At 43.9% G+C, this 60,948-nt stretch overlaps 1 protein-coding gene across 1 annotated transcript; it reads left to right on the top strand.

The window, feature by feature from the left end:
* Positions 1–31,323: 31,323 nt before the first annotated feature.
* LOC146036948 (olfactory receptor 8D1-like) lies at positions 31,324–56,234 on the top strand. The gene is made up of 4 exons (XM_083160781.1): positions 31,324–31,490; positions 46,664–46,718; positions 51,968–52,067; positions 55,222–56,234. Exons 1-4 carry the CDS (start codon positions 31,324–31,326, stop codon positions 56,232–56,234), a joined length of 1,335 nt encoding a protein of 444 aa, XP_083016907.1.
* Positions 56,235–60,948: the final 4,714 nt, after the last annotated feature.

Consider the following 60,948-nt stretch of genomic DNA (forward strand, 5'->3'; position numbering starts at 1 on the left):
GTCGGTCGTGTCGCACCCGATTTTTAGTGCATTCAATGGCCGCGATGCCCGCGATTTTTTTACCTGCGATGCCCATGATCAAAATCGTGGGCGCCGTGCTAGGTAAAGAGTACCAAGTTTTTATATTGTGGAGATTACAAAAATTGTGCATTTTTAATGTGCTTGTGTCACCTACAGCCCCCCCAAAAACTGAAGTTTAACACAAGGTCCTACAAAGACATATCCTCCAACATATCCATAAAAACCAGTACAGAGGCCGTGGCCATGGATAGAGGGGTGTGGCCAATGTTGCCCAGACCGAACAGCAGCTCCTACACTGAATGAAGGCAGCACCCAGGCCAATCATGAAGAACCCGGGTGTGGGGAGTGTGATCGAACACACGACCCCCAGTCCAGGTAGCAGATTATGGGAAGGCACATATGTCACTCTCTACCTTACCTCCTCACAGCTCCAGTCCCATGCACTGGCCAGCATCCAGAAATAGCAACCGTGCATGTGCTGTCAGGGCACTGTATTAAACAGACAACCCCTGAGTGTGTGGGCGGGTCCACAATGAGACTGCATGATATCATGGCGCAACACTTTAGCCTGGACCCACAATGCCTCTTTGAGAATGGGTGCAGGACATGCCAGGGCAGTATTTTCTTAGTGGGTGAAGGGGGACTAAGGACTCGAGTCGCCACCTGTCACAGCGGCTATGGAACATCCTGATGCATCAAAAATCGGTACAATCGGTACAGTGGATTTTAGCTGGCTAAATCTGCACAGTTGGAGGGTATGCAATCGTCATTCGAAAGACACAAAAATTGGGCATGGCTTTGTGCCAGCTAGGCCACAGCCCATTTAAAAATGAGGCATGGCATTGCGGGAGCTAGTCCACGCCCATTTTCTGCATAGTATCGGCTCTTTGTCTTTTCATAACATATGTTTTGGCTCATTGCCTCTGATTAGTTAGCCACCCCTGCTTTAAAATATTCACTACTGTATATTCGCTATTTCAAAAGTGATAAAATGGAGAGTGATAAACAACCAACCAATCAGCTCCTAACTTCCATGTTAGAGGCTGTGTTTGAAAAATGTCAGGTAGGAATTGATTGATTGGCTGTTTATCACTCTGCATTGTATCACTTTTCAAACTTATTGCATCTGGCTCTATGTGTGAATTGAAAAAAAAAGCTCCTTCCTTCAATGGGACCCACAAAAACGCGACGTACTATAAGCCTTAATTGCACTAATTGTGTTTTTTTTATTGTTTGTTGTTATTTTTTTCGGGTGGGGGGTTGCAAAAATCTTATTTGTACAAAGCCTGTATTTTTAAAGCAGCAATCAGATGTTTTAATCAGGTTGGTTTTATGTGTGATTTAAAAAATGTATATACTGTAGTGACACGTCTGCAGGGGCAGGCTGGCAACTTTGAGGCTGGAGGGCAAACACAAGCAAGTGGCCCAACACATTGCATTGACAGGCAGTGGGTGATGGCAGCATGAGGGTGATGGCAGTGTGTGGGTGACAGCAGTGGGAAGGTGACAGCAGCAGGAGGGTGAAGGCTGTGAGTTGGTATTGGCAGCATGAAGGTGAAGGCATTGTGTGGGGGCAAGAACAGTGAGAGGGTTACTGCAGTGTGTGGGTGATGGCGGCATTAGGGTGATGGCAGTGAGTGTGTGAAGGTGGCATGAGGGTTAAAGCAGTGTGTGGGTGACAGTGGCGTTAAAGTGATGGCAGTGATTTGGTGATTGCCGCATGAGGGTGATGCAGTGTGTAGGTGACGGGAGTATGAGGGTGATGGCAGCATGAGAGTGACAGCAGTGTGTGGGTAACAGAAAAGCGAGGGTGGCAGTAGCGTGTGGGTGATTACAGTGTTTGGGTCATGGCAGCAAGAGGGTGATGGTGGGATGAGGATTACAGTAGTGTGTTTACAGCAGCTTGTGGGTGATCATTCTTCCCCCCACACACACACACCTTAGTCTTCTAGGATCTCCTGCAGCAGCTGCAATCTCATGGTAGAAGCTAAATTTTAGTGGGCTTAAGGACCTTCCATGCCCAGGGGGAGGAGCAAGGTCACGGGGCTTACTCCTTCACTATCCACGCCACCACTGGTTGCCTTTAGTAACCAGAAGCATGGCGAGCAAAGCGAGCCCGCGAGGGTCCGTTTGGGACCCTTCTTCTGACCTTACTCCTCCTCTCTCCACCCCCTCTCCTCCCTGTGACATCGGGATGTCCTTTAGCCCTCTACAATTTAGACCTAACCGCAATCTCATGGCCCCTTTCTAGACACTCACCATCAAGGTCAGCGTCACATAGGCAACCCCTGGGGAGCCGGGTGGGAAGCACATTCAAACTGTCATGGTGGGGAGCTGGCGCTGTCATAGCTGCAGAGTACAGGCATATGAAGCTCCTGGGAGCAAGTGCTGTGCGCTACTGTGGCCCCAGAATGATGGCAGGCACAGGCGGAACTTCACCTGCCTCCTCATACAGCCAGGGGTAGTCTAGATGCTGCAGCTGGGAGGGAAGAATGAGCTGCCGTAGAGAGAAAGCTGCTACAGCCAGGCAGCAGGGAAGATGGAGGTCCCGCTGTCAGGTGCTCAAGCTGCTGGGAGCCAGAAAGTGGCAGAGTTAGAGCTGCCAATGGAGCGGGGGTAAGAGCAAGCATGACTGATAGTGGGAGGAGTCCGTGTAGCCAGCGGGCAGCAGATCTGATAGTAATTTTGCAGACTCTGTAGGTGTAATCCTGGAGGCAGCCCGGCCTGGATATAGAATAGCGCACCCCGGCCCTGAAGTAGTACAATTGTGCCGGCCCGGGGGGCATGTGGCACCCTGCCTCTCGGCCCAGCCCACCACTGCATGTCTAGCATTTTTCTCTTAATTATTTGAAGGGGAACATGGCACCAATGGATCAAACATAAACTTTTTCACCAGGGTCATTACGCATTATTCCAACCCCATACGCTTGATTATCAATAAACAAACGGAGATCAGAGCAGTACAGCCCACCTATAAGAGACACACAGGTACCAATTTGTTTCCATGTGTAAAATACATATGTGTGTCCCATACATGGTCTTGTCCTATACATTCGGTGCTATTCAATGTGGGGGGCGAGTGGCAACGAGGGGGGTTTGTACAGTGAGGATGGCTTTTTAGCCAGGAAAAGCCATCCTTGCCATCCAGCACCCTCGCTGGCCGCTCGCCCTATTCTACGTTCTGGGGAAATCCTCACCATGAAAGGGCACCATGGATTCCCCAGACCAGCGAGGCTTGCCGCTAATGCAGCAAGCTCACAGCATATAGCAGTAAGCCTCACCATTTTGATGCCCGCACTTGCAGTTTCCACCTCGCCTCAGGAAGCAGGCGCGGTGGAAATGGCGAGTTACTGGGGGCCATTGAATACTCTGACAGCAAGTTATCGGCACTGTTCACCATATAGCTCACCATCAGAGACTCGCCCCCTGCATTAAATACCCCCATTTTTCTTGTCCCATACATTGTTGCTGCATGCAAGTCTCCTGAAGACCACTAATATATACCCTTTATTGCTCTACCACACCCAATAAGTCTATCCGCTAGCCTCCAAACCTTTAAGTGTTCCCTGAAAACTCACCTCTTCAGGCAGCTTATAAGATTTCCAGAACCACTCACTGAACCATCATAACCTTTCAACACATCTTCTCTTTCTTCACTTTTTCTTCACTTCTGACCCTGGTTCATCATTGCTGTGATGCGTTATCAAGCAGTCCACCTAGAACGCTTGCAATCCGGTGGACAACAATGCAATAGATAGCACCTATCCTATTGCGAGCAGTAACTTCTTACCTCTATTACTGTTTCTTATTACCTGGTTTTGTTTTGAAAGGGAGATGAGCACATCAAAACAAACTTTGATTACCTTGCCCGAGGATGTTGGAGGCTTAGGAGGAAGAAGAAGACTCCCAAAGGTCCATTGGTTCACCTCTACATAAGGCTGTGTTAATTCATTTCAGTACCATAGGTGGGGACCCAGAAACAGCTTGCTGGAGAGTTAAAATGTATGAAGAATCTATTCAATGTGTATACTTCATAGGAGAAGCAGAGATGATGATGTATTCCATAAATTTCTAAGTGTTCGCCTTCGTGACGGTTAATAATCAACTGTAAACTTTGAAAATATTTTTCAAATGAAACAGCTGATTTAGCATATTTTTCTTTGTATTCTTGAAGAATTCATTGGCATATTAGTGCCAATATCCATGTTACATGAATGTGATATTAACATTTGAGTATTAATAATTTTGAAAGATCAACAAAATATGGATTTTTTTAGCTTATGAAGACATCAACACAGTTTTTAAATACAGATTTGCTTAAATATTTCAACCAATATTTTTAAAGACATTTCTAAACACTGATGCAAGGGACGAAGAAGGTAATTCAGACCGGATCACACGGTTGTGAATTTGCAGCAGCCAGTGATCAGTTAAGCCGCCTCCCTGCTCCAGTAAAATCCCACCTTGCGAAATTCTGTTCTCGCTGTGTGAATGAATGTACCCGGGTGCACATTCTACCACACCCATGCAAATATATCAGAAATCCTTCATAACAGACTCGTCATCAAATGAGTTTTACATAGGGCACAAGTCATCACAGGTGCCGTGTAACCTGAGACTTACTTGGCGCTGCAATGAAAAACAGGCAAATCCGGACTGAGCTGATGTCACAATCCCTCCCCAGTGTTTTTCTTGCCACTCCAAAAAACAGTCTGTACACCCTCACATGCCCTGTCAATCACCTTGCGAAGGGCCACTGCATAGAACTAGCTGCAGGAGTTCATCACAGGATGGTCTCACGCATGTGTACTGTGAACTGTACCCATGTGCAGTGTATCAATAATTGCCCACTTTGCGACATCGCCACCATGCAATCAGGTCTGTATCGGACTGAAAGGTTGCCCACAGTGCCATACCTAGGGGTTTGAGCTTCCATGGCAAAGTGAGACATTTGACCTTACCCCATAATCCATATCATAATTTAGATCTTAGAATGTAAACTGAGGGGTAAGGACAATGGATTTAGTGGTCCGTAGCAGAAACTGAGAAAAGTGAGATTGTGCCGCACCACTGCAGGAGGATATGGTTATTGGCAAGGAATCGAAAGGAAAAAGATTGGAAAGGAATTTTGGGGTTAAAAGGAGAAGAGAAGGAGAAGACTGAGTGCAAGATTTGAGGCCTTTTGTATATAAACAAACATGAAGTAAATAATATTGCAATACAAAGAGGGGTCATTAGCTTGTGGAGTCTGTCAACTCCAAGCTTTTGAATCAATAGTCACTTCATGGCCCATGGATTTGGAAAACAGATATATTATCACCTAATTAATTTTTCAACCCTTCTGCCGCGGCACACAAGCCTTGAACTATTGTCAAGTGTGCCACCAAAACTAGAGATTTCAACACTTTTACAGCGAGCTCCACCAGTTCAACTGTTATTCACAGGTCTCTTGTTTTCAATGTATATTTATTTTTGTTACTTGTGGGGACCTGTGTGATTTTTTTTTTTCATATGGGCCAATTGATTTTTTTTTATTTTACCTGTGACTACTAATGTATTTATTTTCAGTAGGGTCTGATGGTGTGCCTTGGCAATTTTAAAATCTTTTTTATTGTGCTACGGGTTGAAAAACCTTTGAACTACAGGGTACAGTAAGAATAATATGAGCTTTCTCTTTTCTAACAAATCCATTGAAAGTAGGTTAATAAGGAAGCTCACACCCCACTTCAGGGCCCACTTGAGTGTGCGTCTGTAGTTACAGCCCTGATTGCCCATATTAAACAATCTGATACTGTTTTCTAAACTTCATTAGACTCTGCTACCTTTTCTTTTACACTCATTTTCATGAGTGTCATCTTTAACTCTTCAGGTCCAACGTCTAGTCAGGCTCAACAGCGTTAGTAGCAGATCCAACGGTGAACCACTTTAAAATAAGAACATTAACATCGTTCAACATTCAATGTAGACCATTTTTTTATATTTTAAAAAATAACAATTAATTTATACATTTAAACCAGACTGAATTGCAAAAAAAAAAAAAAATTGAACTGCAAAGGGTTCAATAATTCATATTTACATTATCTAGCTGAAATCATTACATGATGATTGCAGTTTAAAATGTTTAATTCCTTTGGGTAATCACATTAATTAAAGATCCGCAGTGAGTTTGGCCCCTTGCTTTATTTTTCCTTAGAGGACTTTTTATTATAAATGTCTGTAACATATTAAATAGGTAAGACAAGGACTGCAATGCTGTTCCTGTAACCAACTAAACAGGTATACGCTTTTTTATTCTGCCTTATGTTGTAGGGGGAAACCTTGCATTGTATTTTGTTTGGTCTGCTTCAGTTATTTAACTATTAACCTGTATCCAGGGTTGTGGCGTTACCATTTTCAGTAAGTTGGGATGTACTACAGTATGTACCGATATTTTCATGCAATGGAGCATTTCATATATATATGTCACATATTGCTTTAGATTATATCATTCTCTTCTTTGCTTTGTTTAAAATAAAAGGTCTAAACTTAGTACACATTTTTTTGTAAATCAAAATACTTTTCCGATAGAATTCTGACTGTAATTGATGTTTTATTGTGTCTATTCTCCATGATTTCTCAATACAAAAATTATAATTTTTTTTTATTCTGTGCAAAATGAATATTGCGAAACATATTTTGTCTTGAAATAGTTTAAAATATACAAATAGAAATTCCACCATATGAAGTAGAGGGAATTGTAAAAAAAAAAAGGCTAAAAAAACTAAACAAAGAAAATATAACTTGGGAAAAAGAAGCCTAGACCACTAAAAAGGTGTAGAGAATGTATTGTTAACTGTTTCTACCCCAGGTAAATAAATCCGTTCAAAACTTTTTTCTAGCTTTTTCTTTTAGGGGGATAATTCATTCCATCCATCCATCCATCCATCTTCTTTTTAATGTTTGCACACTATGTTATTATTATTATTATTATTATTAATATTATTGCTATGCAATAACCATATGGTACGGCAATTTCAGTTTACAATGATATATACAATTGAAGGGCTCAGTGAAAAAGAAGCACATGCTACAACTACGTGCAATATTGGTGGACGTGGGAACAAATTATCGCAAGGGGTGGGGGCGGGGACCCAGCTGCATTGCTCAGTACTAGCCTTGGTAGGTACAGGGCATGAAGCTTCCCTGGAGTAGCAGCATCATGGAGTCTGTACATAAGAGAAATCCACTTTCAACAATTTTGGGGTCTTTGTTATTATGCCATGTTACAGGGCAAGGGGCCAGACTCAATGAGGATCTTTAATTTGAAGATTTATTTCCAAAGTGACCCTTTGATTGCCCAAAGCAATTTCATTTTTGTTTTAAAGATGACATTTATGAAAAACTTGTACAATTATGCCCTGAGTACAGGCTGTGTTTGAAAAATGGCACTTAGGAGCTTGTTGGTTGGTACCGTCCACTGTATCGCTCTCCTAGGCTCATGGCCTACACACATAGCAACAATGCTGGCTAGATCTCTTAGAATGCTCAGCACATAGCACTGCACAGCAATGTACCAGCGCTGTGTGCTGAGCGATCTGCCAGGGCCAGTGTTCGCCGCTGGGAACACTGGCCCTGACCCCAGGGATTAACTCCATTTATCCAGCATGCTGGATATTAATCGCTGGGTGGTTGTTAGCGATGCATGGGGCCACGCATCGCTATGCCCATACACACGTAGCAATGTGGATGTAGAGATCTAGTGAGATCGCTTAGAAAATGTCCCTACATCGCTACTTGTATATGCCCCACTTGTACATAGGCCCTAGGTAATAAACAAACTGATGCAAACATATAGAGAAAGGGGAAAAGTGAGATCAAAGGTTTGCATAAGCATGTCAAAAGTACCGTAAAATCAAAGGACTGTGGAGGACTGTGGACTAAAAGGACTCTGGATAAGATAGATGAGTTGGATAAGCAATAAAGTGCATACCAAATAAGAGAAGCCACCTTGGAAATTTCCTTGGGTGAGCAATAGGTTTTGGGACAAATACATTAAGCAACAAAATTAAATATGTAAAAATTAAGTTGCATTTGCAGACCGTTAAAAATTCAGATTTTTTTTTTTATTAAAGCTATTACTTTGGTGTTGATTTACTAAGATGGGAGGTCTATTGAAGATGGGATGTAGCCCATAGTAACCAATCGGAATCTAATTATTTATTTAGCACCTTCTAGAAGATAATAGAGTCTGATTGGTTGCCCATAGCAACGCCCCATACACAATGCAACTCCAATCTTAGTAAATTTCCCCTATGAGAGAATTGTTCTTTTAGTACTCAATATAATACTCATGTCTTAGCAATGAGAAAAATAATTCTGAAAAATACTCAGATTTCACAAGTGGATCCAGTATTAAGTCCATTATTAGGAGAGAGTGTTAAGCCGCTATAATCTTTTTATTTAAAGTTTGGCCAAAGTTGTGTTTTCCGATGATGAAAGCAAATTAGTTTTCTAAAGCACGTTTTGGTTCAAACACACACAAAACTGTTCATGCACTTTCTCAATATGTGTGACAACAGAGGCATAACACTGGGAGTCATCTGCTGCTAGGCTCCTTCTCCCAAGGAGTGACACTTGGCCTTGCATACCAACATATAGGTTATACGGCAATACATCACTGTGCCGCCTGATCTCTACCGAACTCAGCAGCTAAGCAATGAAGGGCCGGATAAGTACCTGTTGGGAGACCATCAGGGAATATTCGGTGCCATATTCATACCGGGACAGCAGAGGCACGGGGTGCCTTGTGAGAGGTCTTCTTACGTCCTTTTCATCTTTCTGACCAATCTAATCCATCTCGTGTATCTCTCCCTAATTACTACCCTAATTACTACCAGCATCTATGTCAGTAGCAAAACCTTGATTGGACGCCAGTACTACGATCTCCATATCTAAATTATTTGATTCAGCTCCAGGAAACTCTCATATAAATTGATAGTTAGGTGCAGTATTTCCTTTCATGATATGTAATTTAGGAGACCGCACTATTTTACAGTAATATTATGTGGGAGGTGGACACCGTGTGCGAATCATTTTAGCCAGAGGAATAGTGACAAATTTAATTTATTGTTACCTCAATAATTTTCGTATGTGTATATTTGATATTTAGTGACGTTTTTCTTAGATTTGTGTATTAAAAGTTAAGTTTTAATTCATTCACTTTACGCTTTTCAAGATAAGTTATAAAAAATGTATTATAGTACTACTGTATATATTTGGTGATACATTATTTTCTTCTTAATCTTATTATTAGACATTAGCGGTCTTGTGTTGCTGTAAATCCAGCATCCAAACTATGGAGTTTTGGCCTAAATCACAGTGTTCGCAGGATAAAAGTCACAGCTCCAGTCTTTTCGTCAAGTTTGGATCTCAACAAATAATCTAGTGCATTTTGGATTGCATGTAAGTCTATCCTTCCTTTGCCAATGTAACTGTATTGAGATTGAGTGGGCTATAGTTCATGCTGCAATAATATACAGTATACTACTGTATCACGCAAGTTAAATGATTTCAGATGTTTTTATCAGTTTTTACAGAAATCTCAAGGTTGATAAAAAAAAAACAACAACAAGACATGATGATGATTTTGGAGCCAAAAACCAATAAACAAGGGTCTTTAATTATTATAATATGTTTCATTTATATGTTTTGGGTCATGGATCCTATATTTTCTTAATTTTGAGAATTACTATCTGACTCTACACAGTTCTGTAAGTTATTAACAAGAAATCCCTTTAGTTTAAGTAAAACACAATTAGGGCACATATTATTAAAATGTCTGATACCCGGAATGTTGAAACTTCTGATGACCTCACACAAATAAATAGCCTGGATTCTCATTTGTAAAGAAATAATCATTTATTAATTAACACTCTATCACCCAATACTGGGAATGCTCTTAGGGCTATCTTCAGAATAACAGGCACAGCGATGATTACAATTGATTACAAATTCTACTCATTTCTATCAAACCCCCCCCCCCCACTCCCTTTTACATAACATCTTATCTAGCACTTATACTCAAATTTGGACATATCTGGACATTTGACACAGTGATATAAGGTATTCCTAAGCAATTACAGCTCCAGAGGAATGACTGAAGCACAGTTTAAAGTTGAAATAGGGGGAGCCACACCCACTGCCACCAACTGTCATTCCAACCTAGCTCACTGGCAGTTGGTGTCGCACCCCTTTTTAAACCCCCTGTCTCTGGAGCAGCCACTGTTCCTTATGTAAGTCATAGCGTTGCTGGCAAAAGCTCCTTGTTGTGTCCTTGGTGATTTTAAGAAAACACAATAGAGTGTGTGGGGACACTAGGAGCCAATTCCTAATCTGATGATCATACTTTCTGTACATGTTCTTGGAAATACCCAAAAGGGAGAAAAACATGTTTTGACCAAAAGTAATTTTTCCCAATTCTGCTAAAGGCAATTTCCATCTTGATTTTAGTTATCTAGTTATACAAATTTTATATACATGATATATTTGACAGGACCTACTGACAAGTAGGGTGGCATCCACCCTACTATACAGTGTTTTACTGTAATTTTTATATTTCATTATGTATGTTTTTATTTATCCTCTGATTGCCAACGGGATGCAGTCAAAATCCCAACGGTCAAAATCCCGGCATGGTCAAAATCCCGAATGGGCCATAATACCGACAAGGACAAAATCCCGACATTTAAAATACCGACAAGGACAAAATCCCGACATTTAAAATCCTGTCAAGTTCAAAATACCGACATATAGAATGTACAGGTGAAACTGTCAACATGACTTTGGGTCGACAGGTCGACATGGGGTTTTTTTTACTGTTTTTTGACCCGACATGCGCCGACAGTTGGTATTTCATGTCCTACCATCCACTAGGGCGTGGTGGGAGAATAAAATAGTGTGCCGAGCACAGCAGGGCACCGTGCCCGAATCATAGCGAGCGGCTGCGGTTCACCTCCAACTGTGTCCATGTTGACTGTGTTGACATTCGGGTCAAAAAACTGTGAAAAAACCCATGCGACCTCGCGACCTGTCAACCCAAAGTCATGTTGACAGTTTCAACTGCACATCCTATATGTCGGTATTTTGACCATGTCAGGATTGTAAATGTTGGGATTTTGTCCTTGTTGGGATTTTAAATGTTGGGATTTTGACCTTGTCGGGATTTTCTCCTTGTCGGTATTATGACCCATTCGGGATTTTGACCCTGTCGGGATTTTGACCGTCGGGATTTCATACCGAATCCATGCCAACATCTCTGTGAGAGATGTGCAAAATATCCACAAAAAACAGCCTAGCTCAAATTTCTTGGGTGACATTCTATGGGCTGAGAGAAAAGCGCATATATTTTTCGCACTCCACATCGCCGCTCTTCGCACTTTCAGAAATCGCATTTTTTTGTCATAATTAGCATATTTAATGGGATGCGCATTAGAGGATAAAAAGTGCGATGTAGTGCGATTTGCGGTGAATTGATGCGAAATTATGTCACTAAAAAGTGCGATTTCTTCCGCCGGTCATGTGCGCATTTTAGACCAACCGGAGTGTGATTTACAAGACTGTCTCCACATGACAAATAACCCCCTAACCTATTGGGCCACCTAGGTCCCCTCCATTCAGCATCACACCCCCTATATAAAGGGGCATTGGCGACATTTCACTCTTTGATAGGAAGTAAGGAGCATGGAGAGGAGCAGTGGCAGTGTGAGAAGAGGAAGAGGTGTTGGTGGCAGAGTGAGCCAGTGGCAGAGGGAGCAGTGGCAGTGTGACCAGAGGAAGAGGGGCCAGTGGCAGAGGGAGCAGTGGCAGCAGCCAGGCAAGAGGAGCCAGTGGGAGAGGCAGCAGAGGACTGGTGAGGTCGACCTCCATTACAGGGAGTGGCAGCAGTGTGGCAGCCACCATGGCCACTGCAAGGGCAGCCCCAGACCAGGCCCTGGCGGACCAGGCCCAGCAGGAGGAGGTGGAGGATCCGCTGGCATCCCCATCCTGTAGCCAGGACCTTGCCCATACCCCACAGCAGCTGCAGGAGGGCCACATGTCCGAGATGGAGGAAGATGGAGGTGAGGAGGAGGAGGAGGAAGACACTGGCATGGAGGAGGATTTTGACATGCATGTGGAAGATACAGAGGATGAGGAGGAGGGTAAAGCTGGCCGCACCAAAAGTGGGAGAAAGGTCCGATTCAGCTATGAGGAGAATGTGACGCTTGTCCGGGCCATCATACCCCTGTATGACCGCTTACTGGGGGAAAACCAGCACAAGACCACCTCACATCGTAAACGTGGTATGTGGAAGGACATCACCCAGGCGGTCAACGCTGTCAGTCACCGCAAGAGGCTAAGCAAAAATGTTAAAAAGCGGTTTAACGACATCAAGCGGCAGCTGAAAAAGAAAATGGCCATGGAGATGGAGGAGGCCACCAAGACTGGCGGAGGAAGCCCCACCACAATAACCTACACATCATATGAGGTGAAGCTCCAAAGAATTATCCCCCCTGAGGTCCTGCCTGGGATGCACATTGCGGATACCGATAGGCCGGCAAGCCCACCCAGAGCTGGTAAGTGTCACCACATGCAATATGAAACATACATGCCAATGTATTTAAACTGCAATGTTATTTTGTATTGTTATACTAATTAATGTGGTGCTGTGGAACTACATAGCCCAGCAAGGTCTGTCAATGGCAATAGTTTACAACTACTTTAAAAATGATCAGAATGCTGGGCCTTGTAGTTCCACAACTGCACATCTATTGTTCCACACTGTAACATTTTTTCTACCAGCTTCATATGTATGTGGCCCAAAAATATTGGTGTACTGGTGGTTTAGCAGTCACGCCTACATACCACAGATTTGCCAACAGTTGTAATGTGTCAAGCAGTGTTTTAATTTTTTGGCCTGACTACAGGTGCAAAACATCAATGTAAAAATATGAATAGTAAATAATATAGCCCTAAACCAAAGGTAAATTTGTCCATTATTGTAATTTATTTGATGATTTTGCACAAAAGCATCTCCATTGCTCGGTACATAAAGTCTGCCGATCTTTCCTTTCACAGATTGTCCGTCCCGAAGTGATAAAGCATCCAAGAGAAGAAGCTCCGATGGTGCCGCATCTGTGGAAGCAGGTAAATGTTCAAACCACAGGCCATTACACATACAGTACACACACCCATGTCACATCAAATAATAAATCACATTACAGTCATCTCCAGCTGCTACAATGCAACGGACATGAATGTAATGTGGCCTAGCCATGTCAATGAAGATTATTGTCAATGTTTCATTCAGGATCGGGGTCCATTTGTAAGTACATAGTACCCCTAGGTATGGGCGTCTACCATCTCAGACCCTTTCCAAAACAGTACTGACAACAGAAAGGACAATATATGCATCTGTACTTACCTCTTCCTCTGTATCCACATGTACTGTACAACTAGGACAACAATCCACAGAATCCTCTGATATGCCAGTGGATGACATAGAGATAATTCTGGAACCAGTGGACACGTTTACGGCTGAGGAGGAAATAAACACATCATCCCAGAGTGATCTTCCACCAAGTGGGGTGACTCCAAACCCACCCCCACCCAGAAATACTCCCCCTACAGCTGCTTCTGCTGCCCAAGTAGCTGCCTCTTTGGTACATTTCAAGGACAAACAACTAGAATTTATGGCCTCCCAAAGGGCCTTATTCTGGTTGGTGCGGCCGGGCCGTACGCGTACGTTCCGGGGTTTTCCATGATCTGCGCATGCGTACATTCGCTAATGCGCAGACGCGAACACTCCACAACGCTTACGGACGGGTCTCTCCGTGCGAAAAAACCTGTACGCGAGTGTACGGGCATTGGGGGCGGCATAGGGGCGTGTTGAGGGGAGCGGCCGAAATAATGAGGGAAAATGAGCGTAAATATGGGCGTACACGGGGGTGTGCACCAAAAATGAGCGGTGCTACTACCGCACGATCGCCTAAAGCACCGTTCATTTCGGACACAAAACAGGCGGCCGCCAACCGCCAGCTCAGACCACCCCTACAGATACCGCATGCCTGCGTGCGCCTGGGTTTGCTAATTTACGCTGATTACTACTCAAACACATACACCTGAATGTAATAAGCAATGCTGCAGTCTATTAAGTCCAAACCATGATTTCACTACCTGCAAGCCACACACAGCACTCAAACACATTGGAAGCTTATCTTTCTATACTTCTCTACATTTAAAGGTTTGTTTAATTTAAGGTAAGAATCTTTTTAAGACCTGCTTATATATGCTAAGGTAGGTATTTGTTGAACAGTTAGACACATTCACTACGTGCTTTCATAGACTTTACACAGTAGCACACTCAATCTACACAAGTCGACATGTGTCAACGTGTTCACTCTAATACAAACATAGGTTTTGTATTTATGATACAATAACATAAACCACATCTAACACCTACAAAGGATGTTTCAGCAATGTTTTAAGCCCATGCCCACTATTTTGCACACAATCTTTGTATAGTACCCAAAATACAGAACTGTACCACTATCTGATCTGCTATGAATTGGATTTTACTACACTCTGGATGTAAGATGCCACCAATCACATTATTGCACTCACATCTCTCTAACAAAGGATTCCTACATCTGCTTATGACACTGTAAAATCATATATATTTAAAAAGTTATACATGTTTGTTCACAAGCAATTTTCTCATGTTTGGCCGATTCACACATCTTTTTTTAGGGAGGACACATATGCATTCCTACACAAATGTACCTTTTGACCCTTGTTTGTCTGCCTCGCCCACTCCATGAGGAAAGCATTGTTCTGGACCTGCTTTTACCTACTACTGTAGGAGCTACCTCACCTGCACACAAACTGCTTTCTCACCTATTAAGTTGCTCTGCACATGTGCTGACACAAACTAATTAGCAGGGAAAAGTTGGATAGGAACATGGGAATGGCCATGGAGAGGGTTACACATGGGAAACTTCTACCACACTTCAACAAATGTTCAAAAATACCCTGGTCAGTAAGTACACATAAATGTAGTATTTGTTTCACACAAGAAATTACACATACAACAATTTTGTTTTAATTGGTAAAATAAATTTATTTGCTGTTCAGCATCACAGCTTATTTGACACTTTAATGTCATAAATCAAATAAACAAATAAAATAGACACAAAAATAAAAAAACAGCCAAAACAAGAGGTTGCATATCTCCAAACATGTGTTACCCTGCAAATGCAATGGTGAAAGAAATGGGGACACCAGAATACGTACTGCAACAACCAGGGTGAATACTAAGCAAGATACACACCACCAAAAATTTATCCTGCATTTGTAGAGGTCAAAATAAGAACTTTAATGCCCATGGCACGAAAATGGATCGATGGCCAACTCAGGAAGTGGATGTCCAGTGCAATTTAAACATTTGGGGTCCAACCACAGAGGAAGTGAACCAGGTCTCATTATTTGGGCCCTTTTTTCCCCCTTTTAGATGGGGCCTTGGGGACAGGGGCCTTTGGCTCAGATGGCTTGCGGCGTCTTCCCCTAGTGGACACAGGAGGGTCAGCAGAGGTGGAAGGTTGGGGAGCAGCTTGGGGTGGGCCAGCAGATGGGGGATTGTCCCTTAGGGACCTGGCGGTGGTCAGCAGCTCCGCAAGAATTTCATTCTGGCGGCTGAGGTGTTGGCCAATGCTTTGCATGCCAGCCGCCAGAGTGTCATTCATGCGGTTGAAGGCCTCACACTGCTGCCTGTTTGTGGCCTTCCACTCCGCCAGAAATTCCCCAACCTGCTGCTGACGGATCGCAGCATCCACCCCTTGCTGCTCGATCCTCTCCAGCATCACCATCACGCTCTCATCCCATGTCTCCTGTGGCTGGGGCTGGGGGTGTCGTCTTGGTGGAGGCTGGACCACTTGCTCCACCTGTGGCTCTGCAGAGGAAGATGCTGCCGGTTCATCCTGGGTTTCTGCTTCTTCTAGGATAATAATTGAAAACAATGTCACCATCACATACGCACAAAAAAATATCTTTCAAAATACAATGCATTACTGTGACTTACCAGCAAAAGCAGCAGCAAAGACCTCCGCCGGGAGCTCACTATCCATATTGGATATCCCCCTGACCTCGGCCACATCAATGACGTCCAAGGCGTCCTGCTCCAGGGGGGGTATACTCCAAATTATCTGGCATAGGACCTCTCCCGGTGGACATGCTGTGGTTGTACCGGTCAGTTATCTTCCTCTTCAGTGTCGTTTTGAAGTCTGTCCACCTACAAGTTTAAAAATACAAATATCACCATGAGATATGTGCACCACTGTGCTACGTGACATTTCCTAGTGTGGGTGATCTTATGTTTTTTAGCCATATGTGTCCCACACACACATTAATGTCTCCATTAGGAGGCATTTCAGTGTCTCATCTCATTCATTAGGCCACTAAATGCACATACATAGATCACTATGCAGAAATGACATCATCCATGGCCAAATTATGCACCTCCACCTGTTGTGAAACTACACATTCCACCATAGCTTGACAGTGTGGTTCTTATGGAGTAATTTAACTATGGGATGGCATACTGGGATGTGTAGTTTCTCACCAGCTACATGTGCACAGTTTGGTCATTCTTGTTTCAGTAGCATCATATGGAACATGTTACAACAACTCTTTCAAAAACACACTTTCTCTTGTCCCATCACATACTTCACATACTTCACATGAGCAGAACTGTGCCCATAACCTCACATCACACCAATGGTGCATGTTTCATATATCAATGTGGGTTATTAGACATGGTTGTGTTCACATGTGACATTGAAGTGTAGCACTATCTACAAACACACCTTTCTATTATTCTCCAAACATACATGTAACATATGTACACACATATGACATTATCAGGGGGACAAACACACTTGCCTTTTCTTCACCGCTAGCCAATCTCTGACCACTGGTGACACCTGGTTCACTTCCTCTGTGATCTTGTCCCAAAGGTTTCTCCTTGCACTGGCACCCGGCTTCCTGGTTGGCAATTCGATCCATTCGCGTGCTCTGGGCACTAAAATTCTTAATTCTGCCTCTACAAATGCAGGGTTTCTCTTTTTGGTGGTGGTATCCTGCTCAGTCCTCACCCTAGATGTTGCAGCTCGTTTTCTGGTGGCCCCAGTTCTCTCACCATGCACCTGCTGGGTCACACCTGTTTGGAGAGATGCAACCTCTTGTTCTGGCTGGTTGCTTGGCCCTTGTGGAGCTGGTGGAGGTTGAACAGGGCCTGTTAGTGAGGGGCCCGCTTGGTCTTGCAGGCTACTTCTCTCTTGAGCCCTCCTTCTCCGCTCCTGTTCCCTCTTCTGTAAAGCTTCAAGCAGGGATTCTGCTGTAGCTCTCTGTAGAGCGTCCTCAGCTGCGGAATCATCTGAGTTAGACATGTTTGCAGCAATTCTGGCCTGCATCTGACTGAATATTTATATGTTAATCTCCCGCCATGAACAAGGGGGCGTATATTTTTCCCCGCAATGTAGTTGCTAATTTACGCCGATATTTCCCGCCGATAATTGCCGCTTAAATTACGCAGGTCTCAACGCACCTGATCAATCACCTGTATATGCACATACACAGGTTGTGGAGCATTGTGTGCTACATCGTGAAATGTGTGCACCTGTCATTCCAATGATGAGTGTTGTCAGCTGGTATCTGTTGCAGTTCGTGTATGCTTTGTGAGTCACATTTCAAAACATCACGTTATAATGCTTTCCTTACATATGTAATGAGTATGAAATTGTCATACACCAACATGTTGCATTGTGCCCCTTTTAGCAGCGTATTTATTAGTAGACGGTTGCGTGTATTCTTTTACGCACACTGTATATACAGTTCCTCTCTATACATTGAATGCATGCTGTTGGTTATGGTGTGTGTATATCGGAATGGTCCGCGTAAGTTTCTATTCGCATCCAGTTTGTTCATGTAAGAAGGATTAATAAAGTTAATACTAAACAAACAATTTTTTACACCAATCAGCAAGCACCAAAAGTGATATATGTACCTGCAATTAATAACTGCGCAATTGCCACTATGACTTCAACCAGGGCTAGGGCGTTTTCTACCCAGGAGCTGTTGGCCTTGGTTGAGGTCATGGACCGGCGCCTGGGGCCCATATGTGTCCAACATGGACAAGCGGCGGGCGTATAATGCTGCCCGCCGGCTAATCTACGCCCGGACCGGCGTCCGCAGAAGCCTGGCCCAAGTTGAGCGGCGCTGGTCTGACCTGCGCCGGCGGCAGCCAGTGTTGCTTTCTACACTTCGCCGCCATATTGCCCGATGTAAGTTTTTATTTACTAGTATGTCTGCGTTTTTTTGCAATGTTTTCTGTACTTTTTATAAATATGTTCCTGAGTATGTGGGTGTATATGGGGTGTATATGGGGTGTATAGGGGGTGTATATGGGTGTATATGGGGTGTATATGGGTGTATATGGGGTGTATATGGGTGTATATGGGGTGTATAGGGGGTGTATAGGGGGTGTATATGGGTGTATATGGGGTGTATAGGGGGTGTATATGGGTGTATATGGGGTGTATATGGGTGTATATGGGGTGTATAGGGGGTGTATATGGGTGTATATGGGGTGTATAGGGGGTGTATATGGGGTGTATATGGGTGTATATGGGGTGTATAGGGGGTGTATATGGGTGTATAGGGGGTGTATAGGGGGTGTATATGGGGTGTATAGGGGGTGTATATGGGGTGTATATGGGTGTATATGGGGTGTATAGGGGGTGTATAGGGGGTGTATATGGGTGTATATGGGGTGTATAGGGGGTGTATAGGGGGTGTATATGGGGTGTATATGGGGTGTATATGGGTGTATATGGGGTGTATAGGGGGTGTATAGGGGGTGTATAGGGGGTGAATATGGGGTGAATATGGGGTGTATAGGGGGTGTATATGGGGTGTATATGGGGTGTATATGGGTGTATATGGGGTGTATATGGGTGTATATGGGGGGTGTATATGGGGTGTATATGGGTGTATATGGGTGTATAGGGGGTGTATAGGGGGTGTATAGGGGGTGTATATTGGGTGTATATGGGGTGTATATGGGGTGTATATGGGGTGTATAGGGGGTGTATATGGGTGTATATGGGGTGTATATGGGTGTATATGGGGTGTATAGGGGGTGTATAGGGGGTGTATATGGGTGTATATGGGGTGTATAGGGGGTGTATATGGGTGTATATGGGGTGTATATGGGTGTATATGGGGTGTATAGGGGGTGTATATGGGTGTATATGGGGTGTATAGGGGGTGTATATGGGGTGTATATGGGGTGTATATGGGTGTATATGGGGTGTATAGGGGGTGTATATGGGTGTATAGGGGGTGTATAGGGGGTGTATATGGGGTGTATAGGGGGTGTATATGGGGTGTATATGGGTGTATAGGGGGTGTATAGGGGGTGTATAGGGGGTGTATATGGGTGTATATGGGGTGTATATGGGGTGTATAGGGGGTGTATATGGGGTGTATATGGGGTGTATATGGGTGTATATGGGGTGTATAGGGGTGTATAGGGGGTGTATAGGGGGTGAATATGGGGTGTATATGGGGTGTATAGGGGGTGTATATGGGGTGTATATGGGGTGTATATGGGTGTATATGGGGTGTATATGGGTGTATATGGGGGGTATAGGGGGTGTATATGGGGTGTATATGGGTGTATATGGGTGTATAGGGGGTGTATAGGGGGTGTATATTGGGTGTATATGGGGTGTATAGGGGGTGTATAGGGGGTGTATAGGGGGTGTATATGGGGTGTATATGGGTGTATAGGGGGTGTATAGGGGGTGTATAGAGGGTGTATAGGGGGTGTATATGGGGTGTATAGGGGGTGTATATGGGGTGTATATGGGGTGTATATGGGTGTATATGGGTGTATAGGGGGTGTATAGGGGGTGTATAGGGGGTGTATATGGGTGTATATGGGGTGTATATGGGGTGTATAGGGGTGTATAGGGGGTGTATATGGGGTGTATATGGGGTGTATAGGGGGTGTATATGGGGGGGTTTAAGTAGTTGCTCAGTTTTTGGGTGTAGCATATCAATTAGTTTGCATGATAAATGTCTGAAATATAACAGCAATGATAATTTGGAAGGTTATGAGCATGACTAATGTGAATTTTTCTTTCCCCCTTTTTTATGAAACCCAATCTTCGATTTCTATGCCCGGGAGCAGGCAGCCCAGGAGCAGGCAGCCCAGGAGCAGCCAGACGAGGAGGAGGAAGAGGAGGAGGAAGAGGAGGAGGAAGAGGAGGAGACAATGGGTCAAGCTGGGGCCCACCAAATTTCGCCATCCCCTTCCACCAGCCACTCCCCAACCCCCACCCCCTCCCCAACCCCCACCCACACCCCTACCCCCACCCCTACCCCCACCCCCTCCCCAACCCCCACCCACACCCCTACCCCCACCCCCTCCCCAACCCCCACCCCCTCCCCAACTCCCACCCACACCCCTACCCCCACCCCCTCCCCACCCCATTTCCAACCCCCCTACACCTCTCCACCACCCACCCCCAAACCTCTCCAATCCCCACTCCAACCCACTACCAGTATCCCAAGTCCTATCCCATCCCCCTTGCTCCTGACCCCCCCAACCACCGCACACCCAACCAGCGGCGAGCAGGATGGCTCAACTAGCCGTAAGTAAATAATGTGTCTCATGTTTACCTACACATTTCTACACATAAACAATCACAACAACCACATATGTGTATCCAACATCAACATTAGTTGCAACATATCACTGCAGGGCGACCATGAGGTGAGGCCTGTCCTTCTCCAGGAACAAGGGTCCCCTTGGTGGTTTTTTGGAGTGTGGCCATGCCTCACCACTTGAATAATTGACATAACAGTACATCCAATGAGATATCCGACATTAGTGGTGTTGTAGTTATGTGGGTCCAGGTGTTGGGTAACTCCACTTCCCAGCATGATGTGCAACATAAATTTATAGATTGTTTTGTTAATAGTGTGTGAGGCCATGCGGATGCATGCTTTACAAACATAGCTTTAGGCCTATAATTTGTACAGCAATGTCCTAAATTTCAAATAGTAAGGAGTGCTTAAGCCGCAACAATGTCATAACCCTTAAATAGCACAGCCTAATTGTGAGGTTAGAGGAGAGTTCCCCAAAACCAAACTACCAATTGGGATACAGCATACATTCATCCAAGAAGGAGTAATTTAATTAATGTTATTTACTATGTACAGTATGTGTGTGTTAACATATTATTTTTTAGTACTGTGTTTACAGCAGACCCATCTTCAATGTAGTTTAAAAATGTATGTGGCCTTCACACATAACTCACAACTTTTTATTATGTACAAATACAACAAACATTTGTGTATGTTATATATTATTTTATTTTTTTTATCCCTTCACTACAGACACTGAACAGCACCAGGAGGAGGTGGACAACATCTTGCGGGAGATATTCCTTACCCTTTTTTATTTAAATCTTCTTCTTTTACGTTTGGAGGCCCTCATATAATTTATTTTTATCCCCCCCCCCCCCCCCCCTTATTATGTTTGTTCTTAATAAAAGTTTATGTTCAGTTAGAAGTTGCCTGTGTTTTTAATAATAAATATGTTAGAGGGCTTGTAAGGGTAGGTACATACAGATGTGTAATGTAAGTTATATTTGTAATTTGAGGTGAGGGGTAATGATTGATGTGTGAATGTGTGTGTTTTTGAGTAAAATAACACATAGTGAAAATGCATGAATGTTTAATGTTGTTAGATTAAAACATCACACATAACATCAGGGTAGGTATACATGTTACACATTTTGGACAAACTAATTATGGACATAATTTAGTACATATACAGAAACACCAACATAACTTGATTTAAAAGTAACAGCAATATGGGGACACATAGATAGTGATTAAAATGCCACATTAGAACATAACAAATATAAATGTAATGAGGGTTAAAATGTTGTTTTATTAGGGTCTTTATTAAGGTAGACAATTGAGTTAATAGAAAACAATAATTGAATAACAATTAGAATAATTAATTAATTGTCTGATTTGTAGTTGAAAGGCAAGATTTGCAGGTCCATATATGTGAAGGGTATGCCAGCGTGCACGGACGTACGCTCACTCTCACGAGCGGTGACATAAGCTGAGTTTTCTATTGAAAACAATAGGGACCCGTCCGTGCAAGCTGGCGTACGCTCAGATTTCCGCAAGAAGTCGGTGGGAAGACGGACGAGAGACGTCCGTAAACGGTGGCGTACGCTCTGTTGTACGCCAGTTGTCGGAGTGTAAGGGCTGGGCCGTCCGTGTACGTTGGCGTACGCTCAATTGTACGCCACTCCCCTTTGACGTTGTTTCTGGCCGTACGTATGCGGCTGACTTGTGGGTGGACTTAACCCCAACGGCCGCGTACGGAGAGCGTACGCTAATATGGAACGTACGCACGTTTGGCCGCTCCGATCAGAATAACCTCCAAAGTCTGGAAATGGGCAACATTAAGGGGTACATGCGTGACACCTTTCTACAGTTGAGAAAATTGTCTAGGAGTGTACGGGTTGGTGTAGGCAATCAGGTGCGTATGGCAAATAGCATAGACACCCGTCTTGCTGAAGTTAGTTCTGCTGTAAGGGAGCAGAATATCCATATTGGCAGCCTTGCACAAAGTATTCATTCAATTAGTCAATCGTGTACTGCGCAGACCAATGCGTTGATCGCTATGCAGGCTCAAATCCATCAAATGGAGGTGTCAGGTGTCATAGGTGCAACTACATCTACAATTAGTAGTTTATCTAGAACACCAGTAAGTGGCTCACCAACTTCCCCACCCCGTCGGAGTATTAGGACCCGGGGTGGCGTGTGCGCAGGGTCAAGAGGTGGTAGTGCGCGGCCTGATGGAGGGAAAAAATAATTATTTAACATAAAATAAATTGATAATGCATGTACTATGCTTGCATTTTTGTGACATTAATACACATTTCTATTGTTTGCGACTGACAAATGCAGGTTATGTATGACATAATATACTGTAGTAAAAATGTCACAACTCATACCATTTTGTCTGTGTGTTATTCTTCAAACATTTGTTGTGTGATCTGTTCCATAATGTAATGATATATGGCAAGGTATTGGTGGAAGATGCTGTTGTCTCAAATCTGGCCCGTCCGAGGTTGTGGAACTACATATTTCAGCAAGCTGTGGCAGTCATGTTTTGAGCTGTCATGCTTACATTGTGTCAGGGCATGCTGGGCCATGTAGTTCCACAACAACAGGTGAGCCATAGTTGATTGCACAAAAATCACATACATGTTGTGAATATACTTACAAGGTTTTTTACAGCAAGGGATAGGTCTGCACCACCAACTGTACCCTTGGACTGTGTCTATTGGGCTAAATGTGGGGGCAAAAAGATGTTAGTGATAAATGTAATGTAGGTGAATTTACTTCCAGCAAAGGTACATGTAGGAATAGAGGGCACATGTGCTTACCAGAAAAGTAGCGCCTGATGATGTCTGTACGCACCAGATTCCCCCTCTGCGTACCCCTCACTACCCTAGGTGTGGTAGGTTGGGCTTCCTGCACGACTGCTGCATGATCCTCCTCCACAAAGGCTGGTTGGTATAGGGCTATGTTGTGTAACATGCAGCAAGCCTGGACGATCATCACTACTTTTGCAGGGTGGTAAAGCAGCAAACCAGATGGCCGGTCCAAACACCGGAATCTACTTTTCAACACTCCAAACGTACGCTCCACCACATTGCGGGTTGCAATATGGGCTTTATTATACCGGTGCTGTGCAGGGCCATCGGGGGTGCGCAAAGGTGTCATGAGCCAGGAAAGACACCCATATCCCGAGTCACCTAAACCAAAGAAAGGAAGTTATTGCCTTATATGGTAAGGTATGTGCAGTGGGCAAATAGTATTTACTTGGACAAGAGTAGTAGGCTGGTGAAAATTGAAACACACACACACACACATTTCAGCAGGTACAAACACGAATAGAGAGGGTAATATGTAAAAATGTACTTACCAAGTAGCCAGCCCTCTGGCATTTGTTGTTCGGTAAATCGGTTCCAGAGGCCGGAGTGTCTCAGAATATAGGCGTCATGGCAGTTCCCAGGGAAAGCTGCAACCACACTTAGGATTTTCAGATGAGCTTCACATACAACCTGCACGTTCAGGGAGTGCCGCCCATGCCTATTGACATAGACGTGGCCCCGCACGTGCGGTGCCCTAATCCCAATGTGTGTGCAGTCTATAGCTCCCAGCACGTGAGGGAATGCTGAGAGTCTATAGAAAGCAACCTTGTGGTCCTGCCACTCTGACTCTGAACTGGGGAATCTGATGTATGTCCGCCACAACTTCTTAAAAGCAAGTAACACTTGAGTAAAATGCTTGTGATACCCCCAAGGACCATGAGGTCACGGACTGAGTGGAGCCAGTGGCCAAATAGTAGAGGGTACACATTAATTTCTGCAGCCCAGACACTGCATAGTTGCCCCCCAAAAGGGTCCAAATCATCTCTCACCTGCTCATATAAGTTCAACAAGTTATTGCGGTTTAGCCTAAACATCCCCACAACCTGTTGATCCGAGAGGGAGTCCAGGTACAGCCTAGCACGATACATACGTGGGGTACGCACTATTTGGGGTGGTACCTGGTTCTGGTGCACAGCTTCCTCCCTCCTGCCCAGCTCCTCCAAATGGGCCAAATCCAAATTGAGCAACTCAAATCCACTCTGCACAATCTCCAGGTCTCAAACCCTCACAGGTGTCCTTAATGATGTGGGGGTATATGTAGGGGTGTTTGTGAGTGAAATTAAGGACACCTGTGATGACATTAACCATGTGTGCACTTGAGCAAATTGAGTTCTGGGCCAAATCGCCCAACAGAACCTGGTCTGAAAAAATGGCGATTATTAGACACCTTAAAAGTGCGATTTGCGAAATCCCATTCCATTAAATAAGCGAATTGTATACTTTTCTATTGGAAAACATCTGAATGCGATAAAAGTGCGAATTTTTACCGCACTTTCAGTACGCATGACTTATCGCAAAAAATATGCGATTTAGGGACCTTTTCGAATCACATTAAATATGCGAATTCACGGAAAAATGCGAATTAGCCGTTTTTTGGAGTAAAAATCGCCAAAAAACACAACTCTCATTCCATAGAATGTCACCCGTTATATGAATTCAAATAAAAATAGAAAAGCTCTGTGTGTATGCCCTGCAGCAATAGCGATGCGTGGTCCCATGCGTCACTATCGATTAGCTTTCCCTAGATTAAGAAAAGGCAAAGCCCCACTCAGCACGATCGCTCAGCCCAAAGCATTGTGGGTGCATTGTGATGTGTGCACCTCTACACTATATGAGTATACCTATAGATGTTTTGGTTCTTAAAATATATGGACTTTAACAAAAATTGTATTTGCACAGAATAATATTCAAGTAATCTTTTCTAGTGGATGTGCACGTTTACACATCGACTCACAGAAGAGAAAGCATTTGATGGTTACTCACCATCAAAAACACTTCTCCACTGCTCAAGACAGAAAAGTAGCCCAGGACTTACTTTTTCGCTGCACTGTTTTCTAAGAATATGGGGCAGGCGCTGATGTCATGTCATATGACATCATTCGCCTGCCTGAGCAGGCTGGGGAACACCAACGCTCCCTGGGGCCTACCTTGCACACTTATGAAACGCTGGGTCTCCACCCTGGAATTCTCCCTGGCTGCCAATCACTATGCGAACACCCAGGCAAGTGGATTTCTCTGCGTGTATCTATACATGCGCAATATTAATTATGATGAGCAATAAGTGTAATTATATTTCAGGAAGCCAACCACACAATGGAGAAGAACAATACGTGGGTGGATTATTTCATCATAAAAGGTATCACTGATTTGCCAGAACTGCAGGCTCCTATTTTCCTGTTGGTTTTACTGATGTATCTCCTTATTGTAATCGAAAATTCCGCCCTATTTCTTCTAATCTGCACAGACCACAATCTGCACACACCAATGTATAATTTCTTATCGCAGTTATCCATCATGGACCTATGTTACAGCACAGTAACTATGCATAAGACACTGGACATGTATGTTTCTGGAAATAAACGTGTTTCTATTACAGCCTGTATGGCCCAAATGTATTTTTATTTAGCTCTTCTATGTTCTGAGTTTTTGCTGTTAACTGCCATGAGTTACGATCGATATATTGCCATCTGCTTCCCCCTACGGTATGTCACCATCATGAGCAGCAAGGTCTGTTCTCTCGTTTCATCTGTAATTGTGGTTTGGGGATTCACGGAAGCCATTCCTGTTGTTTTTATAGTGTATGACATCCACTGCTTTCAGGTCAATAAAATCAACCACTTCTTCTGTGACCTTTTGGTCATGATGAAGCTCTTTTGCCGCGAGGCCTCCAGAATGGAACATTTGATATTTGTGGAGTCCATGTTTGCTAGCATCCTACCATTCACCCTTACCATTATGTCTTACGTTTACATTATTCAAACCATTCTTCGGATCCATTCCAGTACTGGCAGACGAAAAGCCTTCTATACATGTTCCTCTCACATTACAGTCGTGTTACTATTTTACGTGTCTCTTTTTTGTTTGTACTTGAGACCCACCTCATCATTCACTCTAGATGTTGATAAGATAGTCTCACTGATTATTACCACATTAACACCCATGTTAAATCCACTCATTTACAGTTTCAAGAACAAAGACATTAAAGTGGCCTTTGGACGCCTCATTGCGATGAAGATAAAGTAACTTCTCGGATTTTTCAAATTGAACAACTTTGTTCCCAGATCTTTGAAGCCTACACATCTGCAATCTTAAGAACATTTACATTTGTGATACATGAAACATTGATGGTAGTTTCTCATATACTGTATATTTTTTGGCCCATCATAGGTGCAGAGTTGCAAACTTAGGATTTCTAGAGGGGGATTTCCAATGCAGTCCTCAATCTCCCACTCTGCGGAACATTGTAGCAAGTTCTAAAGTCTGGGGTGGAGCAGTGGAATTATCTGAAAACTGTATGGGATACAGTATTAATATTTAACACTAGTATGGGTTGTATCTAACATTTAAATAATATAAATAAGTGGTCAGAAAAAGGTTACACATACCATAACCTGATTAATTAATAAATAACCAACCACACAAACATAATAAAAACTATACTGCACTTCCTAAGCACACATTCTCCCACCTCATGGTAAGGCCCCTGCTTCTTGTTCCTGGTGGCTACTCTCTGGTCCAGTGCTCTGATTGAGGACTCAAATCCACACACAGTAAATTTGGTAGAAGCTACTCTAGTAATTATATTATATCACAGTGTTCTTGTTTTCAGAAGTTGAACCACTTGCCAAGAAGTAGGGGGGTTTCGGGCAACCGTAACCCCCCCCCCCCCCATGCAATTGCCTATAGTGCATGTAAGGGAGGGTGTAGTCTAGACAAAAAAAAATTCTCAGCATGCTACAAGGCCACCAAACGTAACATACATCCTATATGATATAGAGATCGCAGATGCGTGCATATGTAAACATATAGTAAACAAACAGCCATTGCATTGCACTACTGTACATGATAATAGCACCTCTTTGAATCATGACATGCAGATAGCTCACACACAATGACTAGAAAGACAATGAATATGTCGACATTCCCTAGGTTAATAAAAGGACAATAAATATGGCAATGGTCGACACTTGAAAAATTCAATACGATTTTTCATTTTGTATACCATTTTTTTGGACATTTTCATGCCTTACCTTCCACGTTAACCCTGATTAGGTACAGTAGCGGAGTGAGGAACCGAAGCATGCAAGGCTACGCATTCCACTAATTGGGAGGTCTGTGAGCTGAGATGTCGATATGGACACAAAAAAAATTAAAAACTTGTGTTGACCAATCATGTGTCAACTTTTTCCATGTCAACTTTTTATCCAATTTTATTATTTTCATTGTTTGATTATAAGCCCTCATTTTGTTGATTGGTAGTGTACTATAATATAACCTAATAATAAAACCAGCCATGAGCTATCTGTTTGCATTTATTTTGAATTATTTATACATATTTACAAAGTAGGACAGCTTACGGGGCAATTTTCCCATCTCCTTCCTCTTCATACTCCACTCAAGATTGTGTGCAGTACCTTAGAGTGGTAATGATTTGTAGTTATTGAAAATTTTGGCTTAATCATAACTAAAAATGAGTCCAAGTGTTGTGCTGGCTCCTGATTGGCTGCTAGGCGGCTCCTGATTGGTCAGAATTCATTCTTAGTACAGACGCCGAGGAGGAAGGATCTCTGCGGCTCTGACAGTAGGGGAGCTTCTGGAGTCGCCGGCAGCTTGAAAAAGAAGCAAGAAGATGGAAGAAGAAGGAAGAAGCCCTGGACTACATCGGACCAAGCCAGAAGAACTTCAATAGAGGACCTGAGTGAGTTGGATTTCCTTTCACCGGTCCACCATGGATTTCTTCGGACCCGGACCTGACGCCGACGCCGACATGAAGATCGACATGGTGAAAAATGACGACATGATCCGGAACCAGGACAAGGCACCGGATCAAGACTCTGGGACCTACCTACGGGATCAAGATAGGTAAGTATCAGTGTGTGTGTAATGTATGTATTAAACTTTTATTTTTCAGGTGTCAGTGTGTATTTATTTAACTATTTTTTTACTGTGGAACTACAAGACCCAGCGGACCCTTTAATGCCCCACAGGCTGGGACTTGTGGTTCTCCAAGTCCCAGCTTGCAGGGGAGGCTTGCTGGGACTCATAGTTCCACAGTTTAAAACAATAGTTTATTCATCTTTTTTTTTACACCAAGATCAGCCCGGTGGCCACCGCACAGGGCCACGGGGGACAGCACCAGGCTTCAGCCTGTCAGGTAAGTCCTGGAGGGGGGGACCCCTTTATTGGGGGGGGCCCCACTTCCCCAGGGCCCCTGGCCAGGCTGTCTGGTCAGAGGGTTAATGCTTTGGCCAGGGGGACATGTATAAAAAGTCTCCCCCTGGCTGTGGCATTACCCTGCTGGCTGGTTTGGCCTGGTTCTTAAAATTCGGGGGACCCCTAGTCATTTTGTCCCCCGTATTTTGGGAACCAGCCCTGGACCTGGAGCCTGGGGCTGGTTGTTAAAAATCGGGGAACCCCTATTTGTTGGGTTCCCTGATTTTTAATTACCGGCCCCGGCTCCTTCAGCCTGGTGCTGGTTACAGCTGTGGGGGGGACCCCACGCTGTTTTTTTTTTTTATTTATTTAATTTTCTATTTTTTTTACACCTTGCAGCCTGCACGGATCTGACTGATCCGTGCAGACGGCCTGTAGGAATTCGTATTAGCGGCCGTATATATGGCCAGCTAATACGAATGGTCACACCATCGGAGGGTTACAAAGCAGTCGTATCTGACTGCTTTGTACATTCCCCTCCGGAACACGACTTTGCATATGACTGAAACAGTCGTATGCAGTCGTAGGGAAAATACTAATACGAAAAACTAGGTTTTTCATATTAGTAAATTTCCCCCATTGTGTTTTCTAATCATGTCAGCAATTATGTTATTTCACCTGAAAATAGGTTTGTTTATTGGAGAAGCTATGAAACTGGCCTTCCTTTAAACTACAGTAGTTGAGTATCTGGAGCAATATATTTGTGGATTCGATTATACCACTGGTCGCCAACCTGTCGCTCGCGAGCTACTGGCAACTCATGGTAGCGATCCGGGTGGCTCAACCACTGCAGCCGCCCATCCCTCCCTCCATCGCCTGCCACTGCCGCTTCCAGTTCTGAGGGGAGGAAAGCGCATAGCCAATCAGAGCTCGCGGACCGGCAGCCAATTAGGAGCCAGCCCACAAGCTTTGATTTGCTGACGGCAATTCCCATTCACAGGGAGGGAAGTGAGGAGAAGGAGAGACACGTGATGTGTTGTGCTCTCCTGCCCTCAAGGGAATCGGTGGCAGAGGAGATAGCCAGCCAGCAGGGGAGGACCTGACTCTCCTCCCCATGGCAGCAGCAGGAGCAACAATGGTGAGTTCTGCTGCTGCTGGCATAGTGGGGCATACCTGGCACAGTGGGGACATATCTGGCACAGTGGGGGCATGCCTGGCAGTGTGGACATACCTGGCACAGTGTGGACATATCTGGCACAGTGGAAGCATACCTGGCACAGTGGGGGCATACCTGGAACAGTGGGGACATATCTGGCACATTAAGAGCATACCTGGCACAGTGAGGGCATACCTGGCACAGTGGGGCATACCTGGCACAGTGGGGCATACCTGGCACAGTGGTGGCATACTTGGCACCGTGGGGGCATACATGTTTCTGGCACAGTAGGGGCATACATGGCACAGTGGTGGCGCTATCTGGCAGAGTGGGGGCATACCTGGCACCATGGGGGGCATACCTGTATCCACAGTGGGGGCATACCTGTATCCACAGTGGGGGCATACCTGGCACAGTGGGGACATACGTGGCACAGTGAGAGCATACCTGGCACAGCGGGGGCATACTTGGCAACATGGGCATACCTGTTTCTTGCACAGTGGTGGCATCCCTGGCACAGTGGGGACATATCTGGCACAGTGGGGGCATACCTGTTTCTGGCACAGTGGGGGCATACCTGGGACAGTGGGGCCATATCTAGCACGGGGGGGGGGCATATCTGGAACCGTGGGAGCATATGTGTATCTGGCACTATTGGGGACATATGTGTATCTGGCACTATTTGTGTATATATATATCTGGCACAGCACTATTGGAGGCATATGTGTATCACACCCCCATTTTCATTGGCCGCACCACATGTTTCTACACCCATTTTTTGGTGCACACACAGCACAGTGTCTATTTAGAGGCTGGGGGCATGGCCAGAAGCTCACAGAGCAATGGCCATGCCCCCATAGCGGAAAAAATGGGGGTGGCCTCGCAGGAGTATCACAATAGAAGGTCATGTCCCTTCTCCTCTGTCTCCAGTTTTGGGAGGTATGTATGCGGCATATTGGACATTGCAGTGAGTGGCATATTGTATCTGGGGCATTGCGGTATGTGCCATAATCTGTCTGGGGTATTACCGTGTGTGGCATGTGTAAAGGGCATTTTTAGATGATTATGCAGATTTCTTTTTTTTAAGTTTAGTAGCTCTTCAGGTGGTTTATTTTGTCTTGAGTAGCTCACACCCCAAAAAAAGGTTGGACCATTGGATTATACAGTAAAATGGCCAGAAAAAGAGAACTTTCATGTGAAACTCAACAGTCTATCTTGTTCTTGGAAATGGACTATGTCATGCGAGAAATTGCCAAGAAACTGAATATTTCCTACAACAATGTGTACTACTTCCTTCATAGGACAGCACAAACAGTTCCAACCAGAGTAGAAGAGAAGTAGGAGGCCCTGGTGCACAACTGACCAAGAAGAAAAGTACATTAGACTCTCTAGTTTGAGAAATAGAGGTCTCACAGGTTCTATACTGGCAGCTTCATTAATTGGTACCTGCAAAACGCCAGTTTCATTGTCTACAGTGAAGAGGAGGCCTTCTATGCAGTCCATAACACTTTTTTCCAATCTTCCTGTGTCCAATGCCCACATTAATCTTTTCCCTTTATTGGCCAGTCTCATATATGGCTTTTCCTTTCCACTCTGCCAAGAAGGCCAGCATCCCAGAGTTTCCTATTAACTGTAGACATTGATAGTGGCACTATACCCAGACCTACTGTCACCCAAAATTTGTTCCTGACCTAATGCCCATGTACATGAATAGATGCAAAGCCTCTGGAGAAGAGTGCAGAACAATATCACCAATGACCCATATAAGGGTTGTGTGGGTCATTGGGTCAATCCAACTAAAGTTGACATACATTGGGTTGACCACTGAAGGCCACACCTTCTTTAGGTCAACATGGGTTTAGTACAACAGGGTCATAAGGTCGACACATGCATTAGGTTGACAACGGGAAGGTCAGCAGTCAAAAGGTCGACACTGAGTTTTTCAAAAAATTTCCCACATGTCGACATGGACACTGAAGAAGTGCACCGCCTTCGCTCACCATGCTTTGGGCTTGGTGCCTCGCTTCGCTTGGCACACTATTATATTCTCCCTCCACACCCTAGTGGATGGTAGGGCATGAAATACCTCCTGTCCACACATTCTGGCCGAAGCATACGTACTGTAGATCACTGAATTGCAGACTCTAGCACTGAGGGAAGGATGCTCTCACTACCTACAAAGGAAAGGGGGCAGTGGTGGAGGTCAGTCAGCTAGGGTAGTGGAAAGATATGGTCCTGCTACCCATAGATTTTTTTTATACTAGTACTCACTAGTTATATACGCACTCACTCATGACTAATAGCAGAACAATGTGGAGGTGTTGGCTGCGAGAGGTGTTGGCATGCATCATGGCAGCTCCAGGGTTGCAGCAACACTATAAGTGGTCACCATGACCATGTTAACATTGGTGGTGGACCCTGGGCAGAACATTAGTGGGGGCCCCCCACTTACCTATGTGCAGTGGAGTTTGGACAGCAGGGTCTGTGCAGAGGCGGCTGGGAGCTCGTAGTGCTGCGCTATTTGCCAGACAGGAAGCGCTGCTGATTTTGAAAAGACTGTCTGGACGCTGATTGGCTGTGAGAATTCAGCCAATCAGCATCTGGCCAGTCTTTTCAAAATCAGCAGTGCTTCACGATGCCTGGCAAATAGCGCTACAAGCTTCCAGCCGCTGCTGCCTGGACCCTGCAGCAGGAATTTGCCTGGCAGCTGGCCGGAAAGCGCTGCTGATTTTGAAAAGACTGACCGGACGCTGATTGATTAAACTTCTAAATGTTATTAGATCATTGAGTTCGGCATAGATGGTCACTACAGCCAATACTTTTTTATATTCGTTCTTGTGAATTAGCACAGCTTTGGCACTACATTTTAGTCATTGATCCATACCAATATAGTTACCACTCCACTGCAACTCTTGTATGTCATTTTATTGCCCAATCAGTGCTTGGATGGACGGCACACGGTGTATAGGTTCCTACAGTATATGATGGTTTCCAGGTGGTTAGCACTGCTCAGCAGAAAAACATCCACATAGGCATCCACATGCTAACGCAGGCATGTTAAAGCCTGCTAGGGTCAGGCGCCTGACTTCGCGTGATGTCAGCACCCTCCCCGTATTTGGCCATATCAAGCGCAAATAAAATTCAGCCTAGACTGACTTTTGTTTGCAAACAGTTAAAAAATCATTCAATGGTCGGCGATGGGGGAACTTCAAAGGAAATTATAAAAAGCATACAAATTAATGGGCAGCCAGTGATTGGTCTAATACAGTGGTAGCCAACCCTAGCCCTCGAGAGCTACCAACAGTTCACATTTTCCAGACAACCTAGCTGCTGCACAGCTGCACTCATTAATCACTGACACATTTTAAAAGATCCACAGATGGAGCTAATTAGCTGACTTGTGATTCTGTGAGGAGACCTGCAAAACATGCACTGTTGGTAGCTCTCGAGGACAAGGGTTGGCTACCCCTGCTCTAATATATGGGGGGCTTTTTTCTTTTTCTTAGAGGTTAATTTTATAAATGTCAGCAGGGTAAGACACGAGGACTGTAGCGCTGTTCCTGACACTGGGGGTTATTTGGTTCACTCTTTCTGACAAGGTCCTTCTTAGATGGACAAAACCATGTGCACTGCAGGTGGGGCAGATGTAACTTGTGCAGAGAGAATTAGATTTGGATGATGTTTTACTTCAAAGTGAGATCCATATTGCATATTGCAGTGTAATAATAAAGCAGTAGGTATTTTCCCTGCACAGAAACAAAATAACTGGTTTTGTCCATCTAAGAAGGAATTTGTCAGAAAGAGTGAACCAAAATAACCACCTCTGACAGAATTGGTACAAGCACGCCATTCCTTCTTATGATGTACTGTTCTAGCATCTGCTGATACAGTGTCAATTATTTACTCTCTCTGTGAACTAGTTATCAGTATTTTCATGATTTACAATTTTCATGGAGTGGGGAGGGAGAAATAGCTCTGCAGTTACTGATTACCAGGGCTGGGGGGGGGATTGGGTTATTTTTTTTTTTTTTTAAACAGTTTACTTTTTTTTTTTTTAAACCACTTTTTTTTTTTTTGCATTAATGTGATTCCTGGTTATTATATTAATACTGTGACACACTGTTATGGTACTTGTTTCCTAGCACGGCCACAATCGCGGGCATCGTGTGTCATTTTTAGTGGTATACGACGCGACCGACGCGATGCCCCCGATTTTCCCATTGAAATGCATTGAAAATAGTCAAAATCGCGTCGGTCGCGTCGTATGCGGCTAAAAAAGCCTTAAATGGTCCAGACGCGATGCCCACGATTTCCCCATAGGAAACAATGTTAAATGGCTCAATGTACCCGCGATGCCCCCGATTTCTCATAGGGAACAATGTTAAATACCTCAATTTCAACAAATCATCATAGGGAACAATGGTAAATGGGCCAGAAAGCCCCAAAAACACCCCAGAACAGTGAAATGTCCCCCCAAAAGTACTTTACGCCACCCCACGATCAACGCGAACCCGAAGCGTGGCGAGCGCAGCGAGCCCGCGAGGGGCGGCGGTACGCGTCCTCCGACCTTTTCATACCCCCACTATCCACTAGGGCGTGGAGTTGAGAATAGAATAGTGTGGCGAGCGTAGCGAGCCACCGAGCCCGAAGCGTGGCGAGCGCAGCGTGCCCCGCGAGGGGACGCGGATACCTTCACAGGTAAACGCGTCCCTGCGCGGGCTTCACAGGTATCCGCGTCCCCTCGCCACGCTTCGGGCTCGGTGGCTCGCTGCGCTCGCCACATTATTCTACTCTCAACTCCACGCCCTAATGGATAGTGGGGGTATGAAAAGGTCGGAGGACGCGTACCGCCGCCCCTCGCGGGCTCGCTGCGCTCGCCACGCTTCGGGTTCGCGTTGATCGTGGGGTGGCGTAAAATACTTTTGGGGGGACATTTCACTGTTCTGGGGTGTTTTGGGGGGTTTATGGCCCATTTAACATTGTTCCCTATGATGATTTGGTGAAATTGACCCATTTAACATTGTTTCCTATGGAAAATCGGGGGCATCGCGGCTAAATTGAGGCATTTAACATTGTTCCCTATGGGGAAATCGCGGGCATCGCGTCGCGACCATCGCACCCGATTTTTTTAATGCTTGCGATGGCCGCGATGCCCCCGATTTTTCCTCACGATGCCCATGATCATGATCGTTGTGGCCGTGCTAGGAAACAAGTACCCTGTTATCATGTATTAGATTCCTTCATCAACAAATGTTTAATTCTTTATAACACTAAAGGTGCCCATACACTAGTAAGATTTATCTTCAGATCTGGTTGGTTGGAACAAAAACATGGTTATGGATGAGTGACAGTTTGTCAGTTCTCCAGCATTTCCAAGCAAATGGTTAGCTGTCATTTGCTCTCATCCATAAACATGTTTTTGTTCCAACCAGCCATATCTGAAGATAAATCTGCGTGTGTATGGCCACCTTAAGGGGGAAATTTGTTTCCCAATTAGATTCTGGCTACTACTGTATGTCTCTATTGTATCCTAGAAAATGATAGACAGAGGGGGAAATTTACTAAGATGAGTATTCTACTTCATATATGATGTTGCTGTAGGCAACCAATCAGATCCAGTCTACTATCTTCTAGAGGGTACTAAATAAAAAAGTAGATTGGTTGCCCATAGCAACATCACATGTGACGTAGAATACACATCTTAGTAAATTTCCCCCTCTGTCTATCATTTTCTAGGATACAATAGAGAAATACAGTAATAGCCAGAATATTATTGGGAAACATTACCTCTTTAGTAAATTTACGCCTTCCTTCCTCTTTATTGTTTTACTATAGATCTGACTATTTATAGACAGAATAAATATATTTAAACAAAATACAATCAGATAGATGACATAATAATAAAAGTATCATTAGTCATTCTTTATCAATTCTAATTAAATACATCTGAATACTACAGGTTGAGTATCCCTTATGCAAATATCTGTTATCCAAATTATTCCGAAAACCATAGTCTCCAACATGTACTTTTATTTTTTTGCTAAAATCCTAGTGGGGATATCTGTAACTGGCACTACTGGGGAAATAACATGTAACTGGCACTAAGGGCAGTATTCAATGAGAAATCTCGTTGTGTGCAGCGAATCCTGTTTAGGATTCGCTGCACACTCGCTGTGTTCCGGAGGGCTGGCTGCCACTCGCTCTCTCCATATTCAATGTTGGAGGGGCGAGTAGCCCCTCGCGGCGAATCTTAACCCCTGCAGTGGACAAGCGTCCGTGGGTGGCAGGCAGGGAGAATGAAGTCTCCCTGCCTGCCCCAGAACGTATGTGGGGGGGAGGTGGGCTCCCCGGGACCCAGGCAGCACAAGCTGCCCCCCCTCCAGAGCCAGCAGGGGACCGGGTATATTCACTGCTCCCGATCATGCATATGTAATGATCGGGTGCAGTGAATATATGAATATCTAATGAGCGGCTCGGCTCCCGGCCCCCTGCTGGCAGCTCTGTATTAAAAAAAAATAATAATAATTTTTAAATTAAAATATATATTCATGTGCTATAAGCACATGAATAAAAATAGCATGCCCCTTCACAGAATAAAATTCCTGATTTTTTGACACCAAAATTAAAACAAAAAAACTTTTATTTAAAAAGTTCACATTCCACTTCTCCACGAAAAGATGGAGAATTGCTACACGGAGAGACACGGCGAAAATCACTCAGAAAGACGGCGAGAAGTGCACATTGAATAGGGTTGCTCGCTTTTTGAGAGCAAAATTCTCCGTCCAACGCGAGAAAAGCACAAACTCGCCATAAAACATGGCGAATTTTTCTCATTGAATACTGCCCTTAATATGTGCAAGGACATGATTGCTTTGCATTCAAATTCAGTGTCTGTTATACTTTGTTTCATGTTTTAAAACCTTGTTTTATGCACAAATAAATATATTTGTGTGGATTTTATGTGTTTGATGTGCTTATATAACATAAATGCAACATACCTCAAGATATCTCATTCAAATATAAAAATATTCCAAAATACGGAATAACCCATTACCCAAAATTCTTCTGGTTCCGAGCATTTTGGATAAGGGATACTAAACCTGTAATACCAAATGGAAAAAAAAAAAAAAACTTTTTTAGAGATGGAGAAAAACCCGAAATCCAAAGTTTGACTGATCTGAAATTATTTCTTCTAGATGAACAAAATCTTTTTTCTTCTAATCCAAACTCGTGCCCTCGTGTCCTAGACTCCTTTCTAGCAGAAAAAAGCATTTTGACAGTTCCTTATATTGGCCCTTGATATATTTGTATATGTTGAGCATGTCCCCCCCCCTTTGACGACTCTTCTCTAGTGTAATTAGTCCCAAATTGCTCAACCTCTCCTCGTAGCTTAAATTCTCCATTCCTCTAATAAGCTTTGTTGCTCTGCTTTGGATTTTTTCTAATTCTATGATGTCCTTTTTATAGTGTGGGGCCCATAATTGTACTCCATATTTGAGGTGTGGTCTTACCAATGCTTTGTACAAAGGCATAATTAATTTTGAGTCCCTAGTTTCCATGGCCCTTTTAATACAGTGAAGAAACACAAAAGGATTGGGGACTAGCACTAGTGTAAACACTTATTCTATTTAGCATATCATGCACGAGAGGAGTCAAAACTGGCCTTCTGGAGACTTGCTCCTGGTTGGTCACCTTTTCACATATGGGTTAATCACCCCTGTGTGTTTTTTATGTGACGGACAGTGGTGCACCCCCGAGTTATACCTGATTACATTTATACAACAACAAAGAGAAAAGAAACTCGGGTGGGGTGCACGCTGGACTCCCTCAGAATAGTGTGCCTTACTGCAATTTAAAACATTTTATTAGGTTAGTTTATTGAATATTATTGAATAACCCTTTTAATACATGCTAGAATTTTGTTGGCCTTTTTTGTTACTATATTACATTGAGCACTGCACCCCATTTTGTTGTCTATTTGGACTCTTAGATCCTTTTTAAGTACTGAATTACCCAATGCCTTCCCATTTAGGTTATAACTAGCACACTTTTTATGTCTCCCAAGGTGCATAACCTTGCATTTATCCACATTGAACCTCATCTTCCACTTTATTGCAGACTCGTCTAGATTGTCAAGATCATTTTGAAGAGTGGTGACATCTTCTGATTATTTAATAACTCTTCTCAGTTTTGTGTCCTCTGCAAAGATGGATACATTGCTGAGTAACCCCATCCCAATATTGTTAAATAAAATGGGCCCTAGAACCGAACCCTGTGGCACTCCATTTAGTACTGGTATCATATTTGATACGGTACTGTTCAAAACCACTCTTTGTTCTCTATTACACAGCCAGTTCCCTACCCATCTACAGATGTTTGCCCCCAATCCCAGGTCCTCCATTTTATTTATCAACCTCTTCTGTGGTACTGTATCAAAAGATTTAGCAAAATTTAGGAAAATCACATCTACAGCGTTTCCATTATCAAGGTTTTTTTGCTAACTTCCTCATAAAACCTAGTAAATTAGTTTGCTAACAATTTTTCACGAACCCATGCTGGTTAATACTGAGTAAACTATGAAGGGCTAAATATTCCTGGATACGATCCCTTAAAAATCCTTCAAATATTTTACCCATTATTGATGTTAAGCTCACAGGTCTGTAATTAGCTGGGTCATCCCTTTTCCCTTTTTTGAATATTGGCACTACTTCTGCTATTCTCCAGTCTTTTACCCGATGATAGTGAATTATCAAAGATATAATGTAGAGGGGTCGCTAGTTCCTCCCTTAATTCCATTAGTGCCCTAGGATGAATCCCATCTGGCCCTGGGGTTTGTTTGTTTTGATTTTGCTGAGCCTCAATATTATTTCCTCTCTCGTGAAATCAATATTGATTTCTATAAAATCAACTCCACGTGGGTATGAAAAGGTTGGGAGGATGCGCTACCGCTTCCGCTCGCCATACTTCGGGGTGATGTGGATAGTGGTTGTGTGCAAAATCGCATAGCATCAAATAACATTGCATGGGTGCTTTTAAAATAAACTAGGATCATAGCTTATCACATGGGTGCTTACAAAATGAAAAATCGCATCGCATCGCACCGCAAATTGCGTACAATGCGAGGCAATCCGCGAGCATGAGTGAACTAAAAATTAACTAAGGAAATCGCATTGCATCGCACCGTACCGCAAATTGCATGCAATTCAATGCAATTTTTCTACACAGAATAGCCCAGTACGCTAAGAGTGTACTGAGCACCGTGAAAATACACAAGTACCATTTTGCTTGATTCTTTGTACTTGTTGAACGCCTAATTTAAGTTATTTTTATAGCATTTAAATGCTCTTGTTTTATTGTTGATGCTGACATTACATTTTTTCCAACCATGGTGGCTTTTTTTATTGAATTTACCCTTATTTAATTTAGGAATGTATTTAATAGTTAATGATTCAAGCATATTGAGTATCACACATTTCCTCTGCATTTTTCCCCTCAAAGACCGTTTCCTACACAATTTATTTTAGTGCTTCCCTGAATAATACGAAGTTAGCTTTTCTGAAGTTTAGTATTTTTGCCGTTCCTTTATGATGTAGTGAAACCATGTTGTGGTCACTGTTCCCTAGATGTTCAATTACTTTGGTGTTTGAAACTAAATATATGTTATTTGTTAATACTAAATCCAACAGTGCGTTTTTCATGTTTCGTGATGCTGACATTACATTTTTGTCCAACTATAGTGGCTTTAAAACTAAATATATGTTATTTGTTAATACTAAATCCAACAGTGCGTTTGTCACGTTTCGTGAAGCTGACAGTACATTTTTGTCCAACCATGGTGGCTTTTTTTATTGAATTTACCCTTATTTAATTTAGGAATGTATTTAATAGTTAATGATTCAAGCATATTGAGTATCACACATTTCCTCTGCATTTTTCGCCTCAAAGACCGTTTCCTACACAATTTCTTTTAGTGCTTCCCTTAATAATATGAAGTTAGCTTTTCTGAAGTTTAGTATTTTTGCCGATCCTTTATGATGTAGTGAAACCATGTTGTGGTCACTGTTTCCTAGATGTTCAATTACTTTGGTGTTTGAAACTAAATATATGTTATTTGTTAATACTAAATCCAACAGTGTGTTTGTCATGTTTCGTGATGCTGACATTACGTTTTTGTCCAACCATGGTGGCTTTGAAACTAAATATATGTTATTAGTTGTTTGAAACTAAATATATGTTATTTGTTAATACTAAATCCAACAGTGCGTTTGTCACGTTTCGTGAAGCTGACAGTACATTTTTGTCCAACCATGGTGGCTTTTTTTATTGAATTTACCCTTATTTAATTTAGGAATGTATTTAATAGTTAATGATTCAAGCATATTGAGTATCACACATTTCCTCTGCATTTTTCCCCTCAAAGACCGTTTCCTACACAATTTCTTTTAGTGCTTCCCTGAATAATACGAAGTTAGCTTTTCTGAAGTTTAGTATTTTTGCCGATCCTTTATGATGTAGTGAAACCATGTTGTGGTCACTGTTCCCTAGATGTTCAATTACTTTGGTGTTTGAAACTAAATATATTTTATTTGTTAATACTAAATCCAACAGTGCATTTGTCACGTTTCGTGATGGTGACATTACATTTTTGTCCAACCATGGTGGCTTTTTTATTGAATTTACCCTTATTTAATTTAGGAATGTATTTAATAGTTAATGATTCAAGCATATTGAGTATCACACATTTCCTCTGCATTTTTCCCCTCAAAGACCTTTTCCTACACAATTTATTTTAGTGCTTCCCTGAATAATACGAAGTTAGCTTTTCTGAAGTTTAGTATTTTTGCTGATCCTTTATGATGTAGTGAAACCATGTTGAGGTCACTGTTCCCTAGATGTTCAATTACTTTGGTGTTTGAAACTAAATATATGTTATTTGTTAATACTAAATCCAACAGTGCGTTTGTCACGTTTCGTGATGCTGACATTACGTTTTTGTCCAACCATGGTGGCTTTGAAACTAAATATATGTTATTAGTTGTTTGAAACTAAATATATGTTATTTGTTAATACTAAATCCAACAGTGCGTTTGTCACATTTCGTGAAGCTGACAGTACATTTTTGTCCAACCATGGTGGCTTTTTATTGAATTTACCCTTATTTAATTTAGGAATGTATTTAATAGTTAATGATTCAAGCATATTGAGTATCACACATTTCCTCTGCATTTTTCCCCTCAAAGTCCGTTTCCTACACAATTTCTTTTAGTGCATCCCTGAATAATACGAAGTTAGCTTTTCTGAAGTTTAGTATTTTTGCCGATCCTTTATGATGTAGTGAAACCATGTTGTGGTCACTGTTTAGAATAGAATAGAATCTTTATTTATCATAAAACGTCCACATACAATGAACATTAAACGAAAATAAATTGTAAACAGTACAAATACAGAAACATTAAAAAAAGAGGTACACTTGACTACATGATTGTGCATAGATCATAAATAACCCTAAGCATTTAAAATATTTAAAGTGCGAATTGCTACTGGAAAAAAACTCTCCCTATATCGTTTGGTTTTACATAAGACTGAACGGTATCGCCTATTTGAAGGAAGTAAGGAGAAGAGATCACTATTTGGGTGGGTGGGATCCCTCAGGATACTATTAGTCTTAGAGAGAAGTCAGTTTTTAAAAATGTATTGTAACCTATACTTTGACTCATCATCATGAGAGATGAGACCCAGTATGGCAATATCGTCCGCAAATTTAATAAGTTGAACAGAATCGGAGCTGGCAGTACAATCATAAGTAAATAATGAATACAACAGGGGGCTCAAAACACACCACTGGGGGACACCTGTGTTAACTATCAATTCACCAGATACCTGGTTCTTCACCCTAACGACCTGAGGCCTGTTAGATAAAAAATCCAGAATCCAACCACACATGGGCCCGCTTAATCCGATACTGGAAAGTTTGCCCACTAATGTGGATGGAACTACAGTATTGAAGGCCGAACTATAGTCTACAAACAAGATCCGGGCAGAGGATCCCTTTGAGTCAAGATGAGCATAAATCTTATGAACTAACATAAGCACTGCATCATCCGTGGATCTATTAGCCTTGTAGGCAAACTGAAAGGAGTCGAAGCCAGGAGGAATGCTTTCCTTAACGTGAGCAAGGACCAATCTCTCAAACGCCTTCATAATTAAAGATGTTAAGGCGATCGGTCGGTAGTCGTTCAGACTATCAACTTTCCCTTTTTTAGGAACCGGTGTAATAACTGTAGATTTAAAACACTTAGGCACATAACAGGTACTAAGAGACAAGTAGAAAATAAAGGTAAAAATCCCAGCAAGCTGCTCCGCACATTTTTGCAAGACCTTCCCTTGTATCCCATCAGGGCCTGTAGCCTTTCCTACTTTTGTCCTAGAGAGACACTTCCTAACAGACTCTTCATCTAATTGTAGAAAGCCCCACCCTGACAATATCTCTCCAGTGGGGGCGGAGACATGACTTGTTTATCAAAACGGGCATAAAAAGGTATTCAGATCATCCACTAAAGCGACATCGACAATAGAGTTTTTGTTTGCCTTATAATCAGTAATATGCTGAATGCCTTTCCAAAGGCATTTCGCATCATTATTTTGGGAAACCATGCGTTCTAATTTTACAGAAAAAGCCTTTTTTGCTTTGACAATTCCCTTTTTCAAATTTAACCGGGCAGCTCTAAAGGTAGACAAATCACCAGATCTGAAAGCTTTATCCCTTGCCACTAAAAGGGAACGGACTTCCCCATTTATCCAGGGTTTGTCCTTTGGAAATAGACGGATTTGCTTCTTAACAGTCACACTGTCGACACAATAATTTAGATATCCTAACACCATTGATGTCAAAGTATCAATATTAACCTGTTTCCTAGATGTTCAATTACTTTGGTGTTTAAAACTAAATATATGTTATTTGTTAATACTAAATCCAACAGTGCGTTTGTCACGTTTCGTGAAGCTGACATTACATTTTTGTCCAACCATGGTGGCTTTTTTTATTGAATTTACCCTTATTTAATTTAGGAATGTATTTAATTGTTAATGATTCAAGCATATTGAGTATCACACATTTCCTCTGCATTTTTCCCCTCAAAGACCGTTTCCTACACAATTTCTTTTAGTGCTTCCCTGAATAATACGAAGTTAGCTTTTCTGAAGTTTAGTATTTTTGCCGATTCTTTATGATGTAGTTTACTGAAGTTGATTTCTAGTGAAACCATGTTGTGGTCACTGTTCCCTAGATGTTCAATTACTTTGGTGTTTTGAACTAAATATATGTTATTTGTTAATACTAAATCCAACAGTGCGTTTGTCACGTTTCGTGTAGCACCAGCTGGAGTGTAACGGAGGCAGGGTGCTTTGATATAAGGTTGTTGCATTAACAACAGAAGGGAGTGAAGCAATGAGATAAAGTGAAACCTTATTTAATAAAGATACTGCAATACAGGTTGTAAATGGTGGCACAATAATATACTGTAGGTTATGGAATGATAAAAGTCAATAATACAATACAGTGGGAGCCACTGCCATCTATCTCCATAATAGGATTAAGTGAGTAATTGGATTACTCTGCTAATCCCCTACTCTATTGTTATATGCATTGTATTGCAGCTGAGAACAAGAGGATAGCCATGGCTAGCCATCCTGAGCCATGGCCTAAGCAAGATAGATGAGATGTGCTCCTACTGTACTTTATTGAAGAGGATGGAGATGCTTGGTAATTGGAAGAAGTATTGGAGGATTGGTTGAAGAATTGGATGATTGGTTTTAGAGTTGGATGATTGAATGAAGAGTCGAATGCTTGAATGAAGATTGGATAATTGGATGAAGAATTGGATGAAGAGTTTAATGCTTGGAGGATTGGATGAAGAATTTGATGATTAGAAGAACAATTGGATGATTGGATGAAGATGGGATGGTTGGAAGAACAATGGGATGATTGGGTGGTTGGAAGAATAATTGGTTGAAGATTAAATGGTGAAGTGTGAATGTCCTTGCTGGATTGGATCGTGGCTGCAGAACCAGGAGTGACCGTGGAGAATAACTGTCAGGAGTGAGGAGAAAGATTAAACCCCTTTGGGGGGCTAACCTTGTCCAGTCCGTATTGGCGGCAGCAGGTTCCGTGGTACACAGGTGTAGCAGTGAGACGATCAGCAGGAGTTAGAAGGGAACTTCACCGAAGGCGCAAGAACTGTAGTAACCACTACAGACAGCCAGGAGTGAGCAATGATACTTAGGCATGGACATCATTGCAATGACTGCTGGTCTTGCCCGGCCAGTCAGTACTTAAGGAGTGAGCTGTGCTGCGATTGGATAGCCGTTTGACAGGTGGAGCCGCACAGTACAGGTTGCAGGATCCCAAAAGATGGCGGCCGAGGCGACAGAAACCAGCCGGCGGTGAGTGTGCGCAGCTGCGCAGTTTGCCAGCGTTTCCAGCCAGAGGCCTAACCAGGCACAGACACACATGGTGGCTCACATCTCACGCCACCCATGCCCTGCATGGCACCAGAGCACAAAGCACCACTGTCACCATGTGGTGACAGTGCGGGAACATGCACCCCACCAGCGCAAGGAACAGGAGCAGAGGTGAGCGCCAGGGGAGGAGACACGCTGATGCAGGACCTAGGGCTAGGCACCGCACAGGGGAACTGGGTAGTAGCCATGGTGGTCGTGTCAGCGTTATAACAAGTTGGAGCTTCTACCATTTGTGTAATAAGCTGGTCTTTGAGTAAGCTTAGGAACCCACAGCTTCTTGCTGTTTTACAAGTTTCCTTTTTCCAATCAATGTCCGGTAAATTAAAATCTCCCATAATTAATGCCAGCCCCTGATCTGACGATTGTTTGATTTGGTTTAAAAGAAGAGACTTGTTCCTTTTGTTTATGTTAGGCGATCTATAGCATACCCCTATTAAATTTTTGTTATTAGTTTTTTTTGTTATTGTCGGTTATCTCTGCCCACACGGCCTCCGTGTTTTCTTCCTCTGTACCTGTGCTAATTTCTTTTTCGCACAAAGTTAAGTTATTTTTACATAAAGGCACACACTCCCACCTCTTAAATTTTCCCTGTCTTTTCTGTAGAGTGTATATCCCTCTATGCTTAATGCTCAGTTGTGCAACTCATTACACCATGTTTTTGTAATACCAATAATGTCATAATCGTCCCTAGTGACGTTTCTAGTTCCCCGATTTTACCTGCTAAGATTCTTGCATTAGCCAGTAAGCATTTCAGTTTGTTTATTTTTAGTTGCGTCCCTAACATTATATTTAATTTCTCCCCTAGACTTATTTGTATTCCTTACTAACTTCCTCGTACCCACCTCCCCCTCAATAGACTCTCTACAGCCCTCCCCACCATGTCCACTACCCGTCCTATTTACAGTTTTGAAACCTCTTCATGTGTCCTTTACGCCTTCCCATATTCTGAGATCGTCTGTACCTAAGAGCTGTAATGAGGTAACATAACTGTTTTTACATAACATTCCTAAAGGACCCAGGGAATTACCCACGATATTACCCTTATTATTACCCCGGACATTGCTGGTAACTCTGTCCTCCCCTTCTCCTCCATCAAATTGATCCTTAACCCCAATCTTACTATTCTCAATACAGGTCCCATAGTATCTAGCTACTCCCAACCCCCTGTCGCCTAGTTTAAAATCTCCTCCAACCCTCTAACTATTGTTCCCCCCAGCACCACAGCCCCCCATTCAGGTGCAATCCATCAAGGCAAAAAAGATGGCACATGACTGAGAAGTCCGTCCAGTGTTCCATGAACACAAATCCCTTTCCTACACCAGTCCTTGAGCCACACGTTTACCTCCCTGATCTCCCTCTGCCTCCCTGGGCTAGCGCATGGCACTAATAATAATTCAGAGAATATTACCTTCAATGTCCTCGTCTTTAATTTCTTACCTAATTCCCTATACTCTTTCTTGAGGACATCCCACCTACCCCTAACTTTGTCGTTGGTACCAATGTTAACTGGTTAATCCCTTATTGCAGGGGTTCCCAAATGTTTTTAAATCACGGCACCCCAAAAGCATCAGAATTTTTTCGCGGCACCCCTAGGCTAATGGTTTCATTGAGAAAGTCAGAAACAAATATTAAGTTAAATAAAATGTGTTTATATCTCATACTTAGGATCAGTTATGTGGCAATGGACAGGATTCACTTCTGTTTGTCCATAATTTGACTATTATATTGGACATAAATAACCTGAATTGATCCTGGACCATCAACACGTGGCACCCCTGCAAGTCCCCCCAGGGTGCCACGACAAACAGTTTGGAAACCACTGCCTTAATGCTTTAAGGCTTGTTTTATTAACCTTCCTGCTGCAGCAATAGGGCTCAGAAAAGCCCTATTTTCTGTGTCCGTATAGTTCTCTCAAAAGGATGATGATTGTCTTTAAACGTAAGTACTTTGTGAAAGTAAGTAAAGCAATTGCTTAATTTGTCTCTTGCAGATTAACAGTTTTTGCGCCTGTCAAGTTTATCCGTATCTCACGGATGGAATTCCAGGTACAGGTTAAAGATAAGAACTTTTAACTGTAATCTTTCTCAAATGTTAATAGTTTTCCTGTCTATCTCTGTCTATAGACTGTAAGTAGTAAACTCCCTTTTTATGTAATGGCACTACTGGTGACATCTGTAACTGGCACTACTGGGGACATCTTTAACTGATACTACTAGGGACATCTGTAACTGGCACTACTGGGGACATCTGTAACTGATACTACTAGGGACATCTGTAACTGGCACTACTGGGGACATCTCAGTGACGTGCGGTGAGGTCAGTGACTGGTGAGGCACTGGCTAGTATAAGAGCCAGAGTTACACACGTACACACAAACAATATAGACCGGATAGATTTACCATTTAATTGAACAATAACAATAACATATTTCCCTGTATCTCCACAGGATTTAAAGCAAAAAGAAAGAAAAAGATGTGGAAACTTATATCAAATAATTCACATGTATTATACTTGAAGGTTATGCCTTCCCAATGAAGGATTTTACACCTTTATATGTCTTTTATGTGTAACAATTTTTTATATTGCTGTATTCAAGGTTCTTGTTATTCTTATTTGATACTTTTTATGTCTGTGCAGTAAAAAGTTACACTTGCTGCTACGATGTCTTACCAATAGTTACAGTAACACTTTCTTCTATGGTAACAATAGGCTGGGAAGCAAGGCAGTTATTTTTAATTTCTGGAGATTACTCTGACATTTGTTGCTTCCCAGAATATGTTGCTCTTTTTGTATATCTCACAATTACATTTATAAAATGAACATAATTAGCTCACAATTATGCTAGGTTGCACTTATTTATATATTTTATCCTGGAAGCTGTAATTAGTACACTTCTTTTTAAATATTGATTAAATAAAAGCTATGTTTTAACGGATTGTGTTTTATCAGTTGGACATCCCCTGAAGTTTACCTCTGGAGTGCACCCTAATCTCTCCACACTTACTCTCTTTTTTTCTTTAAACTGTGCATGGTTCTGTCTAGAAAAGTGTGCACAAGTATAAAAAAGTAAAAAAAAAACGCATAGGGTCCCCCCCTCCCGAGCATAACCAGCCCCGGGCTCATTGAGCCAGTCCTGGTTCCCCAAATACGGGGGGGGGGGAGAATTGTGGGGTTCCCCCATATTTAAGAAACCAGCACCAGGCTCTTAGACCGGTCCTGGTTCCAAAAAATACGGGGGACAAAAAAATTGGGGGTCCCCCGTATTTTGGAACCAGCACCGGGCTCCAACAGCCAGCAGTGTCATGCCACAGCTGGGGGACACTTTTTATGCAAGGTCCCCCAGCCATAGCATGATCACCCTGGCTGGTCAGCCCAGGACGGGTACCTGGGGGAGTGGGGACCCCCCCCCCCCAATAAAGGGGTCCCCCACCCCCAGGCTTCACCCGTCCCGGGCTGAAACCCGGGGCTGTCCCCGGTGTCCCAGGGCGGTGGACACCGGGCTGATAAAAATAAGTGTAAAAGTATTGGGTTCTGCTGCGGAACAACAAATAACAGCAAACCGTCCCCTGTATGCAGGGACTTGGGGAACCACAAGTCCCAGCATACAGGGCATTAATGGGCCCGCTGGGACTTGAAGTTCCACAGCAGAACCAATACGCCAATAAAAACACGCACACAGTAAAATTTTATTGACACACACAGCAGTCTTCACCTGGCGGGCGGCAGCCAATAAGCTCTTTTGCGCGGCCGCCGCCATGCCAGGGCTTCCGGCGTCTTCACCTGGCGGGCAGCAGCCAATAAGCTCTTTTGCGCGGCCGCCGCCATGCCAGGGCTTCTGGTGTCTTCATCTGGTGGGCAGCAGCCTTTTTTTAGCTCTTTTGCAAGGCTGCCACCCACTAGACTTCCTGGAGTCTTCTTTCTTCAGGAGCTCTTCTCTGCTCCATCTCTGCAGGCAGACTGTCTGCTGCTGGCTCACGCTAGCTCTTATAAAACCTCTGAGGGGGCGGAGCCAAGACATGCAGTAATCTGATTGGCTCCCGGCGGCCATCTTTGAATTTTAAAAATTCAATTATGTAGTCCAGCGCAGCTTTTTATATAAATAGTAATTAGCGTTACCCTTGCACTACAAGTCCCGGCAACTGACTAATAATGCTGGGACTTGTAGTGCAAGGATATTAATTACTATCTATATTGCACAGCCAGACTCCCTGCCAGTGCCCCTTGGCTCTTCCCCGCATCACACCACCGGGGAAGAGAAGGAACTGAAAGCAAAGTTCCCCCTGCCCCGACAGAGACCACAGGCAGCCGGAGGGGGGATCTAGCAGCAGGTACGCAGGTAAGTCGACACCCGCGGCGCCGCTGCTACCACCGCGCGATTACTGTGTGTGACTGTGTAATTAATAATAGCAGCGGTGCTGTAATCGGCTGCTGCTACCCCCGCTCTGCCCCCCCCAGCCTGCAGCAGCAAATCGACAGCGGGGGTTTCAGCAGGTAATCGGAGGTGCGGTAGCGCGGCAGGTATCTCAACTAGCAACCAGGCTGCTGCCCCCCCCCGCTCCCCTCCGCAGCCTGGCGCAGCTGCGGTGGCTCTCATCTGCGGAGGCTGCCTGTAACAGTGCTACAGGCAGCCTCCGCAGATGAGAGCTACCGCAGCTGAGAGCTACCGCAGCAGTGCTACAGGCAGCCTCCGCATATGAAAGCTACCGCAGCTGAGGAGGGGAGCGGGCGGGGGGGGGAGCAGCCTGGTTGCTAGACTCACTGCTAGTTGAGATACCTGCCGCGCTACCGCACCGCCGATTACCGCTGAAACCCCCGCTGTCGATTTGTGCTGCTGCAGGCTGGGGCCTGGGGGGGGGGGGGGCAGAGCGGGGGTAGCAGCCGATTACAGCACCGCTGCTATTATTACACAAACCTGAACCCTGGTTTGTGAAATGTAAGTAATTATAAAATCACTGTGTGTGTGTGTGTGTGTGGGGGGGGGGTGCAGTGTGTAAGTCAGTGCAGTGAGTGTTAACTTAACACTTACATGCTGGTGCTGCTGACCTGGTCCCTGTCTGCACGCACGCTGCCAGACACTGACTGCGCAGCTCATGGGCAGCGGATACAGGCTGTCAGTGAGTGACAGCCTGCTCCGCTGTCCTATCACATCTGTCTCAGTGGCAGGGGCATCCGTCCCTGTCATTGAGGCAGACGAATCGATGCCGCTTCCCCATGCAATTTTAATGGGCTTCTCAGCCTATTTTCCCCATGCGGGTTATGCCCGCCCCCAGCTGCCCGACAGTTTTCTATTGTCAGCGGGAGGCACAGCTCCCGCTGCCGCCCAGCCTCCCCAAAGTGTCCCACCTCATAGATAATTAAAGAAAAAAATCAAATATGATATTTATAACAATAGCATATATGTGTTATGTTATAAATATCATCTTTTTTTTTTTTTTTTATCAGTTATGACAGGGGAGGCTCTGCCTCTCCTGACTGCACGTCCCTGGGACATCTGTAACTGGCACTACTGGGGACATCTGTAACTGATACTACTAGGGACATCTGTAACTGGCACTACTGGGGACATCTGTAACTGACACTACTAGGGACATCTGTAACTGGTACTAATGGTGACATCTGTAACTGACAATACTGGGGACATCTGTAACTGGCACTACTGGTGACATCTGTAACTGGCACTACTGGGAACATCTGTAACTGACACTACTGGGGACATCTGTAACTGGCACTACTGGGGACATCTGTAACTGACAATACTGGGGACATCTGTAACTGACACTAATGGGACATCTGTAACGTGCACCACTGGGGACATCTGTATATCAGTTATTTTATTAGTCTCTATCCAACCTATTTGGCTTTTGGGAGCGTCCTCCCGGTTTAACTTATACGTTTTAAGGCAGTTCAATAAACCCCACTCATAAGAGGGAAGGCTGTCATCTGTATGCTGTAAGTCCTTTTTCCTCTTAAGGCTTCACTCTTAACTGACACGCTGTCACTGACCTGAAGTATAGTCTGAGGTAACGGGCTGCACTTATGCATGACACTGTAAAGGTGTCCATACTCGTTACAATTATTATAATCTCATCGCATCTTGGTTTTGCAATGAGATCTAGTACAAAAAGAATGTGTTGCACATATTTTTTGTACTAGATCTCATTGCAAAACCGAGATTCGATGAGATGTGATATTGTATACATTGTAAGTGTATGGGCACCTTAAGGCTGATACCTTTCTTTAACTCTAACTTTGCGGGTCTCTGACTTTTGCTGCATTTATATTTCCTCACGCTATGTGCAATAAGGTGCTGTATGAGCCGATTCTGGAGAGAAAGCTTCCCTGAAGTATAATGGGCTGAAGTTATTTGCAGGGTTACTATTCGTTTTAGCTTTCTCAATCCTTTCTTCTAGATGTGTATCTTGCTGTAACTGGGAATCCCTGTTAATACAGAGAACCTGTTTATCTGCTGTAAGCACGGAGATGTACAGATGTATTGGGATTCATCTTTGCAGGTGATGGCGATGGCGTCGCTATCGCCATCACCTGCATCCCCGCCATCTGTATGCCGGAAGGGGACGCGCACGCACGAGGTGCGCACACGTCCCCTTCCGACGGTGCTGTCCTCGGTCGCCCGGTGCCCACACCGGGCGACCGCACCCCCCCGCAGCCTCCTCGGGTCCCCCCCAGCACTATCGAGCGGGAGGCGGACAGTATTGTGTCCGCCTCGCTGCCTGGATACTGAGACGCGCGTGCGTGGGGGACGCATGCGCGTCTCAGTCAGATGGAGCGCCGTGTTGCTGGCGGTTCGCCAGCAAAGATAAAACCGGCCCCATCTGTATGTGTAGCTGTCACTTGCTCTGGCTTGACTCTGCTGACTATTTACAGATGGAGCCTCTCTCATTCTTGCAGGGACTGGTGATTCTATCGCCAGCCCATGCCAGCCGCAAGGGGCTGCCGTCCGCCGCCTCCCCAGTCCCCACCACCTCCCTGAACCCCCCCTAACCCTGCCCATCTCCCTGAAGCAGAGACGGGCAGGGTCCCACCGACTGACTGGGACACACGTGGGTGTGTGAGACACTCACGTGTCCCAGTCAAATGGAGTCCCTCTCCGCCAGCGGGGACAATCTCACGAGCGCCGGCAATGAAAGAGAGGGGCTCCATTTGTGCTTCAGTTGTGTATAGGGGCACATGCATGGCTGCTGCTAGTGATTTGTCAGTCTGATACGCCCTCTGTGGCCATGTATGGCATTTCCAGGGCTAAATTGACTCACCAGTCTCCACTTTTATCCTGCAGCTCCCCACTTTCTTCCAGCCTCCTTCCGCTCCCTATGACAACAGGGCGCCTCCAGGATCTCCGCCAAGCACTAAGGGAAGCTGCTTTCCTGATGAACCAGGTAAGTTGCCAGTAAAAGATAGGATCATGATGTAGGCCATCATTATCTTGAATGGCATTTAATAGGTCAACACCAAATATGTGACATCATCAAAATGTTGACATGGCTATGGTCAACACATTAAAAGGTTGACAAGCGTTTTCCCCCATATTTTCACATGTTAAAGTGTGCAGAGAGCAGCAGCAGAGCAAGACACCTGGCAAAGAGGGCCATGCAAGTGTACTTGGTGCAATAACTGGGGGGCCATGCAAGTGTACTCGGTGCAATAACTGGGGGGTCATGTGCTCAAGTGATGAGATTGACACCAAAAAACTCACATCAATCTTTTCATGTGTCAACATTTGTGCATGCATCTTCCTTTTTTCCCAGTGTCGACCATGTGCATATTTACCTAATTACTTTCGATCCCCATGAACCACACCCATAAAAGATAAACTGGAATAGAGAGTATGGTGTCAAGTTCTCTTGACATGTAATTATTTTGTTTTTACCAAACTGGTATTTTATAAATGTTGGAACAGGGTATAAGTTAAGGCTGGTGAGGTTGGTGTATGTTAACCCTTTGAGTGCCAAGGGAATTTGTCAAAATAGTTGTGAAAATCGTCAAGCAATATTTTTTTTTACTGTGAGAGATCCTCAAAATATCCATTAAAAATGCCAGTACTTCCTCATCTTTGCCACCACAGCTTATACCAGCTACGTTAGCCGCTTTCAGAATAGCATCATCGTTCCCTCGTGGGCTCGCTTCACTCGCCACGCTTCGTGCTTGGTGTCTTGCTTCGCTCGCCACAACTTTACTAAAGGTAATAGATGGTGGCGTGGACCCAGGGTGGTGCGGGTTACCTTACGTAACATTATTTTCACCGAGATTTAACATGTTTTGCTCATAAAAATAATATGCATGTCTACCTTAATTTGGTCAACTCAATGACCATGCAAGCACATAGAGGCAAAAAGTAAAAAAAAAAGGTACTTATGTAATATCTGGGCTCCCGTTTTTCATATGAGACCACGTCCCCTCGCAGAGCTCACTGCGCTCGCCACGCTTCGGGCACGGTGGCTTGCTGCGCTCGCCACACTATATAAAATCAACTCCATGCGTAGTTGGATAGTAGGAGTATGAAAAAATGGGGTGCATTTAACATGGGAGCCCAGATAATACATAAGTACCAATACCCCCTTAAACCTGACGAATAATAAGAAAGTGTATATGTAAGTATACACTTTTTTGTGTTCTTAAGAATTACATAGTGCAATCCATCTATCAGTCCATGTGTACTGAAAGTGACTGATCCTGTAAAGCAGCAGAGTCAAATTCCTGCCTTGACCCAGATGTCGATAATCCTAGCTTCAGCCCGCTTCAATTTATGCCCCGTACACACGGTACGATGTGGTCTATTTTTCTATTCGACTTTGCTTATATAAGCAAAATCGAATCAAAATTTAATGCATTTGCTTTTAATCCCGATGTGCGGCCCCTTGGCATCTAAATCGAATGGAAAAAAATAGACTGTGCAGGCAAGTACAGATCTGTACTATATAGTTCAATTTGACTGCATTTGCCTTGTGCGATTCGATCCTGCTTGAATCGGGATCAAATCGCAAGGCAATCGTACCGCGTGTACACCCCTTAAGACTTGTGCTCAGTAAGCTTATTCCTTAAACAACAGAGCAGTATGGCAGACTTTGGGCAGTATTCAATATAAAATATCGCCGTGTGCAGCGAATCCTGTTTAGGATCCGCTGCACACTCGCCGTGTTCCGGAGGGCTGGCTGCCACACGCTCTCCCTGTATTCAATGTCGGAGGGGCGAGTTGCCCCTCGCGGCGAATCTTAACCCAGGGAGCCGTGGGACGGTGGCAGGCAGGGAGATGGAAGTCTCCCTGCCTGCCCCAGAACTTTTGTGGAGGGAAGGAGGGCTCCCCGGGACCCAGGCAGCACAAGCTGCCCCCCCCCCCCCAGCACCAACAGGGGACCGGGTATAGTCACTGCTCCCGATCATGCATATGTAATGATCGGGTGCAATAAATATATATGAATATCTAATGAGCCTCTCGGCTCCCGGCCCCCTGCTGGCTGCTCTGTGTAAAAAAAAAATATATATATATATATATATGTGTGTTTTTTTAAATTAAAATATATATTCATGTGCTATAAGTACATGAATAAAAATAGCATGCCCCTTCTCAGACTAAAATTCCTGATTTTTTTACACCAAAATTAAAACAATAAACCTTTTATTTAAAAAGTTCACATTCCACTTCTCCATGAAAAGATTGAGAAATGCTACACGGAGAGACACGGCGAAAATCACTCAGAAAGACGGCGAGAAGTGCACATTGAATAGGGTTGCTCACTTTTTGAGAGCAAAAGTCTCCATCCAACGCGAGAAAAGCACAAACTCGCCATAAAACACGCCAAATTTTTCTCATTGAATACTGCCCTTTGGCAGACCAAGTCAGGGTAAAATGGTGACAAAGTCCAGGACATATTGAGAGCTTATTTTATTGGCTAGGAAAAAGCTCCAAAAAGTTTCTGTAACAATGTCATTCCTTCTGTCAGTTTAATTTACATTTTTAATGAATTGTAATTTCACTTATTTTTAATGATGTATAAATAAATGATTTGAATAGGAAATATAAGTATCTGTTGTTTAAAATGATATAAAGCATGCCTACATTTTGTTGTACTTTTTGACTAATTTTAAGGTTAGAAATCATTTTAACATTAATTGTTGTAAAAGTGCTGTAATTGTGTACTTGTAATTGATTTTCAACTCTGCCAAAAAGCTCACCCCCCAAAAAACAGCTCTAATCATGCCTCATTTTATAGAGCTGTTTTGTGTCCAACTATCTAATTTGGCTCCTGTTACATTGGCTGAGTTGTATTTTTAACATGGGCAAAACATCAGGATCCGACTTTTCCCCAGACGCTCTTATTCGGAACCAAAAAAAGATCATACTTATCATGAACTGGGTCGCTAGCTAATACATTGGATAACTTTGCAAAATGTGGGACTTTTTGTTGACAAATCCGACATTTCACAAAAATGGATCAAACTCTGCTCCATTACATCCTAGCCATAATATCTGTTGAGACTAAGCCATCTTTGCGTGGTTTGTTATGTAATAATTGTCATAATCCCTTATTTCAGAAGCCAACCACACACTGGAGAAGAACAATACATGGGTGGATTATTTCATCATAAAAGGTGTCACTGATTTGCCAGAACTGCAGGCTCCTATTTTCCTGTTGGTTTTACTCATCTATCTCATTATCGTTATTGGAAATTCCACCCTCTTTTTTCTAATCTTCACAGACCAAAATCTGCACACTCCAATTTATAATTTCTTATCTCATTTATCCATCATGGACCTATGTTACAGCACAGTAACTATTCATAAGGCACTGGACATGTATGTTTCTGGAAATAAACGTGTTTTTAGTACAGCCTGTATGGCCCAAATGTTTTTTTATATAGCTCTTATATGTTCTGAGTTTTTGCTGTTAACTGCCATGAGTTACGATCGATATGTTGCTATCTGCTACCCACTACGGTATGTCACCATCATGAACAGCAAGGTCTGTTCTGTCCTGGCATCTGCATGTTGGGTCTGGGGACTCATCGCAGCTCTTCCTGTGACTTTAGTTATTTATTACATCCACTGTTTTCAGGTCAATATAATGAACCACTTCTTCTGTGATCTTCTTGCCATTATGAAGCTTGTATGCCACGGTGCCACCAGAATACAACATCTATTATTTGTGGAGTCTGTGTTTGTTGGAGTCCTACCATTCACCCTTACCATTATGTCTTACACTTACATTATTCAAACCATTTTTTGGATCCATTCCAGTACTGGCAGACTTAAAGCCTTCTATACATGTTCCTCTCACATCACAGTCGTTTCCCTACTCTACGTGTCTATTTTCGTGCTGTACTTGAGACCCATCTCATCGTTTACTTTAGACGTTGATAAGATAGTCTCTTTGATTATTACCACATTAACACCCATGTTAAATCCTCTGATCTACAGTTTCAAAAACAAAGACGTTAAAAGGGCCTTTGTGTGCCTCATTGCGAGGAACACTAAGGTATTTCTGGGAATTTTCAGCAATACAACCCTCATTCATAGATCATCGAGCCCTGAAGTTCTAAAGTCTTAATATCATTTAAAGTTTGCTATATGTACTATGTGATAATATTATAATCCTAAAAGAGAGAATAAAAGATCGGATGTAACTTCTGAACAAGCACAATCTAGGTTATTTATTATGAGAATAAAAAGAGACTCCTCCCTTTGAAAAAATTGGGTTCCTTTGCCATGGTTACTGACTTCCATCACATTTTATGGGGGTGAGGGCAGGCAGCAGTTAGGACAGTGCTGGGGTCATGTACCAGACTGTGCAGGTAGAAGTTAAGAGAGTGAGGGCAAGATCTACTAAGCCTTAGAAAGTGAAAGAATGGAGAGTGATAAACCACCAATTAACCAGCGTCAAACTGCCGTTTTGCAAATACAGCCTATGACAAGGCTGATTGGCTGGTACTCTCCCCTTTATAATTTTTCAAGCTAATAACATCTGACTCTAAAAGAGGTCAAAGGAAAAGAAGTTGAATTGTAGAGGGAACAAGTTTGGATAGAGGGGCAAGGGCAGGTGGTGAATGGGTTAGGGAGTAAATGCAGAGAACAGTTTGGACAGCACTGGGGGTGGGGGGGGCAAAGAGGGGGTTAGGGTCAAGTTCTTGGGGTAAGTGCATACAGCAGTTGGAACAGTGCTGGGGGATGAGGAGGGGTTAGATGCAGACATTGCTAGGGGTAGGGGAGGGTTAAGTGAAAAAAGCACTGGGACAGTGAAGGGGGCTAGGAGGGGGTTATGCGTAGGTAATGCCAGTGATAATAAGGGATAAGGGTAAATAGCTAGTGTATTATGCATACCTATAGAAAATATCATACATGTCTCCAAAAGGACCCTGACGAAGCTCCCCAGCGAAGCGTGCGCTGACCACACACCTCATGTGTGCACCCCAATGTCCCTTTCCCTCTTCTAATGCATCTGTTTAGATAGGGTGAAGCGTTCGGCTGTTCTTCGGCGTTTGGAGTAACACATTCAGAGGAGCGGTGCATGACGTCTGCAACCGCCTCCTCTGTGTGAGCGACATAGGGCTGGCCACGGCAGTACAGTATCATCCGCCACAATCTCCACCACTGGAGATTGCAGATCACACGCGGTACGGTACCTGGTCTCTGGGTGACCAGTACACATTTGGCACTACAGTATATCCAGACTTGTCATAGAAATACAGCCGGCTCCTGATAATATACTTGTCCACCAGTTCGGTTTATATGGACAAGCATTAACCTGTTAAATACCTGACACAGGTTTTCTTAGGAGAATGTGAGCCACCCACTTCTCACTTAGCCTGTACCCGTAGAAAAGCTTGTTTTAAGCTATTGTACCCGTTATTATTGGCGGCAATTACTATAGGGATAAAAAGGCGGGAGAACCTTTTTCCATAAACAGAAGCCGTCGCCACCTTTAAAGAACACCCACCAGTAAAACATACACTTGTACCACATAATAAAATCATTGAATGGAATACAAGACCTTGGGGTCCCACGCTGTAGGGATACAAATATCCCGTTTTAATCACATGTCTGTGTCTATATGTTATATGTCTGTGTTTTATTTCGCTTTTTAAACACTTGAACAATAAAAGTTACATTTTATCGTTAATTCTCCCTGGTGCACAACATAGAAACATTCTTTCTGTCTTTCTTGTTATGCTATATTTCATGTCCAGTGGCAGCACACCCTCTCCCCAATAGTGATACTTTAAGGGGGATTACTGAAACAATACTTAAGGGACTGAACGAAATGCTTCAGTAAATAGGAAAGTCTTGAGTCTGTTTTTGAAGCATTCTAGTGTTGAGGTCTCTCGAACTGTGCGGGGAAGTGAGTTCCATAAAGTCGGAGCTGAATGGCTAAAAGCTCGACCCCCAGATGAATTACGGGAAATCCTAGGTACTGCTAAAAGTCCTTCATCTACAGACTGCAGTAATCGGGTGGGACAGTATGGAATCAGAAGCTGCTTCAGGTACCTTGGGCCTTGGTCATGTAGGGCTTTGAAACTCAGTAGATTGATCTTGAAAATTATTCGCCATTTTATAGGCAGCCAGTGAATGGAGTAGAGAATGGGAGTAATGTGGCTAGAATGGGGCTGGTTAGTTAACAGCCTGGTAGCTGTGTTTTGTACCAGCTGTAATCGGTGCAGTTCTTTTGCTGGTAGACCAAGGTAGAGGGCATTGCAGTAATCCAAACAAGATTATAAAAATGCATGTATGACTTTTGGCAGATCTTCAGATAGGATTAAGGGTTTGATTCTGGCTATGTTCCTCAGATGAAAGAATGAGGATTTGATTGTGGCTGAGGGCTGCTGTCAGAGAGGTGGGGGAGTGGTCAAGTGCTTCCCAGTGCCGGACTAGATCCTGATAAGTCTGAGGTCAGGAGGCATCTAGGGAACGCTGAGGGCTTCTGTCAGAGAGGTGGGGGACTTGGTCAAGTGCTTCCTACTGCTGGCCTACATCCTGATAAGCCTGAGGTCAGGAGGCATCTAGGGAACGCTGAGGGCTGCTGTCAGAGAGGTGGGGGACTTGGTCAAGTGCTTCCCACTGCTGGCCTAGAGCCTGATAAGTCTGAGGTGTAAGTAGAGTTGCACTCTACAGTGGAACAGAATCAGGCACAGGCTGCAGCCAGAGGATTGGGGGTGTCTGAGAGGGTATCCGGGTGGCTGACAGTGTCTAGGTTGACAGTCAATGGGTCAATACCAACATTTCGACATGTACAAGGTCAACATTGAGAAAAGGTCAACACACGAAAAAGGTGGACATGATTTTTTATTTTTTTTTGGGGGGGGGGGGGTGGTATTGTTATTTTGTCATATTTTACCATCCACGCAGACTGGATTTGCTGAGTGCAGCCGAGGTGGAGGGGGACACCTGACTCGAAGCATGGTAAAATGGGAGCTTGGCCTGGTGATTGCAGGGCATCCCAGCAAGGCCACACCCTTTTCCCCATGGCCACACCCCTTTTAGTGCAGTAGTCCCTACCCCGGCCCTCCAAGAGTTGGGTGTAATGGTCAACCTTTTTTCAATGTCAAACTTGTGTATATTGACCTTTTTGGTGTTGGCCCAATGGCCATACTCCACGGAGAATTTAATTGTGATTCAATTGCGCCCGACAGACTATGGACCTCATTCTGATCGACTCGAAAGGCTGCGCTGCCATTCACCCCATCGCACGCCATGATTCCCCACAGGCATGCGATTGGATGTTTTGCATAAACATCCATTCGCAGCTTGCATGCAGGGAGGAATTTATTCGATGGTCACGACCATCGAACGATTTCTACAGCGCTCACAGACCTAAGACACCTCTGTGGTGTCTTAGGTCTACGTGCACCCTGTGCAGAAAGCGGACGGGCAGCAGACAACGGTTGATGTCAGCACACCGCCCCCCCCCCCCCCCCCCTGCATCATCGCTGAATTAACATTTGAACACCCAGCTTTTTCATGGAAACACCTATGAAACACTGAGCGCAACCGTTCGCCGCAGTGCTGTGTGCGAGCGAGGAGCGAATAATCAATTCACAGTGGCAATCGCACTGAGCTGCTGCACATGAGCATTATGGTTTATGCGCAGTTGCACACCATCGCTGCTCTGCGCGAACACTCAATGGAGCGAATGGTCCAGAATAAGGTCCTATATTCAGTTGTTTTGCTGATAGGCGTGAGTGTCCCTGAAGCCCATTACTTCTCATGCCCACCAGTTTATATGCACAAATGAGCTAAACCTGTGCAAACCACTTGGCACGGTGAGTTGGGCACCACATAGCCAGGCTACGTGCATGCGCACACTTGCATTGCAAAGCCACCAATGTTTCACCATTGGTGGCCTCCGATTGATGATGGCAGAAGCTCTCAACAGAGATGGTAGATAGTCACATACCTCCCAACATGACCCTCTACAGGAGACAGAACGCTCTATTCCTGGACATCTCTCTTAATTTATGATTGCCATCATCTGTGATGAAACGCTTTTCTTAGCCATTAACCTGTTTTAAACAGGTGTCGGCAATCATACATTACCAAAAAGGTCCAGAAGAGCATTGTGTCCCTCCTGGAAAGGGTCATGTTTGGAGGTATGTAGAGCAAGCCCTGGCTGGAGTCGTCTGACCTTTAATGCAACTCAAGCATTAACGTTAATTACTTTACTAATGTCGCTGCCACTCTTACCATTGTCACGTGGTGGCAGACAATCAGCGGCAGCTAGAGATGGGTCATTCGCGAATGAAGAAAATCTTTGAGATGGATACCATTTAAGAACGACCATAGGCGTGCGCACGGGGGGTGCCAGGGGTGCAAAGGCACCTCCTAATGACACCCCCCACACGATTGCACGCATGCCGCCGATCAGAGGCGTAACTACTTTTTTTGCGCCCCCCCCCCCGCCGGACATTTCGGGCGCCCCCCCCGAAATATTAACCCCCTCCTTACCCGTCCCCATTGCCGCCGGCGCCTCTGCCTCTAACCCGACACGCAGATCTGTGTCGGGTGACGGGCGGTCCCCGGCTCCGGCTGCAGTGCTAATATAATAACAGACACTCGGAAAATGGCTGCCCCCATACAGCATTATGGGGGCAGCCATTTTCCGAGTGTCTTTTATTATATTATCACTGCACCCGGAGCCGGGGACCGCCCGTCACCCGACACAGATCTGCGTGTCGGGTTAGAGGCAGCGGCGCCGGCGGCAATGGGGTAAGGAGGGGGAGGGCAGGAGTCGGGAGCCGGGACCAGGTGGTAACTATAGTCCCGCAGACCCC

This window comes from Crinia signifera, chromosome 9 (assembly GCF_055691185.1).
Source record: "Crinia signifera chromosome 9, ASM5569118v1, whole genome shotgun sequence".
Classification (NCBI taxonomy): Eukaryota; Metazoa; Chordata; class Amphibia; order Anura; family Myobatrachidae; genus Crinia; species Crinia signifera.

What these genes read in the sequence shown, in the direction of transcription:
- LOC146036948 (XM_083160781.1), top strand. Translation starts at nt 31,324, where the DNA reads ATGGCCAGAAAAAGAGAACTTTCATGTGAAACTCAACAGTCTATCTTG. An exon ending in TCTCACGGATGGAATTCCAG is followed by an intron (nt 46,719 to 51,967) that starts GTACAGGTTAAA and finishes TTTATCCTGCAG; the next exon opens with CTCCCCACTTTCTTCCAGCC. An exon ending in CTGCTTTCCTGATGAACCAG is followed by an intron (nt 52,068 to 55,221) that starts GTAAGTTGCCAG and finishes CCCTTATTTCAG; the next exon opens with AAGCCAACCACACACTGGAG.